General features: G+C 38.8%; 1 protein-coding gene and 1 pseudogene across 1 annotated transcript; one reads left to right on the top strand and one right to left on the bottom strand.

Moving 5' to 3' along the window:
* Positions 1–6,920: 6,920 nt before the first annotated feature.
* Positions 6,921–52,215, bottom strand: c1ql4b (complement C1q like 4b). The gene is made up of 3 exons (XM_088337190.1): positions 51,997–52,215; positions 49,341–50,410; positions 6,921–8,590 (listed from the first exon to the last, which is right to left on the bottom strand). Exons 2-3 carry the CDS (start codon positions 49,878–49,880, stop codon positions 8,411–8,413), a joined length of 720 nt encoding a protein of 239 aa, XP_088193316.1. The 5' UTR covers positions 49,881–50,410; positions 51,997–52,215; the 3' UTR covers positions 6,921–8,410.
* Positions 41,584–41,763, top strand: LOC148364371 (U2 spliceosomal RNA; annotated as a pseudogene).
* Positions 52,216–59,467: the final 7,252 nt, after the last annotated feature.

The raw sequence follows: 59,467 nt of genomic DNA on the forward strand, positions 1-59,467 counted from the left end.
AAATGGAAAAAAAGCTGTTCAAGTAATATGGACGGATGAGGGAGAAATGAAATTATTTGCATTTATATAGCGCTTTTTCAAGTCAATGAAGACTTCCCAAAGTAATGTGTTTCACATTTACCCATTCACACACACTCACACACCAATAGCAGCCATGCAAGGTGCCAACCTGCTTATTGGGGGCATTAGGGGTTCAGTGTCTTACCCAAGGACACTTCGACATGTAACATGTAATTAACCATAATGGAAATTTATATTATTATTATTATTAATAATAATATTATTATTTATTAATTGTCGATTTGTGTATTATTTGTTATTGCAACATCCATTGCAGCCTGGTCATCCTGGAAGGGGGATTACCGCAGTCCCTTCTCAAGGTTTCTTCATTTTCCTCATGTTGAGGTTTTTGAGTTTTTCCTTGCCCTCATGTAGGTTTTAGATCAAGGGATGGTGTTATAATAGTCTCTGGTTTGCAATAACCTGTGCAGTCCTTTGAGACTCTTTGTGATTAAGGGCTATACAAATAAAAATGACTTGACTTGACTTGTTATTTTGTTTTCTTACAACTGCACAGTTGATGAACACTAAAAGAGATTTAATCTTAGTATAGGAAAAATATTGAGAAAAAAAATCTTACAATCCTGAATAATAATCAAATTTTAATTGTGAGTCTCCAGAAGATTTCTACCACCTGGCTAAAACAAGTTTGACACCCCTTAGTTAAATACATAAAAAAACAAGTGGCTGTCTTTGGAAATGTAATGCAAATTGATGAAACAGCATGTTGTGTGTGTGTGTCCCCCCCGTTTTGCTAACTGGCGTGCTTCAATCTCCAAAAGCTGGGTGAGGTAACTATTTGCGTCCCTTATTTTCTTTTCCTCCTTGGGTAGGCAATTGTGGCTTTTGCTTTGTGCTTTTTACTGCATGTCTCGTGGTTGATATATTATTGTTCGACTAGCTCCCTGTTAGCAAGGCTTCCAGTTTGTTTTAGTCCAGGTTATCCCCCTTAGCAGCCGGCTAGCCTGCTGTGTCCTTTAATTTACTCTCCATGTTTGTTTCCGTATTCCCTTTTTGTCGTTGGCTCCCGGTTAGCCTGGCTGCTTATTGCATGCTTTTGTTCAGCCAGCCTGGCTGAACTCTTTTTAGCAGCTGGGTAGCCTGCCGCGTCCATTGGTTTATTCTCAGCTGGGTCAGCACCCGTTAGATCTCCGTGTGATATTTCTGCCAGTTAGCCCCTTTTGGGCTGCTCTCCGCAAAAACTACCAAAACTTGTCTTAAAACACTCCTAACCCCTTCGACTAATCAACACTTAAACCAATCGGGTGCTGGTGATCTTCACATCTTCAAAGACTAGACAGGCTGTCTTTAAAATGCATTAACTCATAAAAAAATTGGAATATTAGATATATATTGATTTTGTGCAAAAAAAAAAGATGTACTGTTTTCTCACTTCATGCACGTTTTAGAATTTGGGAATACCTTTAAGTATCAAAATGAGTTTAATCGTTGCAGAATGTATCTATATTTGACAAATGTGCTATATCTACCAGTTGAGTTACATTCAAAACATACATAGCCTTCGATTATCAGAAACATTCATAACATGAAACTTGGACTAAAAAATGGTGACAGCATCTAGACCAGTCTGATTACTTTCAGCCCACTGACCTTTTTACTTCTCATTTATTCAAGGCTCGAGTTCACTCTTGTGTGTTTGTGTGCCCATAGCTTAGCTAATTTGTAAGCGTTCAAAGACAACATTAAAAATTGGAGAACAACTGGTATTCCTCACATTCTGCATGTGTGTGTGCTTGTTTGAGGGAACGAGAGCGAGAGAGGCCTATTGATTATTTTAATCCGTCTATTTGTGAGTCTGTGATCCTCTCGGATCGGCCTGCCACAGAGGGATTGCTAATGGGCCTGAACGCTTCCCTCCTCAACCCTCACTCCCTGTCCAATTAACTTAACGCTGGAATCTGCGAGGGGTAGCATTGGGATTCACTGAGAGGAGGGTGAGGGATGACAGCACCTCCATTTCCAACAGCTCAAAAAGCTCTCGTTTGCACCACATTCAAACCTTGCCAACGATCCTACTCAGCGTCAATTTTTATTAAAGATCGACCTTTTTAAAGTTTTTTTGATATTCGTAATTGTTTTCTAATAAGAAAACCTATCCATTCTATATATATGTCTGTCTGTCTGTCTGTCTGTCTGTCTGTCTGTCTGTCTATCTATCTATCTATCTATGTATCTATCTATCTATCTATCTATCTATCTATCTATCTATCTATCTATCTATCTATCTATCTATCTATCTATCTATCTATCTATCTATCTATCTATCTATCTATCTATCTATCTATCTATCTATCCACCAACCGACCGACAGTATGAAAGAATGATCTCTATTTTCATTATACAGTTGTACAACAAAATTGGAGGGCTTCTCCTTCCAGTGCAAGAAGCTATATATAAAGAGGCCAGCTAGCTGCACGCAAGCATCGGGGATCCTCAGATTGAGCCAGGTCTCCATGAATATTAAAATACAAGAGTTACTACCCAACGTCAAAAAAACAACAATGCCTAGCACATCCCTCTTTCATTAACATTTACATTTGAAAAAAATTGTGTAGAGCCTTGACAACATTAAACCAAATCTGGTGACCCATCCAGTATGGCCAACTGTATAGATACGGTTATGCGCATGATGTCACAGGAAAACTATCAATAGTAGTTGTTATATAGCTACTCTTACCTTCGAGAAAGGTCACACTTGCTTCGTAAATTTTCTTCACTTTTTTGGTGCTATTACTTTTCCCAACAAACTTAAAGATCAACTACCAACAGAAAATGTCCAAGGCAAGGAAAGCCGGCACCATGGACTGGATAAAATCCACTTTAGTAAAATTCCCAGGTTTTATAAATGTATTGTTGCTAGAGAGTAAGGAGAAGGATAGGGGGAAAAAAACCTCAGAAACTGCTAAATTTACTCTATATCGTGATCATTTTTAAATGGACAAACAAATGACTGTTATAGTTGTTATTAATTGAAGCGTCCAAAGATATTCCCTCATATAACCTTTGGCTTCAACTTGTCAAACTTTTTTCTTTTTGCTTGATTTTTAAATTATGTGATGTTTTCTTTAAACATGCATGAAAAAATGAATCAATACATGTGAGAAAAGAATATATGTATTGAGCAGATAGCTGCTCACGTCACATGCAAACATTTGTTTTAAACTGCAACTTCATTATTTTGTTTGTTTGATCTTAAACGTAAAATGTTCATTTGTTTTTAATGGCATTCCCTTCTACACACAGATTGTGAGGACATCTTAATACTTGAATTTAAAACTACAAAAATAATAATAAAAACAAGTACGATATCTTTCAAAGAATACGACGTGTTCTCCAAACACTTTCTCCTTTTTTAAAACAAAAAATAAGTGCAAATACTACATTATCTACCAGTTGGTAGCTTAACTTTCAGAAGTGCAAAAATAAAACAAGTTTTCTTTAAATGTACTTTATTATCATTTCTCATGTTATTCAAGTGTCCAGAATGTCATGTTCAACCAAGCGTTTAAAGCACAGTAACAACAATGGACGCACCCACAAGATGGAATGTTCGTGTATTTGTATTAACTCTCACCAGGAAACAATTCACAGCCACTGTCACGCTATCAAGCTTCATTTGGTTTCATTGATAACTGAATTTACATTGAATCAATTGAACACATTAGCATATTATATTTCTTGATGCAAATTCCAAATATGACATGCTCCTCTTGTTTGGCAGACATTTTCTTTCCTTTTTGTGCATGGAGGCCCGATCTTACAATATGAAGAAATATGTATGATCAAATAAATGCCATTAAAATAAATGAACACATAACCGTAAAAACATCACGTAATACGTAAATGAATGAAATGTATATATGTATTTTGTCGGGTATTTTGTTGTGTATTTTGTCATGTATAATTGTCGAGTATTTTGTTGTGTATTTTGTGATTTATTTTTACATGTGTTTGTCGTGTGTGTTTTCATTTTTTTATTTCTGTATTTATTTTGTCGTGTGTTTTGTCGTGTATCTTGTAATTTTTTGTCATGTATTTGCCATTTATTTATTAGGTTGTCATTTATTTCTGTATTATTTTGTCTTATATTTTGTCATGCAATTTTTTGTGTACTTAGTATTTTTTTTATTTCTGTATTAATTTTTTTGTGTATTTTGTCATGTATTTTTTGCGTATTTTGTCGGGGGGGTTTCATTTATTTTTTCGGGTATTTTATTGTGTATTTTGTCGTGTATCTTGTAAATTATTTGTTCATGTATTAGTCGTGTATTTTGTCCTTTATTTCTGTATTTATTTTTTATCGTATGTTTTTATTGTATTTTGTCATGTATTTTGGCATGTATTCTGTCACGTATTTTGCCATGTACAGCCCTGTAATTTAGTTTGTCATGTATTTTGTTGTGTATTTTTTCATTAATTAATCTAGGTATTTGTTTTGTTATGTACTATGTCATGTATTTTGTCGTGTATTTTGTCGTTTAAACTTGCATGTATTTTGTTGGACATTTGGTTATTTATTTCGTAATTTTCAAAATTTTAAAATTGACTGACCTTTTCACCTATTGGTTGATTATTGGTTAATGAATAGGCTGTAGGTAAAAAGTTCAGTAAATTTGACCGGCCCCTTATTTGAATAACATTTAGTTTTGAAAAACGCATCAAAATACACAACAAAATACCAAAAAAAGACATATTACATACCAAAATAAATGTAACAGAAATGCATAAGAATATGAATAAATTGTGTTTATATGATATAGCTAGGTACTATGTGATTTATGTGTTCATCTTTTTGTATGGCAAAAATTTGTGGGTATTTATTTATACTGTACATTTTTCATATATATGGCATGATTGGTCCTCCATACTTTTGGACATCTATAACTGTAACTTTCAAAGTTTCACTCGAAATGTCAAACAACACCACTGCAGACGAAATCCTGCAAAATCCGAAACCGGTCTCATGCACGACAAATGAATGAGAAACAAAGCATAAGGCACAGAAACTCGCATATGAAACATGTAAATCAGTCACTTACGTCTGAAAAATCAATGTACTTAAATACATTCACAAATGAAATAGGTAGTCGAGTGGTCACCTTGGAAAAAAGACTGCGACCGATACCATTTTTAGCTTAGCATAAAGCAAATTTAACACAAATTGTGTTTAAAGCTCCAGCAGGACAACTACGAGAAACACTGTTTTGAATTTTCAATCTTATTTTGGATTGATTTTTGTGTGAAACGTTGCACAACAAGAAGGCCCTCGGTTAATATATATGTTATATACAAATAATCGCTATTACAACCTGAACAATTCTAACCTTTCACTATATTTGTTTTTTTTTTTCCATTTGTTTTTTTGAGGTTTGGCATGATCTAGCCAATCACTTTACCTAAAGAAAAAGCGGAAAAAAAAGGTCAAACTAAACGTAATCATTAGGCATGGCATCATATTCGTACATACATATTCATACATATATATATATATATATATATATATATATATATATATATATATATATATATATATATATATATATAATTTTTTTTTTTTAATTATTTTTTTTTTTTTTAAACACAATATATTGATATTTTTGGGAATGTTTGAACCTCACTTCTTCACCTTTGTATCTGCAATACACCTTTAATCACTGCAAAAATATCCTTGTTCGGTTCACAGATAACTATACCTATATCTTGGAGTGATTTTATATTATACTCATTTTTTCTCATTTTTAAATAAAAAACTAAACTATAATTATTTTTTCTGCATATAATTCTGTTAAAGTATTTTTTTCTTTGAATTCAGGATAGACAAGCACTGAAACAAGGTGTCGTACTGGTGCCAATAAAGCCTAGATTTAAAGGGACAGTGTGTATTATGTAACGCCTCTAAGTGGTAAAATATAAATTTCACTGATTAAAAAAACCATATTGACATATTTAACTAATATCAAAAATTCGTAAACTATCACATAAAGAAGAAAACACCAGAAGGTAGAGGAATTTGCATTTGTTTAACATACAATGAAGCTCAGCAAGAGGGAGCTGACATAATTGTCCATCATCTTGCTGCTACGGTTACCCAAACAGAACAAAAATCTCACAAGAACCTGGGCGGGAAAAAAAAAAAAAAGGAAGAAAAATGCAGTTTGTATTCTTCCTTGTGCCTTTACAATACAGCAACATCTTGTGGTCAAATAATACACACGGTCCAGTATCAGTATATATATATATATATATATATATATATATATATATATATATATATATATATATATATATATATATATATATATTAGGGTGGTCCTTATTTTTCGACTTTTAAAATTTCATGCTCTGACCCCTTGTTCCAATATATACAAAACGTAATTAGGCAAAGTTTCATCAAAATCAAAGGATATTTAGAGGTCGCTCAAGGCCTCTGAAATTTTGGTATGAAAAATAAGGATTTTTCGCACATTATATCAGACCTAGTGTACAAAGTTACTTGTAACTTTTCTTGTGTTACAATTATAAGCAATGGACTGAAATTGGATGTTCTAAAACGCCGTACACATAGGGTTAAGATTTCCGTTTTTTCTCGAAAATTGCCAAAATTTTACCATTTTGGGAAATTACAAAGTCGTTGAGCTACCTCTAAATATTATCCAAATTGTTCAAAATTGCACACAGTGTGTTTTTATCGATATAAGAACATATGCGGGGGGTCAGAGCCCAATATTTCCCAAAAAAAAATTTCGACCCCCATTAAGGACCACCCTAATATATATATATATATATATATATATATATATATATATATATATATATGTGTGTGTGTGTGTGTGTGTGTGTGTGTGTGTGTGTATATATCTCGATGAAAACTTAAGAACAAAGTATCGGATTATGCGTGGAAAAAAAGTGGTTACAGAACATCCCTACTTAAAATGTCTGTCAAATCACATATAATTTGGATAATTTTTATAGTAATAATCTAAAAGTAATAATCTACCATTAGAAAAAATTTTACTCTGAAATCATTTGTACTTATTTTACGAAAAGTCTCCCTCAATTTTTAAACTTTTTTTGCAGTGTTAATGATGATGCATGGTCAAATATTTTCAATATAGGATGGAAACATATACACATACTACACCATCATGACCAGATTCAGTCAGACACATTATCTGCTACAATCAGTGTTGGGACTAACGCATTACAAAGGAACGCAACTACTTTTAATGAAACGCTACTTTTGTTATTATTTAGTGTGTTACTACCTTACTCTGCTACTTTATAAATGTGCATACATAATTATAATGTCCTGATTGATGAGTACTTTTACTTTGCTTACGTCGTCACGTATATTATTTGATCCAATTCAATCTCTGAAGGATGTTTATCGTTACCTAGAAAATACAACCAAATACAGTTATGGTGGCACTATCTCAAGCACAGTATGAATGGGCTGAATGTCTCCTCATGTAGATATTCTCCCTACTGTACATACTCGTACCTAAGACTTAATTGTAACTATAAGATAATCTACTGAAATCGGGGCAATAGCATATATGTGCATAGTTGTTTGTGTGTCACAACTAACGTATGTTAGGCAAAGCGTTGGGAAGGGGGCTAGGCTTACACAGGAACTACAAACTCACGGGAATGTTGTAAAATTGTTTTTTCAATACACAATGCCTGGAGAAAAAAAAGACATCTTGTACTGTACCCAGAAATAGAGAATGGGATCTTTGAAGCCCAGAGACAATATGGATATGGAGTGTCTTGGGTGAAATATGAAGGATTCACTGCTTCTACAGGTTAGTGTACACATTTTCTTATATTTCTTCAAACATGTGGCTATTTTAAATCAGTTGTAGGAGGTCGCCTTCTATGCAAGTACATATGGTAATTTGTAACTAGATAGTTAGTCTCAGAGTAACACACTCCTTTTTGGTGTCAGTAATAAGTAGTAAGGGGTTACTGAATTACTTTTTAAATAAAGTAACTAGTATCTGTAGTTTTTTTTCCAGTCACACACCCAACACTGTACAATAATAATATTTCCTTTTTTTCTGATATATGATCATGGCTGAAAATGGATCTGCTAACACACATACACTTATGATGGTTGTCAATCTTATCTTAATTCAATTGTTCGGTGTGCCGTGTGTGCGTTTCTGTGTGCGTCTGCGCAAAAGACACCGTTCGTCGCACAGAATTACAACTAACCATGTGTTTGTCTGAGGTAAATGTTAACAGATGAAAATACAATTATATATTCATTTGCTAGAAACTGCCGTCAAAATGAGGCCCCGTGGGAGGCGGAGCCTAAAGGGGCGTGTCAGTCCGGGTAGATGAGGAAACCGGAGAAGGTGCTGTATTTGTTAGTGTTGCCGCCGTGGACTTTTCCGCCGTCCAGTTGCACGCAGACTTCATCGCCAACATCAAGATGCAAGATAACGCTATTGGAAGCGTAGTCGTAATTCTGGTCCGCGTCTTGGGCGATGGCGCTCGCCCTCACCTGAGGAAATAGAGGGGGGAGGGAATCAGAGGTCAGATCGGTGTAAAAGCCCAACACAGGCGGGTACTAAAGCTCGAACCAGGTCAGAGCAGACCAATTCACTCGATTTGCAGGACCGAGCCCGAATCAAACTCGAAATTTAATATTTTATTTGTGAGGACTCGGGAGGAGGAGAGGTGATGTATTATAACAAATTAAAGTCTGTAGAGCATTCAATATTAGGTCAGCATTCTCATTTACATATGGGGGAGGGCCACACAGACATGAATTGTCCCTGCTCCCCCTCCAATTTTCCTTTCTCTCCCCCTCCTGCCCCAGCTAGAATCCAATATTGAAAAATCTCATCTGAGTTCATGCACAAGCAAAACTTGTACCTGCAATTTCATATTTTTTAATTCAATTATTCGCAGTATTTGAATTATCTGGTATCAACTGGGTGTGAGATTTGGTATTGCTCGTTTATGAAACAAAGGACATTCCAGGTTGCCTTGACAACCCCAGGAGGCCGGAGAGAGCGACGGGGAAGCAGACTACAGGGAAACAAGCCGCTTCACTCCTCGCAATTCAGTTCGTAAGTGGCCAGAGAGAGCCAGCAGCAAGAAAGGCTGGCTTGCAAGAAACCAACAGTTCTGTTGGGGCAAGCAAGCATGCCAGGATCAAGAAAATTCTGCTTACAGAAAAGTCTCTTGTAGAAAGAAACTAAAAGTTCTGTTTTGAGCAAGCCAGCCAGCCAGGTTTCAACAAGCAGCAAGATATAGATAGGCCAGTAGATAGCATCAGAAAGTCTTGCTTAGCCCCTCGAGACAAAGAACCTGCGGACGGGCCAGCCACCCACCACAGCTTCAACGCCGTGCAGTGGTTCTGGTCCAGATCGGGGCATCAAGCCTTGAGGATTCCTCGCTGAAACCTTGAAACCGGCCTCCTCAACATCGTCACATCGTCGCACCGAAACCAAAGTTCTTCTAATGGTTACGGGATTAGTGTGTTTAAAGGGGGGTATAGAGAGAATAGATTCAATTACAATTAATCTGCCTTAAATTCTAATCACAGTAAAATTTGTTTTCCTGTCTGAATGGTGCCAGCTAAGATTCCAACTCCTATCTTTCTTTTTTTCCCCACTTTTTTCTTTTGTTTTCTTTTAAGTTTCTTCTGTAGATGATAAGTAAAGAAAGTTATTTAAATCCGAGAGTGGGTTTCTTGATTAAGGTATGTTGAACTCTCAAAAATAGGTTAAGAATTCAATTAAAATTGCAGTGTAGCCAATCCTTCAGAATCAGGAGTGACCAACCCAGTCCTCGAAAGCTGCATATCCTGCATGTTTTTGGAGTTATTCTGCTCCAATACAGGTGATTCCGAACCTTTGGACCATTATTAAGCTTCCACAAAGCTTGCTAACAACCTCCAATACGCGACTCTCGAGGACCAGGTTGGCCACCCCTGCTTCAGATTAACTAAATAGGTTTTTCATCCGTTTTCCTGTTCAAATCATCTAAAACGTGCTGTGTTACAATTAAAGCAAAACGAGTCTAAAAAGGACTAACCTCGCCTTTTCAGTTTAACTGGTCAAGTAATCATTTGTTCATATAATTTACTCACCACCCCAATCTGGTACTAGTGTAACAAAATCTAAGTTCCACAAGACTGTGTAAACATTTGTATCTTTTATATTGCCATAAAAGTAGTACGCCCCCAAAAATCTAGCGTGGCACTTTGAGAGAGAGAGAGAGAGAGAGAGAGACAGAGACAGAGAGACATAGCATGAAGAGTTTTTTTTAAATATATGTTTTTCTTTTTTAGATAAATGCGTTAAATGTTCAAGAGAGAATTCCCAGCCTGACCCAAACATAATATTGGACATTTTAGGCCCTTAGGCTCAGGCTTGGGCCTAAAGGAGCTGTATGGAATTTGAAATTTGGTTAACCTCTCCTGCCATCTCCAGGCTTTTATCATAATTGAAGCCTCAATCAGCTCATTCATGATGCGCGTGCAAATATGTGCATTTCTTAGACCCACTCAAATAAAGTCTTCCTTTGTCATCTTTCTTGGGGTTTAGGTTAGCGTTAGGACTGTATTTCACATTTTTCATGCCACACTAACAAATACAAAAAAAAAAAAACTGCAGGGACGGACATGACGTTACTCTCCAGCACTCCCCCAAGTCCCCTTTTCTTGCACCTAATGTGTTCTGCCCCATACATAAAAAATAAGATAAAAGCAAATAGGCCTAGTGGAAAAAAAAGCATAAGAGCTCTTTAAACTCAGTTGGGCATTGTAAACGCATACTTCTTAAAGAATATATTTATCTTTTTAAGATCTTAGCTCTGGAGGGAAGGAGGATCAAGGTCGTAAAACTGAAAAAAAAAACACATGCTTGATCTAGTGTCACAAAACAACACAAACTTGAAAGATAACAATGTTTTTTAACTGCAAACTGTAAAACATTTACGCTCGAGCATTTTGCAATTTTTACAGGCGATAGAAGCCAGGCTGCTCCATCTCTATCAAGGAATCCTTGATATAACTTGATATAGCTTCATTTAAGTAGTATTCCTGTCCTTTATGAAATAAACAAATAAATAAATAAAGTTAAAAATACATTGCTGGAGTCAGGTCACAGAACACGTTTCAAATTGACTAGCCAAAACATTTGGTACACATGCACAACTAATGAATAGGGTTTTATGCAATTTGGTTATATTGTTAAAGGAGCTGAATGGAATTTGGAATTTTTTTACTCGCGGCCACCCTCTCAGCCTCTCCTGGCTTGTGTCATCATTGCAGCCTTTGTCAAGCTCCCTTGACTGTACTTGAAGCAAGCAGCTTTTTACCTTCACCATTTTCATGCTACACTAATAAATAGAGACAAAAACAAAAACGCATGGACGAGCATGAAGTCACACTGAGAGCGACCCCCCCCCCCATTCATCCACCGCCCCGAACAGCTTTGCTAATAACACAATAAAAGCAGATAGGCACTTTGGTGAAAAAATATTAGGGCTTGATCACCTCAGTTGGGCATTGTTTGCAGATACTTAATCGAGAAAATATTCTACATTCAACTTTGTAAGGACACCTCAAATCACGCACCCCACCTTTAATGGTAAATGGAAAAGGGTCTGCATTTATATAGTGCTTTAGATCAGAGAATGGTGTAATAATAGTCTGTGGTTTACAATAATCTGTGATATATGCAGCCCTTTGAGACTCCATGTGATCAAGGGTGTCACAAATAAACATGACTTGACTTGACTAGACTTTTGAAGTTACTGAAAACCTCCGTAAGCACTTTACAATGTGCTTCACACTTACCCTTTCACAGACACACACACACACTGATAGCGGCGATAGCCATGCAAGGCATCTACCTGCTTTTAGGGGAATTAGGGGTATATATTATATTTTTATTACGGTATATATTTATACTAACAAAATAACGTAACTGAACCAACCACATTTTAAGGATCATTTTCCCTATTTTACTTTATTTGTATTTGATATAAAATATGAACAATAATATTTTGTTTTCTTTATTTCTTTTTTTTTCTTTTTTTTCCTTTTTCTTTTATTTTTTTATCTTTTTTATCTGTTTTCTTTCTTTTTTTTCTTTTCTTTCTTTGCAAAAGGCTGGGCAAAAATTGTAGAAAAACTTTGCAGTTTGTCCAAGTTGACACTTTGAAGTTTTTAATCTTCTGTGTTTTTTAGCACTCATTTTGATTGCACAACACCAGGGGTCTTCAACGTGTTGCCCGAATATTTTTTTCAAAATGTTCTTTTTTAATTAAAAAAATAAAATAAGATATAATTGTTTTTTATGATTTGGCTTCTATTTGACTTGAAAATAACCTTAAAGGGACTGTGTGTATTATTTGACCACTAGATGTTGCTGTAATATGCAGTGCCAAGGTCTGTAATGTGGTGCCTGTGGCCACCAGGTCAGGTAACCCCCTAAGATCATCGGAGTAGCCCGCGGACAGGTTTGGAAATTAGCTCACCAGTAATGGGTCATTGCGATTTTCTGGTAAATTTGATTTCTAATTGAACTGTTACAACCTGGTAATGACATAGTAACAACAGAGGGTTGACATAAGTGGTCATTTTAGAAATGTATTTTCGATCAGTAACGAAAAGTAGCTCCCAGCTTCAACAAGTATGGTGATCCCTGCACAAAACAATCCAGTGAGAGCTGGTAGTCAAATAACACACACTGTCCCTTTAAAAACAGGTGTGATTATCTTTGGTACTCTTTAATGTCTGTCCAAAAAGGAGGTGATTGAATTTGAAGAAAAGTTAGAAGAAATAAAAAATAAATTAAACACGTGAAAAAAATGGTAAAATACATCTTCATGATGTGCAATGAATTTCCATAAAGAAATAACGACATCGGTCAGACAGTTGAGCAACTCAGTTGAAATCTTCTTCAAAAAAATCAATCAATTGCAAGGTTTTCATCCTGGTCTTCAAAACACTCAAGCGCCAAATAACAGATGATGGCGGAACGTGTTTACACAACCGCTAACACACGTCATCTAATGATGTCTCGGTGAGCCACAGAGACTTTCATTACGGCTCACGTGAAAGCTCCTCCATGAATCAGACACGTTTCCTCCAAGGATTTATTTGAACACATTTGAAGGAGGGGGGAATTGTCACCGTGATGGGTGCATTCATTATGCTAATGGTCGTTGCTCATTTCATCTTACTCGCTAAGCAAATCTGTTTATAATGAATTGCACAGACGTCGGGTGAGGTTCGTGCCCTTCGAACAAACCACCGACGGAAAATATAACCGCGTTATTATTAATGGCTGAATTTATGACGCTACAACTACTACATCTTTTGTTCTGACTGCAAAATATATTTTATCTATACAGTTATCCCTCCCTGTATCTCCGTCTAGATACTTCACGGATTTTCGCTGTGCTTTGTTGCTCAGCAGCAAACACACAGCAAATGCTATCATGGGGGCAGGTCGCCGAGGACTGTTGCATGTGTTAAGTGGGCGTGACCTTCTGTGCACAAGTCTGATAGGTTGGTGCATGCTGTCAGTCAAAAAGCCGTGCGGGGGCACAAGTCAATGGATCCACCCACCCGAAACAAACTGCCAAGTATGTATTTCAGCTAGAATTATTGCAACGTGTTACATTGAAAAGAAATTCCTCAGTAATATCGGAAACTCAGAAAAGCGCAAAGCAAGGATGATCACCAGCAGGGGCTCTGTGAATTGTGCTCAGGTCCGGGAAGACACTGAGGCGACGTGGGGAGAGAAAGCAATTACGGCTGCTGCATATACACCTACACTGTATGTATCTATATTCATTTATTTATATTTGGGGAGGTTGCTTCTTTATGAATATTGAGTATATTGTATATTGAGAATGTTAAGTTTTAACTATCTATCTTTTCTTTGCAATGGGGAGAAAAAAAACCATGTCCGATTGCCTGTTATGTCAAAATAGTTACTCATTCAATAAAATTTTAAAAATTGTTTCACTTTTGTCGTCTTACAGAAAAAATATAATTTTCCATTATCAAACATTTTTGAAAAGGCGCCGGGTGGCCACTTGAGGGCACCAAAGATCTGCTTGTTGCAGACCCTAAGACTAACCTATAGGGAACTGACAATATTATATGTCATCTTGCTGCTACAGGTTCCTAAAAACCTCAAAAAGGCTTGTCAAAAAAAGCATTCATTTTTGGTTGAACTCAACCAAAGCCCGCTAACCTTTTTTAAAAACGATAGCTACTTTTTATTACTAATTAGTGGAAAGAGCACCCAGTTTGATATTTATTATTGTGTGATTATTATTTCGAAGTATGTTTTTGATATGTGGTTACAATATCATTACCAGGTCAATTATTAGAATTAGGGTTACAGGGACTCAGTAAACCACTAAAAATAATCAGTTTACTAGAAAATCACAATGAACCAGCATTGGTGAGATATTTTTTTGAACAGGTCTGCGGGCACCTCAGCTGTTATTACTACGTTGGAGAGCGCTAAACTACACAATACAGCATCATCTAGTAGTCAAATATTACAGTGTCCTTTCAAGAATACGAATCACAGCTAATTGGACATTTTTCAAAAATATCACCAGTCCCCTGCATTAAAGCATGTGATTTTAATGAATGCAAATTAGATCCCTTTATTCCCTCTTGCTTTTCTTAATTTAATAAATCCCTGATGAAACATTTGAACAGTGAACGCCGTCCTTTCAGGAATATCACGATCTCACAATCATTCCAAATTGTCACACAATTGGTCAGCGCCGGGAAGGGAAAGCTGAAATTGAAATGGCAGCGTATTTATTTGCAGTCCCTTCCAACCGTCCGCCTGTCAGCCAGCAACTCAGCTGAGAAGAGTATCAGGGGAGTTGTAGCGTTCAAGCATGTAGACAGATGTTGGATGTACAAAATGTCAGAATCTCTTTCCTTCTCTGCTTCTCCAAAAACCCATTAGGCCTTCTTGGGGGAATTGTTATGTCCCTTCCCTCGCAAAACAATCTTCCGGACAAAACAAGAGAAAAAAAAAAAGGCAACCCCATATTTTGTGCAGCGCACTTCATTGAAAAGAATAGGGAAACAATTGAGAGCGGAGTAACACACCATGTTGTAACGTCAGTTCAGTTACAACATTTTAATTATAACGCATTACAGTACTCGTTACGTGAGAATTGAACTGCAAAAAAAAATTAACGAATGAAAAAGGACCAAATTTCTTTTACCTTAAATGTTGTGCTAAAGTTTGCTTCATTGATTTCAATGATCGTGTTTAAGCCACACCCACTCCCCACGCACTGCTTACCATTCGTTACTGGTGACACACAACCAAATATGCGCATATAAACTGACTTCCAAGTTTCAGTATTTTATTTTATAGTGGTAGATATGGCTTAGATGTGGGTATATACGGTAGGGAGAATGTCAGAATATCTGTTGGGGGAAATTACACGATGTGCTATGGGCTAGAAACCATACAGTGGGACCTCGCTACTTTGCAGTTCCACATTCGCGGGTTCAGAGCTACGCGGGTCTAAAAAATAATAATAAAAAATAAAAAAATAATATATATTTATTTTTTAAGCATTTTTGAAGGGGCGTCGCTACTTCGCAGATTTTCTGTCACAATCACCCGGATCGCGAACACCTGTGTTCAGGATTTGGCGCCAACAGCCAGGACAGCTGATTGGCGCACCCTGTACATTTAAATCCCCAGCTTCCGGTAACACTTTGTCCGATTGTACCATGCGATCTATTGCCATCTGCTCAGAAAGCCCGTACCTCTGACTCTTTGCCTGCCTCCTGTTTTTCTACCTGATCTCCGTTGCCGACCCCTTTCCGAATTTGCCTACGACCTGCCCTGCCCGCCTGACTCCTGATCTCTCTTCCGAACACAACGACGCCCTTCTTCTCCAGCCCCAACCAACAACACGACGACTACGCCTGTCCACGACCATTCCCGCCAAGCCTTCACCCGCCTGTCAAGTCTCGACAATCCGTCAAACAACGGATGGAAGATTCACGTCTTGTCAATCCTTCCTTCCAATAAAAACCAAGAAACGAGTGCAAGTGATCTCAGTTTTCTTTCCGTCCCGCCTGACAGAACAATCGGACCACATCATGAGATCAGCGCACGTTTCTCCGAAGGAAGAACCAAGCAACTCGGAGCCTCCTTCCGCTCTACAACGGCTACAATGGACCGAGAGCGCCATACAGAAATCTGCAAGTGACGTCGCCACGCTTCTTCAACAAGTCCAACAGCAACAAGGTCTTCTGCAACAGCAACAACACCTCTTACTACAGAACCACCAGCAAGTAGCAAGCCTGTCTGAGCAGCTGTCAAAATTACTGACGTCACCATTTCCGCATTCCGTAAACCTGTCTCCGAGCCCTCAAACAACCCCGCCGAGTCTTCCTTTGCCTACCTCGCATGTCTCCGAAGCAGCAGAACCCCATGTGGGCGCACCCGGAAAGTTTTGCGGTGACCCTACCCAAGTCCGTGCCTTCCTCGTAAACTGTCGACTCATTTTTGATCTCCAACCCCGAAATTTTCGATCCGAGGGAACCAAGGTAGCGTTCGTCATTAACCACATAACTGGGAGAGCTCGGCTTTGGGGAACCGCTGAGTTTGAACGAGGATCGGTGGCATGTTCCTCGTTTGCATTAATCTCCCATGAGATCCTTAAAGTATTTGATACTGGGTCTGCCTCGTCTGACGCATCCCGCTCACTGCTTAACATTAGCCAAGAAAAACGTTCGGTCGCCGATTACTCCATTGACTTCAGAACACTCGCTAGCCAGAGTAATTGGAATGAGGAAGCGTTAGTGGACGCTTATCTCCACACCTATTATTTGAAGGACGAATCGGTGTTCCATACTCCGCCTTCTACCCTCGACGAAGCCATTGCACTGACGGCGCGAACAGACCGTCGGGTCCAAGCACGGCGACAGGAGAACAATACGACTCCCGACGAATTCGCCCAAAGAGCCAAGTGGGTTCCAAACGCCCCGATCCCCGATGACAGTTACTCACGAAGCCATGGAGATTAATCGGGCGGCGCTATCGGCCGAAGAGCGCCGGCGGCGGGTTTCTGAGGGACTTTGTCTTTATTGCGGTGGCAAGGGGCATCGAATCTCAACGTGTCCGTTAAAAGGGGGGGCTCGTCGGACAACGGAGGCGTCCGATTGAGTTCTGCCCTTATCCCGTCCTCCGAAACCTCTCGACCTTCCCTCGAGGTGCATCTCTTGATTGCTGGTTCCCCACAGAGACTTTCCGCGCTAGTGGATTCCGGGGCCGAAGCTAACATTTTGGACCTCTCCCTCGCCCACATACTCAAGGTCCCATTGAATTCCCTCGCTACTCCTATCACCGCCCGAGCACTAGATGGCCGTCTTCTGGGCACATTTACCCATGTTACCGAACCAATGGAGATGAGACTTTCTGGCAATCATAGAGAACAAATTCGGTTCCACCTGCTCCCATCCCCCGGCCAGCCACTTGTTTTGGGCCATCCATGGCTGGTATGGTACAACCCTCACTTTGATTGGCGTTCGGGGCGTCGAGTGCCATCAAACCTGTCTACGTTCTGCATATCACCCCGACCGACCCGTGGTTTCCAAGTCTCCTCCTGACGTGTCCAAGGTCCCTGCCTGCTATCACCACCTACGGGAAGTTTTTAGCAAAGCCAAGGCCACTTCCCCTTCCTCCACATCGCCCCTATGACTGTGCTATCAACCTTCTGCCTGGCTCTACTCCCCCACGGGGTCGTCTCTATTCCCTTTCTGCACCCGAAAGACAGTCCGTGGAGGAATACATCTCGGAGGCCTTGGCAGCCGAAATAATTCTGCCATCCTCTTCCCCGGCTGGAGCTGGTTTTTTCTTTGTTGGCAAGAAAGATGGTTCCTTACAACCGTGCATTGACTACAGCGGCCTTAATGACATAACAGTTAAGAATCGCTACCCTTTACCACTGCTTGCCTCCGCCTTTGAACTGCTGCAAGGGGCCAAGGTGTTCACTAAACTGGACCTCAGAAACGCTTATCATCTGGTCCGTATCCGGTAGGGAGATGAATGGAAAACGGCCTTTAACACTGCCACGGGGCACTACGAATATTTAGTCATGCCTTTTGGTCTAACGAACGCCCCCGCCGTCTTCCAGTCCCTTATCAACGACGTGCTGCGTGATGTGCTCAACAAGTTTGTTTTTGTCTACTTGGATGACATTCTGATTTTCTCTAAATCCCTGAAGGAACACACGCAGCACGTCCAACTTGCCCTTCGACGACTCCTGGAGAACTCCCTCTTCGTTAAGGCTGAGAAGAGTTCCACGCCCAAACCATGTCATTCCTGGGGTATATCATCGCGAAGGGGAGATTACAGATGGATCCTGCAAAGGTGTCGGCAGTCACCTCCTGGCCTGTCCCCACGGATCGCAAGAAGCTCCAGCAGTTCTTGGGTTTCGCCAATTTTTACCGACAATTTATTCGGAACTATAGCACGGTAGCGGGTCCCCTGACGGCTCTCACTAGTTCCAAGGAAACATTCAGATGGTCTCCTGCGGCCGACAAAGCATTCACCACCCTCAAAGCTCGATTTTTGACGGCTCCCATCCTCCAAGTACCTGACCCGGGGCGTCAGCTAGTCGTTGAAGTGGATGCCTCAGACGTAGGAGTTGGGGCTGTTCTCTCTCAAAGGTCAACCGAGGACCAAAAGATGCACCCCTGTGCATTCTTTTCACGTCGCTTATCCCCTGCCGAACGCAATTATGACGTCAGGGATTGTGATCGCGTCAAAGAGGCCCTCCAAGACCAAGCCGGCCCCAGTACTTGTCCAGAGGGGCGGCTATTCTTCCCGGAAGCCCTACGGTCAGAGGTCCTTCAATGGGGGCACGACTCTCGCCTCTCCTGTCACCCGGGTGCTACCCGCACCAGCAACTTCCTGGCCCGACGTTTCTGGTGGCCCGCATTGGCAAAGGACGTTCAGGAGTACGTCGGGGCTTGACAAACCTGAGCCCGGCAGAAGGCTTCGAATCGACCCCCTGCGGGATTGCTTTAGCCATTACCAGTCCCCAGCCGTCCTTGGTCCCACATCTCCCTGGACTTCGTTACTGGGCTGCCTGCCTCGGAAGGGATGACAACCATTTTGACGATTGTGGATCGGTTCAGCAAAATGGTCCACTTCGTGGCCTTGCCCAAACTTCGGTCCGCCAAAGAGACGGCGCAGGTGGTCCAGCTGCATGTCTTCCGCCTCCATGGAATCCCAAAAGACATTGTTTCAGACCGAGGTCCCCAATTTGCCTCGGGATTTTGGAAAGAGTTCTGCCGTCTCCTGGGGGCCTCGGTCAGTCTCTCGTCCGGGTTCCATCCGCAATCTAATGGACAGTCTGAACGCCTCAATCAGGAACTGGAGACGGCTCTCCGCTGCCTGGTTTCCCGTGAGCCTCTTTCCTGGGCGCAACAGCTGGTATAGGTGGAATACGCCCACAACTCCCTTGTCTGCTCCTCCACTGGCATGTCTCCCTTCCAGTGCGTCTATGGCTACCAGCCACCCTGTTCCCCAACCAAGAGGAAGAGGTTTTCTGTCCGTCGGCTCTTGCAAATGCCCGTCGCTGTCGTCGCACTTGGGCTCAGGCACGGGCTGCTCTTCTTCGAGCCGTCCAAAGTTATTCAAAGGGGGCTAACCAAAGAAAAATTCCGGCCCCAAAGTACCAGGTGGGCCAGCAAGTATGGTTGTCCACCAAGGACCTTCCGCTCCGGGTGGAGTCCAAGAAGTTAGCTCCCCGATTCCTGGGACCGTTTCCGGTGGACAAAATTATTAGTCCATCGGCAGTCCACGCGTGCCTGCCCAGCACCATGAGGGTTCACCCGACGTTTCATGTTTCCCGCATTAAGCCTGTCCGCCAGAGCCCCCTGGTCCTTTTTCTGGGGACTTCTGGAGCCGTCCCTTGAGGGGGGGATTCTGTCACAATCACCCGGATTGGGAACACCTGTGTTCAGGATTTGGCGCCAACAGCCAGGACAGCTGATTGGCGCACCCTGTACATTTAAATCCTCAGCTTCCGGTAACACTTTGTCCGATTGTACTATGCGATCTGTTGCCATCTGCTCAGAAAGCCCGTACCTCCGACTCTTTGCCTGCCTCCTGTTTTTCTACCTGATCTCCGTTGCCGACCCGTTTCCGAATTTGCCTACGACCTGCCCTGACCGCCTGACTCCTGATCTCTCTTCCGAACACAACGACGCCCTTCTTCTCCAGCCCCAACCAACAACACGACGACTACGCCTATCCACGACCATACCCGCCAAGCCTTCACCCGCCTGTCAAGTCTCGACAATCTGTCAACGGATCGAAGATTCACGTCTTGTCATTCCTTCCTTCCAATAAAAACCAAGAAACGAGTGCAAGTGATTTCAGTTTTCCTTCCGTCCCGCCTGACATTTTCACTTTTCGCGGGTGGTTTTGGTCCCCATTAACCGGGTCCAAAAAATAATAATAATAAAATAAAATAATAAAATTAATAAAAATAAATGAATAAATAAAAATGTAAGCATTTTTGAAGGGGCGTCGCTACTTCGCGGATTTTCACTTTTCGCGGGTGGTTTTGATCCCCATTAACCGCGATAACCAAGGGATTACTGTATTCAGTTGTATTTTACAGGTACAAATAAACAGGCCCCTTCATTTTTTGATTTTTATATATAAGTTGTGTTGCTGGGGAATTGAAGGAAGAGCTGAAAAAGTATCTATCTATCTATATATCTATCTCTATCTATCTATCTATCTATCTAATTTAAGAAAGTAGCAGAATAACACACCATGTTGAGTTAAAACATATTTTTAACATACCTGTCAACCTGTACGTTTTTAAGTAAAAACACAAAGTAAGTTTATTATGCATTTTAAGACGAGTACGACGTACAAGGAAATCTGTACGGAAAAACGCAAATTCGTCAATTAAGGTTACCATGCGGTATACACCGACTATGACGAAACGGCAAATCAATCAAGTCAAACGAGTTTGCCGCGGAAGCCTCTATCTCAGTATCGTTTTTTTCGTTGCAAACGAAGCGAGCGGTTTGATGCTAATGTGCGCATGCATCTTCCGCCTCGGATTTCATGTGGCAGTTATGTAGTGAAAGGAAGTCCGTCTCTTTTTAGAGAACCGGCTTTTTCGGCTCAACTCATTAAAGAGATCCGGCTCTCAAACGGCTCACTTGCTTTGATGCATTATATTACGAATCATTATTGTTGTATAAAAAAGTTAAGAAAAAAAGAAGTATAAAAGGAGAAAATAAAAAAAGACAGGTTTGTGGTTATCCCTTTAATCAGTATATTACCAACAATAATTGAATGCAGAAAATGAATTCATAATTTGAATGAGAAAATGTATTATCCTACTTAATTATATTTGCATGTATTTTTTACTTCTACAGTGAACGACCAAGCTACTTCATTTTTACAATAAACCTCATTCATGTCGAGCAACTCAGTATCTCACAACAAAATGTTAATTAACAATATATATGATATAACGAAACATAAATAATACATAAATAAACACGTTTGAAAAAAATATGGTGTAAGATTATTTTGTATTTTATAAGGGAAAATACAACATTTTGTAAGGGCAAGGAGCCGTGGAGGTTGACAGGTATGTTTAAGGAGTTCCAGTACCCGTTACTTGAGGAAAGGCACGTAACGTGTTCCTTTGTAACGCATTACTCCCAGCCTTGACCCCATATGTTGTGCGGCACACTTCATTGAAAAGAATAAGAGAGCAGTCGAGAGCAATTGGGAGCGTGTGTAAGAGGATTTGTTTTTGGGACCTCCTGCTAGTATTTCATGGCTCCATTTGACCGATGCAGCCTATCTCACATTTATTGTGATTGCGGAGCGTTATTGAGGAGTCGGACCTATTAGGCTCTGAGCTGCCACGGCTGTCCGACAACCAATTACCGAAGCCGGCAAGTGTGTATGGCCTTCCCTGGTGCTTTCGGATGCGGGAAAACATTGGGTCGTGCATGTGTGTGTGCGGTAGGGGGTTAGGTTGTGGTCCCCCTTGAGACCCGCCACAGCCACATGCCGTTAATCAATCCGATTTAGAGCGGACAGGGACATGCTCAGTGGCGCCTCCCGCCAACACCGAGAGAAAATGTGTGCGTGACCGGCATCCCACTGAAGTGTGAGGACACAAAAAGATGGATAGACGGGTCGGGAATGAAGAGGGAGCGACGGGTGAGGAATGATCGGGGTGAGGACGGGGGACCGGGGTGTGGAGCCACAGACAACAATTAGCGCGGCGGTGTGCGATGAATAAAAACAAAAGGGACGCATCGATTTGTGACCACGGAAAAAGAAATCACTCAGGTTTTTTTTTGTGTTTTTGTTTAGTTTTTTTCACGGAGCGATCGTCTCCAAAGACAAATCGATTGCGTAATGAGTTGAAATGATGAAATGAGAAGAGGAAGCTAATCGTTAAATGTGAGACTGATTTGATTTTTCTTTGTAATCACAGCAAAGTCGGAAAAGTTTAATGAAGGATGCCGGGGAGCCCAGGTTTCTCTCCGGCAAATTTTGGACCGCCGATAAGAAAATATTAGTTTGGGACCACTTCAGGGGTCGCTACAAAATGTCAACAAACCAAAACAAAAATTGGGAAAATTTTGAGTTGTTTGTTCAGTTAAATATTTAGACCAGCCTTAAAGGGATTCTGCGTAATATTTGACAGTTAGATGCTGTATTTTTTGATACAACCGAAACGGAGTGCTACTAAGCACAAGGTTGATTACAAGCTACAGAGACTAAGTGACCGACTGCATTATTTTTCTTTTCTTTTCTTTTTTGCCAATTTTTAACACCAACGAACCCCCAAAAAGATGAAAAAAGAATATATGTTACAACTTGCGGAATGAACTGACTGATGTTGTGATCATATGACTATAAGCTAGGAGATGGCTACAGAGAATAGCAACATTTTAAGTTGCAAACACCACCTTTAATGAATAAAGTTGTATTAACACTAAAAAGCGCTAAATAATGCACAATTTCCCTTTAACTCAAGTACCTATTGTGATTGGAAAACACAGTACAATGGATGTGCTGTGAAAATCAAGACAGCCCAATACTGTAGTGACTAACATCAACCACTAATTGGCAGTGACGCATCTCCTTCTAAGAAAACCAACACGGAAGAGAAAAGGAGAAAAAGATGAAGAAGACAAAGAGTTGCCAAAAAGTCATTACAAGCAGAAATTCAACTTTTTCTTGTTTATCTCAAAAGAACACTGCTTTATATTTGAACACTGGATGTCACTGTATTGTGTGATGCAACCGAAAACGAGTGCTACAAAGTACGGTACAATAAAGAATGCAAACTACTGAATCTCAAAGTGACGAACCCACACAATTTTTCAACTCATTGTTTGCCTAGCCTTTAACACGTTTTTATTGTTTTGATTTACCATTAGCTGCAAAATGGCAGATAACCATGTCAGCTCCTTTTAGGTGAGCCTAATGTTGTGTTAAATAAATACAGTTTTCTTGACCTACTAGTATTTTTAAAAATGCGTGTTTATACCACAGTTCATGTATTTTGGTGTATTATTCAAATAAATTGTCCTTGTAACAAAGAACGATTTTTATCACTAGGAGGCACGAAATAATACAAAGTGTCCCCTAAACAAGTGTGCATTTTTAATGTAATTAATATATTTTAATTGAGCAACATTATCTGTGTCTTCTATATCAGATAATTATGCCGATTATCAGTGTTATTTTTTTATGTTACTTAAAAAACAAGAAACAATTTAGAACATTTCTACTCTAAAATGACTTTTTAAATTAGTAAAAAAGGAAAAAAATACTTATACAGACGCCACCCCACTTGCGAACGAGATTTCCGGCTGATCGTTCGTAAGTTTGATTTGTTCATAAAGTTGCTTCAGTGCTATATTTTGTATGTTTGAGGTTTATATAAATATGATTAAGGCTTGTATGAGTAACCTGTATTGTTTTGTACTACAAAATAAACATTTCATAAAATAATATGCTCTATAAAGAGGAATAAAGTTGAGTTTAACTTACTTTTGGAAGATGCGATTCAAGAGTTAGGCGACTTCCTCCTCCGTGGTAGAAAGTGGCCGAAAGAAAGTGTTCTGACCATTTTCTCAACCGCATCAAGCTTTCATATTCCTCTTTTATTTCCAAAGAAATGGCTGGCCTCTTCTTTAGACTTTACACCGATCATATTAAATGTTTGCATGAGATATTAAACAATAAAAACGTCAAAGTTCTTAGCGCTCTACAGATACAGTACACGTAGTATGTTTACATACAAACTGGGAAGTAGAAGCCGGATTTCTTTTTCGGGGTGGATGCCGGGTGACCTCTTACAGCACTACACGCCAGTAGCGGCGGAAAGAAGCACCACGGCACTGTCCTCTACTCGGATAAAGGTGCACACAATACAAAATTTAACTTACAGTAATGTCCGGATATTTTTCGACATTCCGAAATGAATGTTCGTATCTACCGTTTTTCGTAAGACGAACGGTCGTAAGTAAGGGGGTGTCTGTAAATATGAAAATATGTTTTTTTTTATAGTGAAGGAGTACAGAAAAGATTGTCATAAAATATGTACAGCATGTTAATTTTAAAAACACTTTTGGATTCCCTTTTCCTTTAAGACTGTATAGCCACATAGTATCTCATGAAGTTGTTGGGGATTATTAACTTTTATACAAAATAATGTTTTTTTCCCAAATATCCTTGCTATTGTAAAAAAAGAACACTACAAAGGGAAATCATATGCACGTTATTGTACTTAAAACAAACAATTTTATGATCTTCTAAGTGGCCATTATCTAAGACAGGACAAGCAACAATATTAATGGTGGCTTTTAAAAATGGCCTTTAGAAAATGAATATCATTTAATTATGTTAGCTAGCCTGAAATGACAAGTTGTTATTTATGGCTTTTAATGGTTGACTTTTGTAGGGACAACACGTTAGATAAGTCTCGACTCGGTCAGTGGAGATGCTGACATTTAATGTTTCTTACTCACTTTTTGTTATGAATAATTCACAGCATCCATTCATAGTGATTTTCTCATAATGTACCATATTTTCCGAACTGTAAAATGCACCCAAAAACCCTAAATTATTCAGAAATTTAAACATGCACTCTATAATCTGATGCTTACCGATGTATCTAAATAATCAGTCGATATTTATTGTTGACCACAATCAAACCCAGATAGCAGCAGTAAGAGCGCTGAATCCTAATGACCAGGCCACTAGGGGCCTAGATTACATAGAAGAGACAATAGGTATCATCTCATTATCACACCTTTTTTAGTATCAGTACTAGATACAAATTTCAGAGAAATGAGAAAAAAGACATTGATTAAAAATCAGGATACAATTTTATTTCACATTTTCTCAGTTCAAACAAAGCATTTTAAGTTCCAAACGTTGCTGAATTCACGTGAAGATCAAAAGCAAAAGATCAATGTTGAGTTTCAGGATATGTCTCTCAATAGGAAAAAAGACGAACATTTAAGAAAATGGTGAAAGGACTCAAATGTGTCTGTGCAACATTGATGAAAAGGCACAATAATACAGTGTCGTGATTTTCTGGTAAAACACACTAGCTATGCGTTTATTTAGATTTTTTTTCCAGGACGACCAAAATCTTTCCCACAATGGCATTCTCTTCATTCATTTCAGAACCTCGTGCGCTTCTTAAAGACTTTACGAGTCAGCGGTTCAACACAGTATTTCAGTGGTCCCCAACCTGTTCTGTACCCCAACCGGGTTTAATGTCTGACAATATTCCTGATGACTTTTTTGTATGTCGTTTGTATCTCTAGTATCCCTGTGCAGCCGTTCTCAACCAGTCTGACTGCAGGAATCACCTTTTTACCCTTAAAACTATCTGCGACCTAAGTCAAGAAAAAAAAATCCACTTTTCCAATTCATCAAATGAAAGACACTAAAGCAGAGATAGTAGACAGTATTCACGTTTTTAATCACACAAGAAAAATGACCACTAAAACGACTTCAAGTACTACAGTATATATACTGGCATATAAGCCTATATCTCATATAAGTGACCCCCTAAAACTGCTTTGAAATAATAACATACTAAAATAAATTCAAAACATTAATAAAACGTGTACCTAAACAGCAATTATTATATTATGTAGACCACAGGTGTCAAACAGGCGGCCCGCGGGCCAGATCAGGCCCGCTAAGGGATTGAATCCGGCCCGCGAGACAACACTCAGAGAAGCGCAAGAGAAAAACAAGCTGCAGGTTGAAATATGTCAACTTGATGTTGCCAAAGCCAGGTGCCTCGAACAAAGACACTGTACTTGTATTTATTTCTCTCTCTCTCTCTCTCTCTTTTCCACCCCTTTTCTCCCACTCTGTCTTTGTGTCTTTCACTCTCTGTGTCTCTTTTTCTCTTCCTTTGTTGCTCTTTGTCTCTTTCTCTATGTGTGTCTTTTAACCTCTTTTGCTCTAACTTCCTTTTTTCCTTTTCTCTCTTTTCTCTTTCTCTCTTCATACCCTTTGCGCTTTCTTTTCTCTTTTCTCTCCTTCTGTCTTTGTATTTCTCTTTGGATTTCTTTCTTCCTATCCCTTTTTCCCCCCTCTCTCACGGCTTTTTATCTTTGGTTTCTCACTCTCTCTCTCTCTTTTTCTTTCTTTGTCCCGCCCTCTCTCTCTCTTTCCTTCCCTCTTTCTCTTATTTCTTTATCTCTTTTTCTTTCTCTTTAATCTACTAGTCCGGCCCCCGACAGAATGTTTGTTCTATCGTGTGGCCCCCGAGTTAAAATGAGTTTGACACCCCTGATGTAGACAATAAAGATTCATGTACTGGTGAGCAAAATAACCAGCAAAACGACTTCAAGTACTGTAAATACCTCTTTATAAGCTTACATCTTTTATAAGCTGACCTCCTAAAACTGATTTAAAATAGTCACATACTGAAATGAATACTTACCCAAAATACTAATAAAATGTATACATAATCAACCATAATTATTTAATTATCTAGCCAATAAAGATGAAATATAACATTTGTAAACTATATACTGTACTTTCCAGCAACGCTTCGATGAAACTTGTGCACCATTTTTGTATTCCACAGTAATTTCCTTCTTCAACTTAATCGTTGTGTCACTAATTGCCACTTTTACTTACGCGTATTACCTTTTTATGTGCAGTTAAAGAAAATAAAACAAAGAAAATCATAATAAAACGAGATGTGATCCCTCTCAAACACAATTGTGACGGTGCCAAATGACGAGCAGGGCATTATCGCCATCTAATGTTCAGGAGTGCAATTGACCCTCTTTTTTTCTTCTCCTTAGCATTATTTGCCAGGGCAGAGGACAGGCAACCCACTTTTGGGTTCCGACTTTCCGGTAGATTCGATCCGGTATTCTCCTCGCCGTAATCTAGGTTTGGTTGCTTTTGCATAAAATGTTTGCAAAATTTTGTGATTAGCGACGTAAATCAATTGATCAATCGATATACAAATATGTTACTTACAGACGCTCCCCTACTTACGAACATTTGAGTTTCAAAAATGGTAGATACAAAAAAAAATTTTCGGGATGTCGAAAAATATCCATACCTTGCTATAAGTTAGATTTTGTATTATGCACGGTACTGTAATGCTTCTTTTCGCCGCTACCGGAGTGTGACGCTGTGAAAGCTCACCCAGGATCCACCCAGAAGAAAAAAAATCCGCTTCCTCTTCCTAGTTGGTGAGTAAACATTCTTTACTGTCTGTACAATGTCTATACTATATCCAGCGTGCTAAGAACTTTGACATTTTAATTTTTTTATATCTCGTGCATCCATTCACAATGATTGGTGTAAAGTGTAAAAAAGAGGCGAGACATTTCATTTGAAATGAAAGTGGAATAAGAAAGCTTGATGCTTTTTTTTCGGCCACTTTGACCACGGAGGAGGACCTCTTGAAGCGCATCTCCCAAAAGTAAGTTAAACTCAACTTTATTTATCTTTATAGTGCATATGATTTAATGAAATGTTTATTTTCTTTTAGTACAAAACAATAAAGGTTACATATACAAGCCTTAAACATACTTATATAAACATTCAACATACAAAATATACCACTGAAGCAACTTGTGAGCAAATTTTAACCTTATTATAGTTTTAATTCTTTATTAGTCCGGTGCGGCTTATATATCAAATGCATTTAACAAAATACTAATTTTTGAGGGTGCGCCTTATAATCCAGTTACGGTACATTGCGTTTGAACTTTTACCACTGGTAAGGGATTTGTTGTTAGCCGTGAAGCTTTTACTCTCTCTTTGAATATTTAATCGGTCTTTTCAAGTGTTACTCGCTTCTCTGGGTTTCGGTTCATGATTCAGTTCAGACCTTTAAAATTGTTCATTCACGTGTGGAGGACGTTGACCGACCTCTGAGACATTTTTTTCCTTTCCTTCAATTTGTGCAGTTGTTTCCTCTTATTAAAGCAATTGGCCGCTTTTTTTCCCGTACGGTTTGCAGCCGAGATTTGCGATCCCTTGTGCAGCGCAGATGAAACCAAGCCCCTGCTGTCACTTACAATCACAGAGAAAGCGTTTGTTTCCTTGAAGTGGGCCTGAGGTGAAAACAAGTGAGGAAAGGCAAATCAGGATTATTGTCAACAACCGATTGGAGCAGTAGTGACAGGGTAGTGGATTTCTGTCGATGGCACCAAAGTTGTTGAGCTCGATCCTGCGCTGCTGAGAACGAGGAGGACTCCAGGGACCGGGAGAAGATTACAGGCTCTCCAGTTTCATAGAAGGGGAGAGCAAATGGATGGCAAATTCGCACTAGTCATATGCAAATTTGGTGCCCGGTAGGACTGGATGCATTTGATGTTGTTTAAATATAGAATAGAATATAGAATATACCTTTATTGTCATTGTTACAAAATGGGTTAACATATTGTGACAACGAAATTGGGCATGACACTCCAAGTTCACAAATTCACAGTGAGGTCAAAACCCCAAGAAGATAAAGGAACAGAGAAGATAAGGTTATGAAACAAGGAGGATAAGGTTATAGTTATAATTTACACAAAATTTACACAAGAAATGTCGGCATGTAGGATGTTACATACAGTTTGGTATCATAAGGGTTTGTGCAATATGCATTTGGTGCAAAAATAGTCATCATAGTGCAAAAAAGATAGTCAACATTGTGCAAGGTGAGCAGTAAACATAGTGCAGTCAACATTGTGCAAGAAACATAGGCATTTTGTTTTGGTTGATACGTTCATAGTTTAGTAGACACCCAAAATTAGGAGAGAAGACATCATGAATTTGCAAAGCTAAGAAATTCAAAACCTGTCCTAGAAGACCTACACTGAGCCCTTTCTTTTCATTCAAACTCCTTGGTTATGAAAGAAAATGCCCAATAAACCTGGGGTTTCAAACTCACAGCCCGGTTATACAGTTTGAGGCCCCCGCCTTAATATGAAAGTTAAAAGGACAGTGTGTATTATTTGGCCAATAAATGTAGCTGTATTATGTCAAGCAGCCAAAACAAATTTAAAAACGCACATGGAAAAACACAAAGTAAAGACACTCAAAATGACCCAAAAAAACAGTTATCCCCTCAATTTTTGCCCAGAATTTAGGTTTTATGGTCACTCATAAAAGCAAGATAGCGCACAATTATGACAGCTACCTCTAGTTGAGGCTCATGTTATGTCAAATGAATAGAAATTATTTCAACGAGTATTTAGAAAAGAAAATCAACATTCGTATGATATTTCATTTATTTTTGCGAAGTATTTAACCTTCCTGTTTTCCTTGAGTAAAAATGACCCAACGCTTTGTTGTGAAAAACTCCCGAAATGATTTTTTTTAATGACTTTACTGAGATCAGAAAAACTGAAATGTTGTTTTTATTCACATTTGCACTTAAACTGTGATAAAAACTACAAAAATGTCCTTTAAAACGAGGACATAAAGAGGGGTAAATCGATATTTCTTTTCAAGGAATTACATTTATTACCACTAGGATGCACTGAATAATACACACAGTCCCTTTAAATGCGACCCTAGTGGAAACTGATCCATTTATTATAAATTAATGAATTTCGATTCTCAAATATTTTTTGATAACCTATTTAAGTGTATGGAATTTTTTAAAAATTGAGAAAATTGGAATGTTTTATCATAACCTATTTGTGGCCCATCCTCACCCACACCCTAGCTTCAGTAGCCCCCAAGTCAATAAAGTTTGAGACCTCCTACCCTAAAGGGTGTATGGTGAGCCCTACCCAGCACTGCAAAGAAACCCTGACCACAAGGTGTGCCCTAGTATGTGTAATGCAATTCAAAGGAGGAGGTATCCCAGTTGCCGGAGCTTTTCACCTCATAGTTGATCAATGAAACAAATCGGCTCATTTGAATAACGTTTTTTGTAGCTACAGGACAAAATAAATGACAAAATACACAGCAAAATAAATACTGAAACAAATGAATGGCAAAATAAACTACAGCATAAATAGATGAAAAAAATTATCATTTAGGTCAAATATTTAGGTTATACAGTGAAGAAAAGAAGTATTTGAACACCCTGATAGTTTGCTATTTCTCCCACTTAGAAACCATGGAGGAGGCTGAAATTTTCATCGTGGGTGCATGAGCGAAAAACCCAGAAATCACAATGCGTGATTTTTTTTTTAAACGATTTATTTGTGTGATATAGCTGCAAATAAGTATTTGAACGCCTGAGAAAATTAATGTTAATATTTGATACAGTAGTCTTTGTTTGCCATCATAGAGTTCAAACGTTTCCTGTAGTCTTTCACCAGGTTTGCACACACTGCAGGAGGGATCTTGGCCCACTCCTTCACACAGATCTTCTCTAGATCAGTCAGGTTTCTGGGCTGCCGGGGAGAAACACGGAGTTTGAACTCCCTCCAAAGATTTTTGATTTTTGGTTTAGGTCTGGAGACTGGCTGGGCCATGCTAGAACCTTATGGAGCCACTCCTTGGTTTTCCTGGCTGTGTGCTTCGGGTCGTTGTCGTGTCGAAAAACCCAGCCACGACCCATCTTCAATGCTCTGACTGAGGGAAGGAGGTTGTTCCCCCAAATCTCACAATACACGGCTCCCAGTCATCCTCTCTTTAATGCAGTGCGCTCGTCCTGTGCCGTGTGCAGAAAAACATCCCCAAAGCATGATGCTACCAGCCCACACTTCACAGTGGGGATGGTTTTCTTCTGATTTTACTTTTCATTCTTCTTACTACAAACACACTTAGTGGGATTATGACCAAAAAGTTCTATTTTGGTCTCGTCTGACCACTGAACCTTCTCCCATAATTCCTCTGTATGCAAACTTAAGAAGGGCCTTGGCATGTGCTGGTTTAAGCAGGGGAACCTTTCGTGCCATGCAAGATTTTAAATCATGACGTCTTAGTGAATTACCTTCAGTAACCTTGGAAATGGTGGTCCCAGCTCTTTTAAGGTCATCGACCAACTCCTGTCATTTAGTTCTGGGCTGATTCCTCACCTTTCTTACAATCATTGAGATCCCACGAGGTGATATGCAAGGGGGTCCACTCCGATTGAGATTGACCGTAGTGTTTAGCTTCTTCCATTTTCTAATAATTGCTCCAACAGTGGACCTTTTTCACCAAGCTGCTTGGTAATTACTCCGTAGCCCTTTCCAGAATTGTGGAGGTGTACAATTTTGTCTCTGGTGTCTTTAGACAGCTTTTTTTGTCTTCGCCATGTTACAAAGTCTTACTGTTTGTATGGGGTGGACCGGTGTCTTTATGCAGCCTATGTCCTCAAACAGGTGCATCTGATTCAGCATGATACATGGAGTGCAGGTGGAATTCTAATGGGCGGACGAACAGGTCTTAAGGGTCAGAATTCTAGATGATACACAGGTGTTCAAATACTTATTTGCAGCTATACCACACAAATAAATCGTTAAAAAATCATGCATTGTGATTTGTGGATTTTTCTTTTTAGTTTATCTCACTCACAGTGGACATGCACCTATGATGAAAATTTCAGACCGCTCCATGATCCCTAAGTGGGAGAAACAACAAAATAGCAGGGTGTTCAAATACTAATTTTCTTCACTGCATGTCATATATTCTCCCTAATGAGGGCATTATAGTCTCAAATCTGTAATACACGAAAAATCATGTCACGTCTTTTGTTCTGCTCCTGAGGTGAAGGTCCACAAAGAATAATATTTCCCCCTCTCTTGTTTTGTCCACAATGCTTCTTAATTCTTCGGTAATAAAAGTGACAGGATTGTTTCAGTGTGATGTACGAACCTTTCAGGCTGGAGCGAGGCCACCGAGACGGCCGGCTCTTAAACTCACCACGGGGAATGTTGAGGGTGAACTGGACGAGACAGGAAATTGAAAAGGTTTTTTTTTTCTGGTTAAAGGTCCTGTGTTCTTTTTGCCTCTTTCTACATGTACCAGTCAGAGGTTTCCTGTTACCATTATGCAGGCTGACAAGGAGCCTTTCCTGCAGCCTCTAATTGGCATATAAATGCTAATATTTCCCCAACACCCTGAAAACCCTTGGTGTCAAGATGCTGATTAGAAAGTCTCTAATTGGATGACGTTAGACATTTTTTGAGTGTTGAAGAGTCAAAAAAATCATCACATGGAATTTAAAAAAAGTCAGTTCTTATGTTATAATAAATGGTTGATTGTTTTGGACGACATGGTTTGATGGTGGGGTCTTTTCTGTACTAAAGTGTACGAGGATCAACATTGTTAAGCGTTTTAATGGAGTTGATTTTGCTTTTTGAGAGCACTTAACGTTACAATTTCTTTCAGCAGCAATGAGGGGTTGACTTGCGTTTATATCTTTGCGCTTTTTGATCAGGTGGGTTTAAATAAGCAAAATGTTACAGCTGTAAAATCAATATTTTTATCAGGACCGTAAATACTTGACTTTGCTATAAGTTTTTTCAGTTTTAAACATTGGAAACTTGATTGCATAGGGTGCGCAAAGTTTGTTATTTTGACTATAATACCTCACAGTTGTTCGTTGTTTTAACAGTTATGCACTGTTTACATCGTTTTACAATGGTGTTGCTGTTCTTCGATTCCCACACCCTTGATCAAAATGAAGGGCTCCGAGGTGGGCGTTTTAATAGAGTCTAAAGTTCGGGATTGTTCCTCTCTCAAGTTCAAAATATATTGTTGTCTTCTCTCCTTATTTTGAAACTAAACTATACATTTTTGATTTAGGTTTGATATTAATGGAAACATATATAAAGATCATGGCCATAATGGAATATTAATAACGTTAATGTAAATGTTTTAGGAAACATGACAGATTGGCTAGCTTTACAACGCTACATTCCTGTGAATAATTTTTCGACTACTAGGCCATGCGTTGTTATCTGTGTAGTTTGACTATGATTATGTTTTTATTGTTATTGTTTGCTTCTATCTTTTGTATTTTTTGTCCCGTTTGACAACTACACTTTGGATTACTTTCTATCCTATCGTTATGGGTTTTAACGCACAGAAAATGCGTTTATTCGAGGAATCGTGGATGAAGAGCCAGAGCTAGCTAAGCGGCTTGTGGCGTTATAAGTCTTCGGTACCGTCCGTAATCATGGTAAATGTAAACTCTATGCCAAATAAGACCCACGAAATGGCTGTGCTGGGGAAAAACATCAAAACGCACAGGGAGTGCAGTTGCTGTGTTTTACGGAAACGTGGCTTACGTTTAGCATCCCGGACGCTAACGTGTAGCCACCTGGAGCTACCTGGACCGGAGCTATCCGGAGCTACCCGGCTTCAGCACTGTTAGACAGAGACACGAAAGCCTGCGGGAATCAGAGAGGAGGTGGACCCGCTAACAGGAGGTGGTGTATCCCTGGGCACAAAGATTTCCATCTGCCGCAGGGATGTCGAACTTTTGGACTAGCGTGTGACGTCATCCACCCCGCTGTGGCTAACTACAACAAAGCACCCCGAGGGCATCCTGTTAATCTGTTAATAAACAACAAGGGAGACTGCTGGAAGTGTGAATTTCCCTACGGGGATGAATAAAGTATCTATCTATCCATCTATCTATCTATCTATCTATCTATCTATCTATCTATCTATCTATCTATCTATCTATCTATCTATCTATCTATCTATCTATCTATCTATCTATCTATCTGTCTGTCTGTCTGTCTGTCTGTCTGTCTGTCTGTCTGTCTGTCTGTCTGTCTGTCTGTCTGTCTGTCTGTCTGTCTGTCTGTCTGTCTGTCTGTCTGCCTGCCTGCCTGCCTGTCTGTCTGTCTGTCTGTCTGTCTGTCTGTCTGTCTGTCTGTCTGTCTGTCTGTCTGTCTGTCTGTCTGTCTGTCTGTCTGTCTGTCTGTCTGTCCGTCCGTCCGTCCGTCCGTCCGTCCGTCCGTCCGTCCGTCCGTCTGTCTCTGTCTGTCTCTGTCTGTCTCTGTCTGTCTGTCTATTATGGGGTGTAGATTTTTGACCAAAAAAATATTTAATCAATTTTAGCTATAACATAACAAAAAAATGTGAAGCTAAGTATTTCAGGGAAAGCGCTCAATGCACATTCCAGTTAAAAAAATAAGGAAATATTGCAATAAAATGAGCAAAATATTATTCTTTCAAAGTAAAATTTGCATGTTCCATCGGCAGATCATTTGGCTTATTTTTGGCATTATTATTATTTTTGTATTTTTGCATTGAAAAAATATATCTTAAAATACATCATAAATATGACAAAATAATGATCGTATTTTTACGTTATTTTATTACACTGTTTATGATTGAAATAATTTGCTGGTCAAAAAAAATTGTCTGTCTCTCTCTCTCTCTCTCTCTCTCTCTTTCTCTCGTTTCCCATTCTCTCACCCCTTCTCCCCACCACCATTTCTCTCTCCCCCTTCTCCCAATCTATCTGCTCCCCCCCTTCTCTCCCTCATTCAAGTCAAGTCAAATTTATTTATATAGCCCTTAATCACAAAAATGTCTCAAAGGACTGCACAGGATTACAATGACACAATTACCTGATCTTAAACCAACATGCTATCTCTTCTATTCCCCTTCTCTCTCTGTCTCCCCCTTCTCTTTCTCTCTTACCTTCCCTTCTCTCTCTTCCTCTTCTCTCTTTTTCCCTTACCTCACTCCTACCAACTCTCCGGGCACTCCGGTTTCCTCCCACATTCCAAAGACATGCATTTCAGGTGGATTGGCTGGTCCAAATTGTCCCTAGGTGTGAATGAGCGTGCGAGTTGTCCGTCCCTGTGTGCCCTGCAATTGGCTGGCAACCAGTTCAGGGTGTCCCCTGCCCACTGCCCGATGATTGCTGGGATGGGGTCCAGCACCCCCGCGACCCGACTGAGGATAAGCGGTGCAGCTAATGAGATGAGATGAGAATAGAATAGAATAGAATATTTCATTTTAAAGCATAGATTTCTTCTCATGGGCACGGGGTATTTTTTTTTACCAATTATACATTAAAAAAACAGTTTACAAGGCTTAAGAATTATTCTGAATAGGCCAGCATTCATAGTGGGCATTGGTCGACAGCTGAGCCATAATTTAAGGGATTTGTATTTGCAAAGTTCATAAATGCAGGTATCATTTACTTTACAGGCAACCATGCTGATGGGTATGGACCAAAACCTATGACGAAGCAGCATTCAGCCATTTTGGTCCTCACCTATGGAACAGTCTGCCGAAGAACATCAGGTCGGTCCAAATTTTTTACATCTTTAAGAGGAGGCTCAAGACCCACTTTTTAATATAGCAATTGAATTGATCGTTTTTGTTTAGTCTAATTTGATTATCTTGAAACCTTTTACTGTAACATACTTTACTTTATATATATATACAAATATTGGGAGGTGGCTAGAGTCAAGAACATATTCAAATTTTTGACTCTTTCTGGGAGATTGATACATAGGAGGGGATTCCCAGGACCCTCACTCAACCCAAATGATGTGTTGCAACATCTCGTTGGGCGGTGACCAAACCCCGCAATTCCAACCCCTAATGCCGAACACCAAGCATGGAGGCAATGGGTACCAATGTTGTAAGTATCAGGTGTGCCCCGGCCGAGGCTCGAACCAGCAACCACTTTTGGGGCGGGCGCTCTAACCCTGAGGCCATCCAGCTATGTCAGTTAATTTCTGAAATTTAAAAAAGTCTCTTTCTTTTTTAGAAAAATATTTTTTAAAGGAAACATCGTCGTAAGTTATCTGCCATTTCAGATGACTTTCCAACTTTTAAGTAGTGTTTTCATATTTTACAACAAAAGAATCGTGTACAGGTAGTGATAGAATAATATAATACTTTAAATGATGGAAAATGATTTTACTTGTAAACTGAAAAAAAAATTCATACGGGGAAAATAGAACAGTGTTCTTTTCTTTGTGATGCTATCAGAATGGTCTTCAGACATCATTTTATTTTGCCTCTATTAATACCGGTTGCAAAACCGAGCAACAGTATCCTATTATTTTCCCACTTACTCACCATCTTCTTTGTTCACAGGAGTCATTAAAATGTTTCTTTGGCCGTTGACTTTTGAAGGCGAACCTTTACATACTAGGCCTCGCAGGAAATAATGAGTCTTTAAAAAGAAAGGCACCTGCTGCAGACACGGCACATATATTATCCTCCTCACCCACACACACGCAATCTTTTCCTTTCCGTCCAACTTTTTTACACCTTGCATTGTTAAGGCCGAGTCTCGGCCAAGCGCGAGTCAGAGCATTTTGTTGGCTTTAATAAGGCCGCTGTCTTATTAAAGGAGAGGTTTATCCGGCAAGCTCCTTGTGTTGTACATGTTTGATCCAACCTGTTGCCACAGTCACATAATGAGGTCATTCAATGTCGGAGAGAGGCATTTTTGCCCAAAAGTATGAGTTCCTTCCGGTGAGGTCCAATGTTGCGTAGGGTAGGGTAGAGGTTAGTTAGATCAGGACTTAAAATTCCAGCCCAACTTGACCCGGGTCCTCAGGTATGAAAGCCCGACCCAACACAAGCCCGACATATTAACTTGATTTGAGGGTCCGAGCCCAAAGCAAACACACATTTTCATACTTTATTTGTGAACACTCAGGTAGAGGAGGGCTTCAGTCTCGCTGCTTTTTTCTTTTTTTAAATTGTCAGCCCGTCATTGTTCTTTGTTTCTTTTTCTTTGTTGGGATTAAGCGCGATGGATTCTGTCCCCCAAGTGTTGCCGAAACTGCAGATGTGTGAGATAGTGACGGAATCCATAAAAGAAATGAAGAACAACGACCAGGTCTGGCTCGGGTCAGGCTTAAGATCCTGCTTCTAAGGGTGGGCCATGCGAGTGTTTTTGGCATGGATCCGAACCAAGTAAATACAGGATAGTATGAATCAATACCCATCTGATATTGATACTTTTTGCTTGGAAATCTAATGATTTAAAATAATTAAACTCATTTCCTTTGAGTTACTTTATAATTACAGTATATAACAGCCTAAAAATGCTCTGTTTTTTATTAGAAACCAACAAAGCAAACTTAACGGGATAAAAAAATACCGCATTTTTGCAACCATAGGGCGCACCGTGCGAAAAGGTGAAGTCTCCATAGCTGGTTCTATTTCTGTAATTAACACATGCACAAATACTGTATTTTCCGGACTATAAGGCGCACCCAAAAACCCCAAATTAGACAGAGATTTGAAAGTGCAACTTTTTAGAGCGAGAAATATGGTCAGTACATTATCAAAACAAAATGCTTCTTCATACGGTAACTATTTACAAATGAATCAATTAGTTTTAGTTGTGAAACCAGATTTGCTAATATCTATGTTCTATGAAGAATTTTTATCAACAAATTTTAATCTTACTGTTTAATATCATGCACCTTATAGTTCGATACGCATTAGGTATTAAAACAAGTCTTTTACAAGGAGATATTTTTGAGGTTTGTCTTAAATTTAGGTGCGCCTGATTGTCCGGAAAATACCAAACCTTTAATAACACAATATTTTGAAAATAAAATCAGTGTGGAACCACCATTGGATCAAACCTATAGTGATAGTATAGTAAGGTCTAATGTATGTATGATCTTATGACTAACTAACAAAATTATTATAGTGAGGAGAGTTTCAATTTTAGGGACAATAGTATTGATACAATCCAAGTACTCGCTCGATATGGATAATGTCAATATTTAGATTGAACCGCACATCCTTAGTGTTAGGAGTAACGCATTACAAAGGAACGGATTCCTGCAACGCAATTACTTTTCTCTGTGTTGAGTATTGCACCGCATTGTTGATACCGTTTTTTAACTGGACTGTCGTTGAAACATACTACATAACTGCACAACCTTTTAAAAGCAGATCGTGAATCACAACGTCCACTGCAATTTGGCAGTCGCTCCTTTTGCTCAAGTGTCATACAACCATCCTTTTGCCAGGAACACAGTGCAGTATTAGATTCGCACACCTTTTTCATGGTCTAATTCAAGCACTTTTGAAAGACTTTTAAAGCCAATTTCCCGATTATTTCACTAGTATTCAAAGAGGAAATCAGATGTGAATCATGTATTTTAGAGAGCAACAAATATATCTGCAATTTACATGTGTGATTTTAAACGTGCTTGTGCATTTATCAAGACATATGATTTGTGGATTAAGTAAGTAACAAATATATTTGTGGATCTGAACATTATTTGTGCAAATATTTTTGGGACAATTCTCTCCCCATGAAAGTGTCGGGTAAAAATTACAGTAATATGAGCTTACATTTTCAGTTACAGGAAACAGGAAAACACTACCTTATTTATTTTGCATGGCCCATAATAAACGTTCATGATTGACACGTAATCATTGTACTAAAACACATTTCATAGTGCCCCACTTAGCTGTACCGTGCACCTGTCGTCATGGGCGCATCCGGTAGAGAGTGATGACGCTTCATGGGACAATGCCATACAAACTAATGCCAGCTGCTGTTATTCAGCAGGGAAGAATACATGTCCAGTCAAGTCAAGTAATCTTTATTTGTGACGCCCTTAATCACAAGGAGTCTCAAAGGGATGCACAGACCACGGACTGTTGCAAACTACAGACTATTGTTACACCATCCCCTGATCTAAAACCTGCATGAGGGCAAGGAAAAACTCAAAAACCTCAGCATGAAGAAAATGAAGAAAGGGACCGCACATGAGGCAACCCCTCTTACAGGATGACCGGGCTGCAATGGATGCCCAGATTTTTTTTATATTTTTTTATAAAATATTGCTCATTTATGGTATATTCTTTCGTGTTTTTCTAGTGACACAAGAAAAAATATACTTCAAATTAAAAAGAACAAAGTGTTTTTGTGGGGAAAATAATGTTCCTCTTGTTCTTCGTGAAAAAAATGTTTAAATAAAAATTGTACTACATATTTGCCATATGGGCAGCACGGCGGCGCAGTGGTTAGCGCGTGTGCGGCATAGTTCAGAGGTCGTGGGAACCTCCTGCGTGGGTTCAAATCCAGCTCCCGGCCTTACTGTGCGGAGTTTGTATGTTCTCCCCGTACTTGCGTGGGTTTCCCCCGGGCACTCCGGTTTCCTCCCACATTCCAAAGACATGCATTTCAGGTGAATTGGCCGGTCCAAATTGTCCCTAGGTGTGACTGAGCGAGTGAATTGTCTGTCCCCGTGTGCCCTGCGATTGGCTGGCAACCAGTTCAGGGTGTCCCCTGCCCACTGCCCGATGATTGCTGGGATGGGCTCCAGCACCCCCGCGACCCTACTGAGGATAAGCGGTGCAGCGAATGAGATGAGATGAGATATTTGCCATATGTAATGTTAGAAATTATTGTCTTTATTCTATAGCGCACAAAAAGGCTTGCACATAAATTTCCTCAATTGCAGCTGCAAAAGGTGCAGTTAGAAAATGTTGTTAAAACATTTGCAAATAAGAAAAATGCAATGCAATGGCAAAGTGAAGCCACGAGAAAGCAATGTCTGCCTCATTTTTAAGCAGACTTGTTGAGAAATGTGGCAACGCCTTCATTCACAAGGTCTTCACCCAAAATGCAAGCACTTTTATAACATTAAACATTTAACAACATAAAAATTTAAGCATTCTCAAGGGTTTCAAGCACCCGTACAAACCCTGTGTACGTAACAAATGACCAAAGTTGGAATTTTTATACAGTATCTACCAGTAAATTTACTCCGTTACATTCACTTGAGTAAGTTTTAGGAAATTTTGTACTTCTAAGAGTATTCTTAAATCCCTATACTTTTACTTGAGTAAATTTGTGAAAAAAAAAATGGTACTTTTACACCGCTTAACCTGTCCTGGGTGAATACAATGTACAGTGATATTAATGACAACAAAGACAAAATCAATTAATTTAAAATCCGCGAAGAACCATCAAAAAAGAAGCGTGAAGTGTCTTGGAAATCGAGAAGGAACTATTCGAGGGTTCAAAGACTAATGACAAAATGGATATGGAGGGTCTCAAACGTTAGTTCATAGATTCTCAAGATTGCTCAAGCCAAGAAATATAAAGGCTTTACCGCTTCCACATATTGGTGTAGACATATTCTTCTATTTATTTTATTATCAGTTTTAGGGGGTCGGTAAAATCTAACGAGATAGTCACTTTCAGATTAACGTGCTACTTTTGGGTGTCAGTATTCCGGGCGTAACAGAATTACTTTTCAAATGAAGTAACTAATAATTGTAACTAATTTCATTTTTTCAGTAACATGCTCAACACTGGTGATGTCACAGGAAGGTGAAAGCGCGTGGGCGCTGCCAGCCCGCCGGACAGCCAAATGACCAGCCAGTCTCTTTCGGACTAGCTATAAATATTCTTATTATCGCTTCCTGCTCATCAGTGTAAAGGGCAAAGTACAACTGGATGGTGAATTATATATCAATTGAAAAGGTCGTATTCCTCAACACCTATCTGAATTTTGAATTATGGGAGACAAGGTGAGAGGAGAATTTCTTTCCTCTTGAGATTTGAAAAGTCAACTTGAACTTGTGATTGTTTCATGCCAAACTTCTCTCTTTGCTTTAGAGCTGCGTTTCTCAACATTTTAATTTTAGTACTCCTGGTGAAATATATTTTCAACCAGCTTTTTGACAGAGTAAATATTAAATGAAGTACGTTATTGAATTAAGTACCTTTTGTTAAAGAACCATTTGTGTACTATCTATGAAGTTGCAATTGGTGTTGGTCCTTAGCTTGGCCTTTTGGCAAGGCTCAATTGGTGTTGGTCCTTAGCTTGGCCTTTTGGCAAGGCTTTGATGCTAGGTCCTTGCTTCACGGCCAGAAGTTTACGGCCGGTGCATTCGCAATGATCGCAACAAGGCTTTAGGGCTAGGACCTTAGCTTGGCCTTTTGGCTGAGAGTAAGTGTCCCGGCTCCTAGGCTTTGTAGCGTATTATGAACTGACCGATAACGGATAATGAATAATGAATAACGAAGATAGATAAATAACCCTTAAAAACCCCCCCCTTAGCTTGGCCTATTGGCCGAGAGTAGCTAGGCATTGATGCTAGGTCCTTAGCTTGGCCTTAGCTTGGCCTTTTGCCATGATCTTTGATTTTTGCAATCTGGAGATGGAATAGGAGCTTGCTCTGTCCGCTCCACGCATCGGCCCGGTATTGCAGTACCTCCGGGAACGGTGCATTCGCAATGATCGCAGCAAGGCTTTAGGGCTAGGACCTTAGCTTGGCCTTTTGGCTTAGAGTAAGTGTCCCGGCTCCTAGGCTTTGTAGCGTATTGTGAACTGACCGATAACGGATAATGGATAATGAATAACGAAGATAGAACAATAACCCTTAAAAAACCCCCCATTTCATCTTTTTAACCATTACCTTAAGGCAACAAAAAAACAAGCGGGGAGAAAGTACACCCCCCCAAAAAAATACATCCCTACACAATAATCAGAAAATATTGCTCATTTTAAAGGGACAGTGTTGAATAATTCACCAATAGAGAAACATTGTTGCTTGAAGTGGAGCTGAAGTGTGTGCATTCAAAGACTAAACACAGCAGAAGTCTTAGGGATACCACGAGCATAACTGGCTAGAGAAGGAAAAAGTGAATGGCGGAACTCAGTGAAACATCCTTGCATGAGAAACAGTAAAAGAGGAGTGACACCAAGGGAACAAGCCGAAGCAGTTAACAGTCACAATAGTGGCTAGCAGTGAGCCGTAGCCTGCGACCAAGTGGCTAACATGAGTGACTAGTGAATGAAAAAAAAAGTGACAAATGTTGAAAATGTGCAGCCATGATTAAAATAATGTATTGATACTGTGAAGTGTGAACAAAATACCAACATAAACTTTAGAATGTTTTAATTTAATGACCTTCAAAGTCCTATTCATCATCAAATACACCAAAAATGGTTTCCTTTGTATTGCTTTTTTGCATTTATTTTTATCTTCCAGGAGGATTTTCTGTTTTTCCCATCCTCTAACATTCGTCTCTGGTACCGTGAGTAAAAATACTGTGATAACGAGATAAAAATAAAAGCTTTTTCGTTTGTCCATTTCCGTTGCAGCCGATGTTTTGTCGTTGTGGTCAGTGATATTTTAAGACTGACCAATGAATACACAAATACGGTAATATACTGTAAAACGGAGTTATTTTTAGTTTTAAAAAATGTGTTATACATGAATAAAAACGGTAAATCCTTTGGTGTGCGTGTAGAGTTTGGTGTGTTTTTCCCTTCTCCGTTGTCAGGTCTTGTTCGTAAATCCATCCGTCTCTTCCTCACTTGTCTGCTTGTCTGACTGATGTCTGTCTCCTCAGCAAACCCCCCTACCCACAACATGTGTCTTACACCTTGTAACAAAACCAGCTTACCCCCCATCGGGTAACACACTGATCATCACGGTCTGATGCTGTTCATACAGTCACCTGATTACAGCCCTTCTCAATGTGTAGATTTATGACATCTTTACAAGTTTAAAACCTAACTAATGATAAATGACTGTGGTTGAATTGTATTGGAGAGGTTGTTACTCGTAAAGAGTGTTATCGGCATATAAATTGTTAATGGTGGTTTTGTGTTTTCATCATGGGCACGTGTGTTAATGTCATGTAGCATATGGTGCTGTCGTATTTTAAAACTATTAATTACTAAACACAAATGTGTATTGTAATGTATATTTTGTCACTTTAGATCAGGGGTTGTAAACTCGGTTTGGCTCTTGGGGTGGTTAGCGCGTGTGTGGCACAGTTCTAAGGTCTTGGGAACCTTCTGTGTGGGTTCAAATCCAGCTACCGGACTTCCTGTGCGGAGTTTGTATGTTCTCCCCGTGCTTGCGTCGGTTTCCTCCGGGCACTCCGATTGGCTGGCAACCAGTTCAGGGTGTCCTGCCCACTGCCCGATGATTGCTGGGATGGGCTCCAGCACCCCCCGCTGTATACCTGTATACGTTTTTTTAAGCATTTTTGAAGGGGCGCCGCTACTTCGCGGATTTTCAGTTTTCGCGGATGGTCTTGGTCCCCATTAACCATGATAACCGAGGGATTACTGTATTATGCAAATACCATATACTATTTTCTCACACTTTGCATGTTTAAGAATTTGGGATTACTATTTTAAATGTTTTTGAACAAATTAAACATCGAAGCAAAAGCATTACGTTACAGACAAGAATGACATTATTAAAATAATTCAAACTTATCCAAAATAGAGACACATGAATAAAAAGAAGACATTATAACAATTATGTCCGTATAGTTGAACAGGATTTCAAGGTTCAAGGTTTTGCGTTTTTGACCTCATATGCTGGCGAGGATAGACATTAAAACGGGATGGGGTAGATCAGCGCTGAATTGGGTTAAATAATTTAGTTGATAGAAAAGATAATTAATGGGGAAAGAGTCAATAGGCAGGGTGGGCTGTAAAAGTCGACGTGTAAGGAGGGGCCACAGGTTGAGTGGAGACGATCTCATCTCAAGGCTATGAAAGATTTAACAGCACAAGGCGACGGGAATGACAATTTGAAGTCTCCTAATTTTATGTGGAATTGAACGGCTTTCACTCTTTACATTCTGCCTTTATGGACATCTTGTCACAGCCATGAAAAAGGGGAATATCTTTCTTTTTTATTTTATTTTTTTGCAACAGACTTTATTGCCCACATAAATCCCGCTCTATAAAAATGCACATTTTTCGTTCGTAAAACCCAAACTGAAAGTAGAATTGATTCCAGTGAAGCTTTTAAACTAATTTGGGGGCTGAATTTATAAATATAATATCAGGAATGGATCTCCTATTCTTTGGAAATTAAGCTACATGACCTTGCTTTGACCTTGAAGTTCACCAAAATGCTTGCAACTAGTATCAAGTACAACAGGTTTCTCATATCAAATCAAATACAAATTTATTTTAAAGCACTTTTCAGGCAATGATCTAGAAAAACATTCAGTGTACAGTTAGAAAATAAAATATCCTCCTTTATCGCCACCTAACAATACAAAATAGACACACACACACACACACACAACGGTTAAATGAAAATAAAAACAATAGGTTACAAATGGTAGTACAAAATAAAATTATAAAACATATTTGAAAAAAAATTGTAAATGTATGACCGCCTCAAGACCACAAACGTGTCATGTTTATCCAATACAGTAAGCCTCATGCAAATCGAAATTTTTTTAAAACACACAAAAAAAGATTTCAATTTTCCTTTAAAAAGTAACATAAACCACCTTACGGAGAAAAAAGTTGCATTCATTCCTAAATTTGCACTCAAATCAGTGCTGGTGAAAATAAGGCAGTTGTTTATTTCCTTAAGAATAAGTGAATGTAATACTATTATTTCAGAATCTTTCTTAATTATTTTCTATGGAAATACAAGTCAAGTCAAGTCAAGTCATTTTTATTTGTATAGCCCTAAATCACAAAGAGTCTCAAAGGGCTTCACAGATTATTACACTATATTACACAGACTATTTTTCAGCCGACGAGAAGAGTAGGTTATTCATATGCTATGGAGTAGAAGTGAGTTTTAAGTTTAGATTTAAACATTTCCACTGAGGTTACAGATCGGATCTTAGGGGGAAGAGCATTCCACAGCACCGGTGCCCGGATGGAGAACGCTCTCAAACCAGCAGAACACTTCTTTGCTCTTGGGATACTACTCGAGAAGTACAACAAGAAGCCTACAAAAGTACTACTGCAGAAGTACTACAAGAAAACAACAGAAATCCTATAAAAATCCTACTATGGAAATAGTACAAAAATGCAACTATGATAATACTACAAGAATACAACCAAGAAAATCCTACAACAAATGTACTACCGCAGACATACTACAAAAATATACTGGTGCTCATTTAAAAGTAAATAGACTATCTCCTGTTGGTGATCAATGGGAAAAAATTAAGATTGCTATTAAAAAGTCTCCAAAATATTTGACTCCCAAAAAATAAAAATGAAATGGTTAGTTTATATGCTCCAATTTTTAAAATCTTAACAATCTTAAAACAAGGACTTTTTGGACAAATTTCAACATATTACCAATTGTTTATTTTTGTTGATTGTTACCATGTTTTGTGTACTGTTACCCGATGCTAAATCTATTGCACCCTGATAATCCTGGAAGTGGGGTTTCCACTTGTGAGCCTTATTCGTTTTCTCAATGCCTGCTAATGCTAGCGGCATTCTATGGATGCTAATTCTACAAAAAAAAAGTGTTGGGAAAAAGTCAAAAACTTTTTCTTAAAATGACATTGCGTATTGCATTTATTTTCGGTTTCCCTACACAATACAATGACGTCTAGTTAGCAAATTTTGAACAGTGTCCCTCCATCCTTTAACTCAAAAGTTACCCACAAAAAAGATTTTGGCTTATCTTAATGAGTATCCTTTTTATTTTAGAAGAGAGGGTTTAAGTGTTAGATAGATTCAAATAAGTCAAGTCATGTATTTTTGTGACGCCCTTAATCACAAAGAGTCTCAAAGGGCTGCACAGACCACAGACTATTGCAAACTACAGACTATACCATCCCCTGATATAAAACCTACATGAGGGCAAGGAAAACTCAAAAACCTCAAAATGTGGAAAATGAAGAAAATAAGAAAATATTACTTAAATTTGCTAATTTTTCTGCCCATCAGCAGTGTACAGATTTAAAGGTGTTGAAGATCCTTAGTTAAAGGGACATTGTCATCATCAAAAAATAAACAACGGACTAGCCCAACACACACCACAGGAAATTGTGCCCCTATGACCATCGTGGTTAGGGAAACCCACCAGATTTGAATAATAAACAAAAATACATGAACTATATTAAGTATTTTTAATGAAATCCTAGTAGGTCAAGAAATTTGTATTTATTTCATTTTTTACACCATCCTTTCCCAAAATTTTGGGTATTTTCGGGCACCCTTATTAGTGGGATGGCAGAGAATCATGTCAGCCCCGTCTAGATAAGATTCGTGTTAAGTAAAGTAGTACGAATGTTTTTTTTTTTAAACATGTTTATATGATAGGTCATGTATTTTTACTTATCATTTCAATCAATATTGCTTTTGAAATACCACTGGGAGGTGCTAAATACACAAATTGTCATTTAAATAACATTTATTTTTAAAAGGGACCTTTTCTTAATATATAATAAGGCCTACCATTAAAAACCATTGAGTTTCACAAAACCACAGAAAATATTCCCCAAAAGGTCTCACGTAAAAAAATCATAATTCAATCCCAATAGTATCCCACACACGTTTAATGAGCATCTGTTTTAAATTGTAAAAAAGGTTCCACTTCACATTGTATGCAAAAAGTGAGACAGTCGCAACACTAATTTCTTCTCCCTCGTTTTCTTGTTGGAAAATGTAAATCAGTGGAGCAGTGAACAAGAACCCGTGGCAGATGCTGTCAGTCCATGCACCGAATGAATTATGTACAAAACACAGCAATAGTTTGACACGGCCTATTGTAATGCAACGTGTATAAATATATACATATTTATGTATATATTTTTTCTTCTTCTTCTTAAATCTCCATGATGTCACTCTACCATTTGTCAGCTCGGAGGTCCTCAACAGAGCCAAGGTTCAGTACCCTGAGCTTGTCACGGATTTCAGATGGAAGCATTTGGTCCTTTTGCCAGACATTTGTAGGCTACTTGTTTATTTATTAGCATTGAAGTTACAGATGTTGCATGCCGGTATTTGTTCCACCAAGATGTGGAGGATTGTTAACCCCCTTAATCTCTTGCTTGTCAATCAAATCTCCAATGGCTTTGCTGTCAGTTTAATCATGTATACCTTTTGTAACTTTGTTAATAATTGTAGTTCCTGCGCAGTGGGACTTCTAACAGTTTTTGAATGCAATGAATGATCGTAATAAACTTTTATCAAACATTGTGAAAAAAAAAAAATTCTGTCATTGTGATGGGGATAGCTTTTTTGTGTGTATTTTTAAAATCATTTTTATATACTTTTTGCTGGAAAAGAGGGAAAGGGCTAAAACTTTACGAATATAGTGTATATATTCTAAATATAGTAAAATAGGAAAGATATTACTTGGAGGGGGAGTGGCTTATTTGAGGTGTCCTAAAAAGTTTAAATTTAAATGTTTTCTTGATTAAGTATGTGATAACAATACCCACATGAGTTCAAAGAGCCTTTCTCTATTGTTTCAACTGCACATATCTGCTTACATTATTTTACCCTTGGAGTTCCGGCCACAGAGCACGTGAGCGGAAAGAAAGGTGGGGGCACGGGGGGAGGAGACTGATTACACTTGTGCTCGAAGTTTTCTTTTATTCTATGATGAAAATGTCGAAAGTGAGAAAAGGCCTGCTTCAAATAAAGTGCAAAATCCAGAAAGATGAAAAGGAAGAGGTTATTCGAGCACGTCTAAAAATTTCACATACTTGCACGATCAAACAAAACGACCTTGATAGAGGCTGCAACAATGATTTCAGCCAGAAGATGTAGTAGTAGATGTAGCAAGTAGAATATTTTGAAGTTATGGACACCACAGGGCATGTTTTTGACAACAATAATTGTATTTTCAGTTGTAATTGCTTTTTTATATCCTTTCACTCCAATAAAATTAAAAGCACATTGTTTATTACGTTGCGCCTTTTAGTGTTTAAAATAACTTTCTTTATCAAATACTTGTCATTTAATTAAATAGATTTGACACCTTTAGTTGTGGGGTAAATTAACACTGATTTCTTCTTAATAATGTTTTTCAGAAATTAGCAATTAACTTAGGATGTTGTGTATTAATTAGCACTTTATAGAAAAAATACATCAACTATCATATAAACATGCATTCTTATGAATACTCGTAGGTCAAGAAAGATGTATTTATTTTCCGTAACTCAGCAGGAAGCTTGCATGACTGTTCGACTGCTATAGGTATACAGAGTATACAAGGCAACTTCCCAATTACAGTTCACAGTTACACCAACAGACCACGTTTTGGCTGTACGTCTCCATATAATCCTGAATATGGCTGAATTACACAATTTATGTTCACTGTTGAGACACTTGATGATGAAACCCATAGAACAAACACCAGAAAATGTCAATTAAGCACCCAAAGCAGTTTGATTGGGTGAGCGGTAGGGGTGGGCGGTCACTTAGTTGAAGGGAAACACATACGTATGCGTCTCATTTGCAGTAATTTGTGACATTTCGACAAAAGAACTAGTTTTGAAACCGGGGTCTCCAGTGTTGTGCCCGTGGGCACCCAGGTTTCCCCCAAGGGCAGCTGAGGTGCCTGTGGACCTGTTCTGAAAATAGTTAACGCTTACTGGGTCATTGTGATTTTCAGGTAAAATTATTTTTGGGGTGGTTGACTGGGTTTATTTAGCCCTACTTGATATGTTGTTATTTTAGAAATGCATATACAACTCTGTGTCTTTTAAGCTAATTAGGAATATGCAGTAGCTCTCAGCTTGAAAAATGTGGAAGACCCCTATTTTGAAAGCATTATTTACTACAAAAATGATAGTGGAGATAAGCTTCAACAATCTCAAGTAACTGCAGGAGGGATGACAATTTAAAAGGGTATATTTGTTGATATGGGGCACAGGCTTTAATGGCTCTTTGAGTCAAAAAGGTTTCCGATCCTTGAGCTAGGGGTTTGTACTGTAGTTTTGATCCCATGCGCCTTATCGTCCAGTGTGCCTTGTATATGAAAAATAAATCATGAAATACTATTTTGGGGAGTTTCGTCTTATAATTTGGTGGGTGAAATACAGTGAAACTCATAGACACTCACCTGTCCGTTCTTCTTGAGGTCAGCCCACATACTTGTGCCATCCCCTCCTCTCATCAGGACATGGTAGGTGAAGTAGTAGATACCCGGCAGAGGGCAGGTGAACTTGCCCGTACTGGGCTCGTAGTAGTTCCCCACATTGGTCACCACGTCATCAAACTTCAGCACCTCGTTGCCTTCATGTTGTTTCCTCAAACCAGCATAGAATGCGATTTTGGGGGTGTACACAGAAGCGCCGTAGCCACCAGGCCCCGGTCCCGGCGGACCTGGCGGACCGGGCTTACCGGGCTCTCCGGGGGGTCCCTTGGGACCCGGGGGACCCGGAAGTCCCGGATTTCCCCTGAAACCCTGTCTGCCCTTGCGGTTGGCCAAGTCCGGGGGCTGGGGAGAGGCGCCCGTGAGCTCTCCTTGAGGGGGCGTCAATGTGTCACACACCATCTTACAGCTCCCCAACATCTCGTAATGGGTATCCGCTGCTCCGGATGCGCCCCCTTTGGTGGTGTGGACCAAAAGCGGGATGGCCACAAGGAGGACCAGGACCATGGCCACACCGACTCCAGCCCCGATCACGCGTTTTTTGCGGCTGAGGCGGGAGGCGGCCAGCGTGAGGAAGTCCTCCTCCCCCTTGGCGGGGATGGTCGTGCCGGCCAGGCTGGAGTCTGGGTGGGACGTCACCGAAGGAGGGATCCGAGCGTGTGTGTTTATACGATGGAATGGTAATATAGCAGCAGATTTTATTTCTGTACCACTACATTTACCGTCTGTATTTCAAGAACTTCCTGAAAACTCGTCGCTTGGTTTCAGAGCTGCAACGCTCCCGTTTTCGAGCTGTCAGGTGGGGTCGACAGTATTCCCACTGGGGTTCATCTCACCCACCACATTTGGGGGGATGATGTTAGCTTGGCTGTCCACTGGAAACGGACAAACGCGGGCACGATTTTTTTTCTTTTTGGTTTGAAGAGTTGTCACTATCGAATCAAATTCATTTAGCGTGCCACCTTTTGTTTTTCCATTTTGAATGTGAATCACAGTTCACAAGCACCCAGATTTTCTGGGAATATTGAAGTTCCGACCTGCGAGGGACACACATTTGATACAAATGATTATCAATAGTACATTTAAGAAATATACAAATCGTTACTTTGTCAGATATTCATACCATATATAAGTCAAGCCGAGTCATGCTTATTTGTATAGCGCTGAATCACAAAATGTCTTAAAGGGCTGCACATGCATAATGCATATATAATGATATATATACAAACTTGTCTAATTCAGAAAATCCAAAAATACAAATATAACACAGTACATATATATATATATATATATATATATATATATATATATATATATATATATATATATATATATATATATATATATATATATATATATATATATATATATATATATATATATATATATATATATATATATATATATATATATACATATATATATATATATATATATATATATATATATATATATATATAAGTCTTACTTGTTGTTATGCATGGACGCTCTGAACATTACATTAAAAATATAAAAATACTTTTTCCTATTAATCCCGAGATTCTTTTATCTTATTTTTATTTTTTCCAGTCCGTATTACATGTTTACCCTGGAGTGGCATCTCTAATTCAGTAACAAATAATTGTTATCAATGACAATAAAGACATTTATGAAAATTTGTACATACAAATATGATACTCATATATTGTACTTTTTAAACATGTATTTAATGAAAACATAAATCTAATAAGGTATAATTCTAGTTATGCATGAACTCTCCAAGCACTACCTTGTAAATATTTATGCCTATTTATCCTGTCATTATTTTATCATATTTTGTTAAACGTGGGGTGCCATGTCTAATCTCGATGTAAACTCAGTTCACAACGTTATCAGTGACAATAAAGAGAATTCAGAAAATCCGAAAAATACAAATATGATACTACACTTATATAAAAATGTCTCACTTGTAATTTCTTAACAGATACAAATTATATTGAAACAATAAATTATATAGATATATTTCAAGTTATCATAGCTGACAACCTCGGGCATTTATTTTTGGTATTAATGATTGCAATTCCTCTTATTAAGCGATAATAAACCTTTACAACACAACGTTGTGCCAACTCACAGCAGGACAGACAATAAAGAATAAAGATAATTTGTGTCGATGTGTTTTTTTTATTTAAGAAATAAGAAACACAAAATAATTATTTCAGCAGCTTTCTTGGTTCTTTCTCACTTCTAGTAAATTCAGCATTGTTTATTACACGTACACAGTACACAAATTGTTATATACAATTTGAAATGATGAAAATACGGGGGAAAGGTAAGTTGACAGGTATGAATTATGCATGAACTTTCCGGGCACTACATTTTAAATATTTTCGCGTAATTATCTTGATATTATTTTATCTTATTTTCTCTTTTAAGTCTTTATCACAGGTTTACCCAGGAGCGCCGTGTCTAATCTCGGTGAAAACAACGTTCATATCTATGATAATAAAGACAATACAATTGATTTTAACTATCTTTCTCCGGTGAAATGTCGAAATTTGAATAGTGAGTCCAAATGATTATAAGTCAGTCTCATTTTCATCATGCGCTACAATAAACAAACAAGCGCAAAAAAAAATCTTACCCTTTTGGTGCTCGTTAATTTGCTTCCTCGTGCTTCAAAAATCAAAAGCTTCCCAACACGAGTATTCAGGCTCAAGTTGAGCAGCGATGCAAACTTTTTTTTTAATTATGAGAAAATAACGCAAAAGAATTCCTGCAGGAATAATTAAAAATTGTGAAGTTGAAGAGACTCCCAGCGAGCTGGTGGGGCGAGCAACAGTTCCCTCACTTGTTGTATTTCTTGCGCCCTTCTCCTTTTTTCCCTTTTTTTTCCTCCTCACAATCTGAAGGCGACTCCCTCCCATCTTTCTTCGCACCTCCCTTCTTCATCTTCTTCCGCGCGCGAACACGCCCACGCACGCGTACCCCCACGAGTGACCTTTCCCGGAATTTGGGGGAAATTTAATTACATCTTGCCTTGACAAATAATTACGGTAACTATTAGTGGGCCAAATAAACGCAGATCTTTTAGTTATGTTTGATAATAAGTCTGTGTGTTATTCGCAACCCCCATCTTCTTTTTTTTTTATTTTAAATTGCTTGGACACTAAAAGTCATTGAATTTGTCTTTCAAAGTATTGTTAGGGCTTCATAAAAAGAAAACAAGAACCATATGACTTTATTATACCTTATTATACATTATAACAAAAAAAGGTATTGTTTTCTCATGATTTTGACGTTTTAGTGTGATAATTATAAAGGGACACTGTGTAATATTTGACTGCTGTCGCTGTATTGAGTAGTGTGGCTGAAACCCGGTGCTACCAAGCGCAAGGAGGAATACAGACCACAGAGACTCAAAGTGACCAAACCACACCCTTTTTCTTCTCATTTTTTTAACCAAAGCCTTTCACAAGGATTTTGTTTTTTGTGGGTACTTGTAGTAGCAAGATGGCAGAAAATCATGCCAGCTCCTTGTGTGAGCTTCATGTTATGTAAAATGAATAAAAATATCTTGACTTACGAGTATTTTTTATATGTAAAAAAAGCATGGTTATATGATTTTAACTATAATAATATTTTATTCGTCCCCTGCCCACTGACGGCTGGGATGGGCTCCAGCCCCCCCGCGACCCTAATAAGGATAAGCGGTACAGCTAATGAGATGAGATGAGATGAGATGAATATTTTATTTGTGTTTTATTTATCATTCAAATGAATATTGTTTTTGTTAGCTCTATTACCTTAAACCTCTGAATAATACACATATATAGAGACAAGTGACAATAATATGTGTTCATGACGAGATGGTTCACAGTCAAAGCCTGATTCACATCTCACCAGACTGCAAAAGCTCCCCTATTTTCTTACAAACAGTTGAGTCACAGGTTTGATGGGGAGGAGTGTTTAACATAGCAGGAGGACGCAACCGTAAAACAAGAAACATATAACAGACCGGAGAAAACTAAACAAGACCATGCAGCAGCTTCTCTTCTCAGGTGAATGGTTGAGTGGTTCAGAAGGTGATAAAACTCTTTGAAGCAAGGAAAATATCTTTCTTAACTGTAGGAACCCTATATTTACACATTCATATTTTTTTTCTTTTCATTCAATTGCTGAAAATAAGGATTTTGAATTACTGAAAGAAAAACAAAAAAATAAAATCCAACAATGCAGAGGATGGTTCCAAAACGAAATCATGTAAAATACCATAATGATAGAATGTTTTTAGTCAATATCGATTGTACAGACAAGAAGATCTTTGCTTGCCAATAACAGAGCACAAAGTATTGATGATGTTTACTTTTAATTTTAACCAACTTTTCCTTAATGGACCAAAAGAAAAGCTTTTCTGAATGTGGGTGAAATCAGAGACGATACAAACACCGCACAACAAGGCCAGAATCCAAAATTGTGTAAAACTCTTGTGCCAAGTGGTGATTTTTATCTCATTAAACTAATTTTATTGTTGTTGTAATCTACATAGTTCTTGAACTACTTAACAAGTTTCCGTCAGTTCCAGGGAAATCATTATTGATTTTCTGTCCACGACCTCACCTTTGAGGCTCTTCCCGAAACAGTCCAATTTTTCAGAGTCGGTGAGAAAAAAATAATTCATCCATCCTAACGAGACACATGTCTTTTGGGTTGGGTGCTGATAGTGTTCTTGTTGGGAATAAAGTCACAAGAACAAGAATAGACTACACAGATTCGGATATATATATATATATATATATATATATATATATATATATATATATATATATATATATATATATATATATATATATATATATATATATATATATATATATATATATATATATATATATATATATATATATATATATATATATATATATATATATATATATATATAGCTTGGCCTAACTTTCAACAAGGTTTTTGGTTTAAACGGGCACCCTTAGCAGCCAGACGATGGACAATCATGTCAGCTTCCTCTTGGTGAGCCTCATGTTATGTAAAATAAATACAAATTTCTAGAACTAGGAGTATTTTTTAAAAGAAGCACGTGTTAATGAGTTCGTGTATTTTTGCTTATGAGGTACTAAATAATACTCAATGTCACTTTATATTAATATGCATTCAATCTATGAACTTATACCAACCAACTATTTCCTTGGTAGGCTATCATGAATGAGGGTACCACGATTCTCAGTAAAAAGATTGAAAAATAATTAACGCAATTTTGTGGGGATAAACAAAAATTTAAGTAAAATATTTTGTTCTTTGAGAGTATATTTGGAGACTGAAAACACAATTTTAAGAAAATTATACACAACATTTTGATGCCAGATACCAATGACATTTATACATACATTTATTTTTGTCCCTTGAAATTGCATGAAATTAGTGTTCTCTTTTGTATTGTCTTTGCCTGTCTTGTTGTTACTTTCAGTCTCAGTCTCGTTTTTTGTTTCCATATGTGTCTCGTTGTCTCGTTAGTATGTGTCTATTCAGAGTCCAAATTTCTATTTCACCAATCTTTTGCTATTTCTTGTTTTTGCACCTTGGTCTATTATGTTGTTTCTTAGCACTTTCAACAATTTCATTATTATTACTCATTTATTCGAGGCTCACTGTCTGTCCAATATGTTTAAAAATTAATCCCTGGCACCAGTTTCATTTAATTAATTTAATAGTTTTAATTATCTTGTTATTCATTTTTGTCAGGTTATCTTTATTTTTTGCGTTTTTTGTTTCATACATTTGTATCTATCTTTTTTTTCAAGAAAAATTACTAATGTAATACTCAAAACGGAAAAATTTTACAATGTTCGAACCTTTATTAAGTAAAATAAAAATTATTTTTAAGTAAAATTGATTTAAATCGACAACATTTTGCCATTTTGCTGCCATGGGTACTGAAAAACATTTAAAGGTTCAGGGGAAAAATAGCTGTAAAATGATGTGTTTTGGTCATATTGAGTCTCCTGAGTTTGTATTTTAGCTCTAGTTTTTGGTTTAAATGAAACTATATAGTGACATCCGGAGCCTTCGTTTTTAAAACGCTGGTCTCCTAGTGATCCTAAGAGCCAAGAAGAGAACCGCAGGTTCGAGAGCGTTCTCCATTGGGGCCCCTGTGTCGTGAAATGCTCTTCCCCCCGAGATTCGACCTGCTACCTCAGTGGAACTGTTTAAATCTAGGCTTAAAACACACTTCTATTCTATAGCTTATGAATTACCTATATTTCCTGTTGATGATATTTGTGTGTTATTGGTTACATCTGTTGGAAGGGGGATGACCTCATGTGCGGCCCCTTCTCAAGGTTCCTTTATTTTCCTCATGTTGAGGTTTTTGAGTTTTTCCTTTGCTTCATATAGGTTTTAGATCAGGGGAGGATGTATTAATAGTCTGTGGTTAGCTATAATCTCTGGTCTGTGCAGCCCTTTGAGACTCCTTGTGATTAAGGGCTATACATATAAACAGCACTTGACTTGACTTGACATCTATTGAACAAATAACACACACTGTCCCCTTAAAGCTTAAAATCTAATCTTACAATAATTTCCAGTATAAAGATGTTTTTTCGTGGTCACCGTTTTTGCATTTTTCTTATATCTTTAACCCATTTTTTCAAGTTTTACTATATTTTAATTCTAAAAAAGAATCTTCAGTGGAATGAAAAATATATATTTTTAGCACTTTCTAGCATTTTCTGCCAATTAATAAAGCTAAAAATATTTTATTACTATTAGCAAAATGATGTGCTAGATTTTTTTTAATTCAACTTTCATTATTTGATTATTTTGGCAGTGTAATTTAAACACCTTCATCAAACAAAACAAGTGAATAGAGTATTTCCATATGCTACCTCATGAGCAGAGCATCAATATGTACAATATAAACGAAAATGGTAATCTGCTGCCACCTACATTCATCCATATGAATGTTAAAGTTACCTGGCTGATCACTGGAAGAAAGCGAAGATACTGAACAATGGGATGCTTTTTAGCAAAGGTAAAATTAGGCAACCTCCTGTGGCACACTCGACAAGTTTTCACGGCACACTGATTGAAAAACATGCGTCATTTTCAAACTAGTTTGTAAATAAAGTTAGGTTTGATTTGTGAACTTTTCTACTGCTGTGATGATCATAACTACAACTGATGATAATTTAAACTGAGACCATTTTTTTCTTATACTAGAGCAAAACTAATAATGACTTAAGCGAAAGTTCTGTATCAAGATAACAGCAGCTGTTAGTTAAGTGAGACGAGGACAGCGAACTTGTGGGAAGAAGACGAAGCGTATGTTTGTGACTTTTCAGCATTCGTTAGAGATGAAAGCTCAAACGCTGACCATGCCCAGCTTCCTATGCCTCCCTTTTTGTGCGACTGTTAGACATCCGGATTAAAACATATTCGAATTTCTGATATAAATCAGACTATTCCTTCCATGTAAACGTAATGACGAACAATTGTGGGATGTCTGTGTTCTCCTCTCAAAAAGACTCACGTCAATAATAAATGCTTCGAAGTATCTGATATAAATGCAACCATTTACGCCATGAGGCTTGTTATGTGAGTTAGCTAAAGTTAGCATGTATTAATTGTTTTTGTGCTACAAGACCAAGGTTTGCTTAACCAACGAAGAAGAATAAAATCACAAAAATGAAATAAAGCACAGGCAACAGATAAATGGGTTCGTATGAACGAGTCATCCATTATGATAGGAGTAACTCAACCTAAATAGTCGGACTATAGGCAATCAAGATAAAAACATTTTTTGATTTCTGATATAAATTTAACTATTCCCTCCATTTGTTTCTATCCTTACAGTTTAAATGTGACACTGGAGTGCCATGTCCAATTTTGTTGTCACAATATGTTCAACCCATTTCGTAACAATGATAATAAAGGTATATTCTATTCTATTTTATTCATGAGGCTTGTTTAGCGACTTAGCCTTAGTTAAAAGGTAAAATAGGTCTCTGTGCAACAAAACCAAGGTTTGCTGTGGAACCAACAAAAAAGAATACAAATAGCAAAAGAAGAAATCCAGCATTCGCAGAAGACACCAGATATATTAAATGGGTTCACATAAAAGAGTTTCTATTAACGAATTAATGAATCAATGAGTCAATAAAAAAATGAATGAATGGCCTTTAGTGTCATTCTACAATAGTATAACAAAATCGGAGGGTTTGTCCATTCAGTGCAAGTAAAACAAATCAAAAAGATGCACTGAAGGGGAGGGTCAAGAGCCCTTTTTACGTGCATGCCGCTATATTGCATATGCACTACATATATTTTATTCCAGCCACCTGAGCTTTCTTACAAATAAATGCCTTAAGGTATTGAAACAAGCATAGAGAATAATGAAAGCCAAGCCTTTGTACTGTACCTAGGTATCATACTTAATTTTGGATTATCTTGTGAGTCTAAAAAGTTACAAATGAAGGGAGTAACTTCACCCTTTTATTCAGATGTGAGACCTATGTAAATGAGTGCATGAGGTGAAGGAATGGGTGTTGAATGGATTTTTGAAAGAGGTAACACCCACCGGAATGTAATTGCATCATTCATTTATTTTCATGTTGTTGTTTTTTTTAATGTTCATATTTGTTTGTTAATGTTGTCTCGTTTGTTGCACTTTAATTATTCAGCTCTTTTCTGTTAGTTTTGCAAATTTTTGGGACATTTAGTCACTGTGGGGTCCTGAAAGTGAGCACATGAGGCTGTGTGAGTTTTAGATTGAGAGAGATGGGATAAGGTGTAGAGATGTAATGAGAGACGAATCGGAAAACACACAAAGACAAATGACGAATGTAAACAAAGTAGATGCAAACAAAAAGGATTAAAAATAGTTACAACCAACCACTGCTCCTCCACATTGAGAGGAGCCAGTTGAGGTGGCTCGGGCATCTGATAAGGATGTGTCCTGGACGCCTCCCTCGCGGGGTGTTCCAGGCATGTCCCACCGGTAGGAGACCCCGGGGACGACCCAGGACCCGCTGGAGAGATTATGTCTCTAGGCCGGCCTGGGAACGCTCCAGGATCTCATCGAATAAGCTGGAAAAAGTGGCTGGAGATAGGTAGCTCTGGGCTTCCCTGTTGAGGGTGCTGCCCCCGCGACCTGACCCCAGATGAGCGGAAGATAATGTATGGATGGATGGACAACCAACGCACACCGGACTCATCATTGTCCCCCTGAAGTGTGCAACACAAACTGCTAGCAACCCAAATAAAAACATATTTATATTTCTGTCATTAGATAAATGCCAACCTTTTTGACATTAAAAAGCAATACATGTGATAGCTCTTTATTTTTCTCTGGAAAAAAATGTACAACATGTGCTTGTTTAAAAGAGGAAGTGTCAAACATTTACCAAAATACGATTGTTGGAGCTGTTTATTCATGCACAAAGTCTTGCTTCAAAGCAAAGCAGACGTCGACTTAAATACTAGCCTTGAGCCTGTTAGTTTTATAGTTGTTGTTTACATTTTAAAATGCGGTAGTACGCTTGGGTCTGCCGGGTCGGACCGGCATCTTCCCCCACCATCGGAACCAACTCACCACCAGGTGGTGATCCGTTGACAGCTCCGCCCCTCTCTTCATCCGAGTGTCCACAACTGCGGCCGCAGGTCCGACGAAACAACGACAAAGTTGATCATCGAACTACGGCCTAGGGTATCCTGGTGCCAAGTGCACATATGGACACCCATAACATGGTGTTCGTTATGGACAAACCATGACGAGCACAGAAGTCCAATAACGAAACACCACTCGGGTTCAGGTCAGGGGGGGCCGTTCTATCCAATCACGCCCCTCCAGGTCTCACTGTTATTGCCCATGTGAGCGTTGAAGTCTCCCAGCAGTACAAGGGAGTCGCCAGGGGGCGCACTCTCAAGCACACCCTCTGACTCTGAACTGCTACTTGGTGCATAAGCACAAACAACAGTCAGGACCCGTCCCCCCACCCGAAGGCGGAGGGAGGCTACCCTCAAATCTACTGGGGTGAACCCCAACGTACAGGCGCTGAGCCGTGGAGCAAATAATATGCTCTGCGCCTCTCACCACGGGCAAC

Source organism: Urocampus carinirostris, chromosome 6 (genome assembly GCF_059441175.1).
Source record: "Urocampus carinirostris isolate Australia breed hairy pipefish chromosome 6, RoL_Ucar_1.0, whole genome shotgun sequence".
In the NCBI taxonomy this organism is placed as follows: domain Eukaryota; kingdom Metazoa; phylum Chordata; class Actinopteri; order Syngnathiformes; family Syngnathidae; genus Urocampus; species Urocampus carinirostris.

Bases quoted from the DNA above. Each gene is read 5' to 3' on its own strand.
- c1ql4b (XM_088337190.1), bottom strand. From the start codon at position 49,880: ATGGTCCTGGTCCTCCTTGTGGCCATCCCGCTTTTGGTCCACACCACC. The intron at 8,591-49,340 runs GTGAGTGTCTAT...CTATTTCCTCAG, and splicing joins ACCTCAAGAAGAACGGACAG to GTGAGGGCGAGCGCCATCGC.